The sequence below is a fragment of the Eretmochelys imbricata genome, chromosome 8, assembly GCF_965152235.1.
Source record: "Eretmochelys imbricata isolate rEreImb1 chromosome 8, rEreImb1.hap1, whole genome shotgun sequence".
In the NCBI taxonomy this organism is placed as follows: Eukaryota; Metazoa; Chordata; order Testudines; family Cheloniidae; genus Eretmochelys; species Eretmochelys imbricata.
The window spans coordinates 6,752,180-6,823,748 of NC_135579.1; the positions used below are offsets into that span (position 1 = coordinate 6,752,180).

General features: G+C 51.5%; 1 protein-coding gene across 1 annotated transcript; it reads right to left on the reverse strand.

Moving 5' to 3' along the window:
- Window positions 1–6,256: 6,256 nt before the first annotated feature.
- On the reverse strand, window positions 6,257–34,785 carry SYNPO (synaptopodin; the record flags this gene model as incomplete). Its single annotated transcript, XM_077824671.1, has 2 exons — window positions 34,305–34,785; window positions 6,257–7,998 (listed from the first exon to the last, which is right to left on the reverse strand). Coding segments are annotated over exons 1-2 (2,223 nt in total), but the record flags the coding sequence as incomplete, so codon positions are not given.
- Between the last annotated feature and the right edge of the window lie 36,784 nt (window positions 34,786–71,569).

Here is a 71,569-nt window from a genome sequence, read left to right on the forward strand (position 1 = left end):
CCACGCGCCCCGGCTCGCTCTCAGCCCAGCTCATGCTCATGCCTCCTAATCCCTGTGCCCTTGGCACGGGACGTGCTCCAATTCTGTTCCTAGCCTGCGCGCTGCACACGGGAGGTCCAGCACCCCCAGCACGCCATCTGTAGGCCTGCTGCATCATTACAGCAGAGACTCAGCCCCAGGGCGCTGGGCTCAAACACCTAGGGATGGTTTAATGTTGGCCTGGGCCATGCGGGAACGCTTGGGTCTATCTCACTGCTGGTCCCGCCAACCACCTGAGGCCCTTCCTGCCACCTTCTGCTGCTACCACTTGTTCCTGAGCCTTGGCAACACGTAACCTCGGCTGTGCCAAGGATACGCAGCCTCCAGCCCAAGCTCTGCCTCCGACCCTGAAACGGCTCCGGGTTGGACACTCCTGCGGAGAGTGGTTCAATTCCCTTTAAAGGCAATACTCCAGCTTTCTGGAGGTCCTGTCTCCCAGCCCAGGAGCTGCAGAGGGCACCAGGGCATGGGGCTGAAATGCCTACCAGGCCCGATGGGACCCAGCTCAGCCACAACCCAGACAGCATTTGTCAGCTGCTTTCTGACTAGACTCTCCAGCTATCTAGCAGGGAGAAGCAGCTCATGGCACATGGGTACCCCCTGCAGGTGCAGCCGGGGCTGCCACGCTGGGCTGGCGTGAAAGAGAACGAGGACAGACTGAAAAGTTTCATCGAGACACACAATAAAAATCCTCCCTCCTCCAAAACCCAATTCCCCCGCCCTGGTCTGGCCTTGCCAGCCAAGGGGAACTCCAGAGGAGCATGCTGGGGCGTGCCCTGCCTCTGCAGGGGCATCCAGGCCTGGATTTGCAGTGGGCACGTTCAGTTGAGACTTGGAATTGTGGTGAGCAATCTCCCCTGCAGCTGACGGTGGGCAGTGTCCTTGGGCCACTCCAAGGGGCAAGTCTAGCCCTACCAGTGACTAATGTGGATATAGTCGTGGGCGTGGATGTGTATGCCCCTGTGTGTGCACACATGGGCCTGTCTGTGTGTGGGCACAAGGAGGTGAGAGTTCAGCAAATGTAGACAGACCCAAGTCAGCTTTCGTCAAGCTCGCTTGCTAAAATAGCCGGGAAGATGCATTACCATGGATCAGCATGGGCTGGCCACCCGAGTACATACTCAGGATCCCAGGTCGGATGGCACTCAGGCAGCTAGCCCATGCTGCTGCAGCTTCACAGCTATTGTGAGCAAGCTAGCTCACTCCAAGCTAGCTCACGCATGCCTACAGAATTGCGGCAGGAACTGGCGACTTTTAGGTAGCGTTCCAGCCAGAAGCAGGGTGGCACAGAGTCACCTTGGGTCCTCTCACTCCTCCCTGACTTCGCTTTCCTCTTCAGGAGCACTCAAATAGTCAGGAAGATCAAATTTCAAACTAAGTCAGGGAAACATCACAACAGCAAATCAACCAAGTACCAGAGTGGTGTATAGCGTAGGAGTGCTGGGGTGGCTTTTCGGAGACAGAGACCCTGCCCTGTGCCACCCCACTGACTTCACATCCTAACCTGCGTTTACACAGCACTTCTGATTCCAAAGGCGCTCCCAATGTTTTACACCCAACGGGACAACTCTGCGGCTGGAGTAAATTGACACAACTCGGTTGACTTCGGGGAGCTTTGCTGATTGACACCAGCGGAGGATCTGGCTCTATGTGTACAGAGCGAAACGGCACGGGGAAGCCGAATGTACTTAGTCACTAGGCATGCGGTTGGGCGAGGGCATCACCAGGCCAACTTTTGCCCAAAATGCATGACGGGATGGTTGATTGCCTGTCACATCTCTCTGGGCCCATGACAACAGGGTTGCCCTAAATTACTCCCTTAAATGACCTAATGTGCTTCTCCATACATAGAGTACCACCAAAGCCAATACCCAAGGATGGCAGAGCACAAGAGGCCCCTCCCCACCACACCTGCTGCCTCCAGGGGGGTGGTGATGGAGGAGGAGGGCGTTGGAACAGAGAAGCTCCTTGGGGCAGGGACAATCTTTTGACTCATTATCTGTACAGCACCAGGCACAATAGGGTCCTGGCTCAGGGCTGGAGTTTCTAGACACTCCCACCAAACAAATCATAAATAATAACCCTGAAGCTACAAGACAGGCCTGTTAGTTTTGCTACTCAGTGTGTTGAGATCCAAGAGGAAAGAGCAGAAACAGACGAGAGGTCTGTGTATGTAGTCAGAGCCAGTAAAGAAAATGGACGCAGAGGAATTAGAAGCACAGTCGAAAGTAACCCTTGTTAACATGGAAAAAGTGGAGAGACCAAGTGAGCTACAAAATCTTTACTAGCATCCTGCCCTGGGTTAATTCAGCAGCTGGGATCGCAGGCTAAGTTTCCAAAACACATGCTCAAAAGTGCAGGGAAGGCACCGAACTGGTGACAGCTTCCTCTCTGCCCAGTTCCTTTCTCTGGCACGCTCCTTCAGCTGCATTTGTTCCAGGATGTGCTGTGAGTCACTGGCCCATCCCTTCCCCGGGAAGAGCCCACCAATCTGACACTGCCCAAACCCATGATCTAACGAGGAAATGAGGTTTGTCCAGGTGCTGCAGCAGCTAAAGGCCTCGTCTAGCTGGCAAGCGTGTCTGGGCTTCCTTGGATCACGGTTCTGGCTAGTGAGCCTGGAAATCAGCCTGGGAGCAACCTCTCCAACTGCTGGCTCAGAGCAGCTCCAGTGATGACAGTGGAGGTTACCCACATCCTGTGGCCCCCTGTGCCTCCCCCAGCTTGTGTCTCCCTGGAACAATCTAGCCAGGGAGCTGCCATGCACTGTACCGTAGCTATCCTGTCACTGCACGGCAGTAAACCCCTCCCTAAAGGATGGGCCAAGGGCCCAGGCCCTGCAGCCATCGCTCAGACCTAGAGTGGGGAGAAGAGTGAATAACATTCTCCACCCCACAGTCAAAGATTTCATGAAACTCATTGACTACATTATTTGACGAGTATCGTTTGACCATCTCTACCTGGATCAAACGCCCTGTGCAGCCAATGGGGGTTTGACCTGAGTAAAGACTGCAGGATGAGCCTCTTCCCCTGGAAAAACCCAGCTCTTCCACAACAGCCCGTAAACACCCGGCTAGCCCATGAGATTAACCCTGTCATTGTCCCGCTCTTCCACAACACCTGGTAAATACCCAGCTATTGGACCCTGTAAATGCCCTCCTGCCATATGGTAACCATCCTATTGTTCCATCCCGTAAGTACCTGACCTGCCAACACCCTGCTACTCCATGGGCACTTGCCTTATATGTAAATCTGTTTCTATTGTCTAGCCTTGTCGCTTCTGGCCTTTGCCTCTACATGGCCCTCACCAGTGAAATGGCAGGTAGCAGGTACAGTAAGCGGTACTGGCAATTCCCAAGGACTGTAAATAACACATCATCATTTTGCCCTGTATGGTAACGTTTCATTACCCTGTCTGCTCCTGATGTTGATTCCCTGTCAGGAATTGGTTCACCAGCGTCCCTGCTTGGGAATGCTGACTCGAGCTTTTCACTCTTTCCACCCTGGCCTGGCAAAACAAGGTGTCAGCCAGGCTAGTGGGATCACAGAGAGACAAGGCAGGTTAGATTGTAGCATAAATAGTGTCCCAGCTGTGGGAATTTTGCATGTTTATTTTACTAGCAAATCACCTAACGGAACCTGGCTGTAAATTACGGTGCATGCCCAGAGACACACTATAAAGTGCTAAAGCTGTCGGTTTAACTGGAGACCTTTCCTCCAACTGCTTTTTAACAGAACAATTCTTGCCACCGTTCTACATAGCTGTCAGTTTTCTTATCCCTGACGGTTATTTTGCAGGTTGCCTGCTTTCCCCTGTAGCAGCCTCTCCTGTGTGTGTGAATAAACCCCTTGCACGACTAGGTGTCCGTGAAAGGGCTTTTTCTCTTGCATTCTAGTATATGAAGCAATATCCTGCAAACTGCAGAGCATTACATTCCAATGTGAATGGAGAGTGCTTCGGACATTTGCAAACCTGAATCCCTACATTAAACCTGATATTTAGTCAACTAAATATAAGGAATAAAAGAGACCTGATTTGCAGAGCTAGGGCTGGTCAAAAATTAGCTGGTCAAACTGGTTTTCAGTGGAAAACTGGGGTTTTGACTCAGTGAAATTCTTCCCCATCAGTGTTTTCTTTCCATGGAAAATGTAGAGGAAAACTTTTTTCCAGCTTTCCCTGAAAATTTACCCAAATCCCCCTTCCATTTTCTGACCACTTCTACTCAGCCCTTACATCTCCCATTGACTGTAGTGGGGCCTGTGAGGGCTAAGCACCTCTGCAAATCAGATTTAGATTTAGATGCCTTGATTTAGATGCCTCAATATGGATTTAGGTGCCCACCTCTAGGCACCTAAATCCACCTTTGGTTGGAACATTTTGGCTTAAACAAATACATTGCTATGTCAGGTTTCGAGCCCTAGTTAATCATGCTCTTGGCCAGCTGAGGAAACCCAGTGACACCCATTTGAACCTTGTTCCTGGAATCTCGTTAAGCTGCACTGATGCCTGGGAGACCCGCTGTGGATGAATACGAGACTTGGTGTGTGAACGCACAACGTATTCCGGAACAGAAGAATAACACAGCCCCAAATGCACTTGGTTTGTTGATTTGAGGAGTGTGATAATACTTGCTAGTGCACAAGTGTGGGTCCTGCAGCGGCTAGGTTCTGCTCCCAGTACATCCAGAGGAACTCCGCTGACTTCCCCTGACACCCGAGATGACCATCTGGCCTAAACCTTTAATAGCACGGAAAAACCCATCCTGTGGCCCTAAGCTGTCCCTGTGGCGGGCCTCTCACAGCTGCTGTGCCATCTTTAACAAGAAAGCACTGTGCCCTCCCCTACGCACCCCAGCGGGCTAGTGCAGAGTGGCTCCAGGACCAATGCCCCCCCCTTCCTCTGCCCCTGTTGCAGAGGCTAATACCATTGACCCTACAGAGTCCCAAGGGAGTACGAAGTGCCCCCTTTCTCGTACACCGAATAGATCTGATGCTAATTCTTTGCTGGGAAGGGGACTAAAGGACAGGCGGAGACTAGCAAGGTTCTCCTGTCATCTCAGTGCTGCAGTGGTGCTCCCTGTGCTCTGGGGGGGACCTCGAGTGATGCTGTTAAACTAAGGCAAAGAACAGAAGAAAACAGGAGAAACATCAGGAGCAGGAGAAGAAAGGAGACAGAAATGGAAATGCCACTGCCCCCCTCTGGGAAGCCCTTTGGTAAGGTGCACATGACAGAGTCAGTGGAGAGGAGAGGCTGCAGCTGAATGGCCTGCGAAGTTGCAGAGAGGACACGCAGAAGGCTTTGCAAAGCGGAGGTGGAAATTCAGAAGGCGAGAAGAAGGCTGAGCCAGAGGGTTGATGCTCCATAACGTTGCCAGACAAGGGAAAAGAAAAGGCACCAGAGTTCCTGCTGTTTCAGTGAAGCTTCTAGTAATGATCTTCTAGGGTCTGCACACTGGGGGTCTTATTAAACTCAGAGGATGCATCTGCTGCTTCTCTCTCCCTCCAGAATCCAGTCTGCAAAACTGTCCAGCTCTCATTACATGGACTGGGCTGGGCTGACTCAACAAGCATCTAGCTCTCTCTGTAGGCTTTAGGCTACACGGCACTCCTCCTCCCCTGGCCTGGCCCTGCATCAGATACAGCCCAGACTCTGCTCCTCTTGCTCAGTTCAACATCCTCAGGACCATAATGAGCCAACAGCTGGCAGAGGAGGGCTGGCTACAGAAGGGCACGTTCTTTGCATTCAAAACCTCCAAGCTATTGGTTGGTTAGTTTGGGTTTGTTTGGTTTTCTGCACATCAATCACCAGTTAGACATGATTGTGGCCAGTTGAGGAACCCCAAAAACACGCATTCTAACCCCATTACTTGAAGTAAAAAGAAGGTTTCCACACCTGGGGTTCAATCCCTGCATTCCTGGTGGAATAAGAAGGTCTCGGAGCTTGGAAGACTCCTTTGGCTCTTGGTGACAAAACTCTGGAAGGGGATGCAAAGGGAGCTTCTGGTGGGGCACTTGTTCTGATGTCTTGGGCAATAAGCACAGTCCCAGAGGCTGGACAAAGAGGACCATATGTTGGCCTGCTTGAACTTGACAGAGCAGGAGAATGAAAAACAGGGGAAGGTGTCAAGGGAGACGTTGGGCACGAGGTATGTCTCGTGTAAGAATTAGAGTTGGGAAACACGGCTTGTGGCGGTGGTGCCCCTCTTGGCAAAGACCTCACCGGTTCTTTAGCTGGGGATAGGATGAACAAAGATGATTGGAGCTGGTATGGCTGCTGCTTTGAGATTTCCAGCTCCTGTTGGGAAATCTCACTCTCCGCGACGTTGCTGTTGTACAAAGATGCTGGGGGAGTTTTTGATGACCTGGCTGGACTCTTGGGTGGGTGTTTGAAGACCATGGGTGTTACATGAATATTGGAAGCATACTTCCAGGATGGAGGCAGAGACATGGTGGGCGAAGGTGACCTGGCCAAGCCAGGGTGTGCTGGGGACTCAATGACATACTTCTCCATCCTTGACTGCCTTCTGGCAAACAGTTCAGCTCCTTTTCCTTTCGCTTCGGTTAGGTTTTGATTGGGTTTCATTTGAGGCTTAGGCTGTATGCTTGGGGACTTCAGGCATGAAGACCACTCTGGGGCATTGTCTGAAGAATCCCGGTGAAGCCCACCTTTCAGTGCATTCTGATGCAGAAAGTTGGAAGCTTCTGCCCCAAGAGCAAATGGTTCTTCCTCTGGGACTGGTTCTCCTTGCTCCTTCTGCTTCTTCCTTACATCTGCATTCTGCACTAAGTTCAAAAGATCTGGGTTAGGAGCCACCTTTGGCTTTTCAACAAAGGTGAACATGGATTTTTTAGTTGTTCTCCGGGTTACGGACTCCTCTAATATTCCTGTTTTATGCAAGGGTGTAGATCTGCTTTCTCCATGGTGAGGCCCTTGCAGAATGAGAGGCTTCTGTTCTGCACTAGGATACAAGGCTGAATACGCAGGAGGTGACCTAACCCTAGTTACTGGAGGTGGACTGAACAAGGTCTCTGCATAGGTGGGGGGCGGAGGAAGTTCTACCCCAGGGCTTTTCTCCGTTGGTTGGCTTGTTGTAGCTGATGATTGAGTCCCAAACGGTCTTGCTGTTCTGTTCTTCACTGGCATTGGTTTAGCCAAAGTGAGGTGAACTTCATAATATTGTTTATTGGGCCCCCCATTCCACTCTTTGCCAGTAACCGGAACAGCCGTCTCTTTGCTGGCAAGCGGAACAGCCGTCTCTTTGCTGGTAACTGGAACAGCCGTCTCTTTCTCAGTCATGGGCACATTCTGCTCTTTGTTGATAACTTCTCCATTCTGCTCCTTGTCGATAACTGGGGCCGTCTGCTCCTGGATGAGAACTGGTGCGTTGTTCTCGCTGTCATGTTCATGCTCATTGGCGCTAGGTTCTTGCACTCCATTGGTTGATGCCACCTTTATGTTCTCCTTTAAGTAGATAGTTAGAGGGACCTGCTGTATGTCTCCACTAGGAGACTCCTTGAGGGACGGCACTGGGATTGTTTGGGGAAGGATCTCCTCACTTTTGACTTCATTCTTTGGCGGGGACTGTGTTTTCTCTAGGCAGGTGTTTTCCTCATATTCTTCCATGTTGCCTTTAAGGATCTGCAGTCCAGGGGCTTCCGCGCAGAGTAATTCTTTCAGTTCTTTGCTGCTTTCTAAAGTCTGTCTCAAATGCAGCAATTTCCCCTGGTTTGGGAGGCTGCACTGAAGAGCTCTTGGGCTGCCTTTTGTGGCTGCTTCCTCCCCACTTTTTCTGGTGCTTGCCAAAGTGAACGCATTCACTCTCTGCTTGCGCCTGTTGAAGAGCAGCACACCTTTGGAGTTTGAGCTGGGTGGGTTCGTTAGTTGGGCTGCGATTTTCTGGCTCCTGGCTTTAGCCTCTTTCAGCTCCTTCTCTGAGAGACTGGCACTCCTGGAGAGATCTGGAAGGAGAAAACAAAGAGAGGATAGTATGAACAAGGAGGGACCAAGGAGCCTGAAGAATGTAAAACTCCATTTATCTCTGCTTATTTACTTATACACACACACCTCCTCTCTGCTCATGTTGGACAGGACGAATCTTGCATTTGAATCGCTTTCCTTACTGCTGTGAGTCTCTAAAACTGAGTGAGCTAAAGCCCAGTACAGAAGCCAACAAAACACTAAAGCCGGCAAGAACTCAACACACATCAAAGCAAGATGCTTTGAGCAAATCAGTGACAAAATCCCCCCTGCCTTGTAGTTTAGGAACAAGAGGGCGGCAGGGGGATGTTGACCAAACATGCTCCCCTGTAGGTACGTGTGGTGTATAATGGGGATTGCACTGCAGGGACAATAAACAAAGGGCTGTGGTGCAGATCCTGGAAGATGATAGAATTTAGGAGAATTAGTCTTCAAAAAAAGGGAGATCTAGGTGGCCCCTCGGGTGACTGACAGCTGCAGACTGCATCCTTGGATAGCCGTGAGGACTGAATGGGGGGTGTTGCAAGACTTTCCATTATAGCACGGAAAATTAAATCCCTCGCACTGCAACTCAAGAAGTATCTCTTGTGTGTGGTGGGGGAAGGGGATATTGAGCCTCTATTGTGGAGCGTCAGAGATCCTCCTTCTCTCCCCATCTCCCTAGCCCTATGTTGCAATGACGGTATTTCCAGCTGGGGAGCATGGGATAGGGCTCCATCTAGATCCTGTCCATGATGCTCCTACATTTGCTAGCACGGTAGCTGCAGAACAGGGGGTGCACCCCAGTGGGGTGAGGTGCATCCAGCCCCTGCCAGCCTGTGAGCCGCTGAGTATAATGGAACCTACTGGCGTGATGCCTCCCGTTCCATCCCCTGCCCTGCAACCCCCTCAAAGACAAGGTTTCAGAACACTGGTGAGAAACGGGATTTTGAACAGAATGCAGGTTGGAGCCACCGTTGCAAGGCAAGGCTGTGCTGTGCAATTATGCTGATTTGCAGTAACGTTCAGGGATACAGATGAATACCAATAGCCAACAGCCCAGTGCAGCAGGCTCAGAGGGGAGACAGAACGTGGGGACGGGGCCTGTACAGTTTGTCTTCTCCACCGCATGGGAAGTGGCAGGGACAGGAGATTTCCCAATGGCAGCCCCCACATCACCACTGGTCTGGGCTACGCAGCATCTTCCAGGATCTGAACCAAGAGGCAGGTGGCTGCTCCAGCATCAGGAGGGTCTATAGGGCTGTTCCTTTCACACAGAGGGATACACTCAGAGAAAGGAACAAGCCCTGGAATGTCTTAAGAACACAGGTAGCTCCTGGGTCATCAAATCCAGTCTACTGCTACAACTCAGTCATAGACCTCCATTCGCTGGGGTGCAGGTTCTAGCACCCTGCAAGGTGGGAGGGTCCCAGAGCTCGGGCTGCAGCCTAACCCTCTACACCACAATTAAGCAGCTCCTTAGCCCGAGCCCCGCAAGCCCGAGTCAGCTGGCACAGGCCAGCCGCGGGGGTCTATTGCAGTGTAGACACACCCTAGGGGCCTTGTCTGGCAAGGAGAAGAGCAACAGCCGGAGGTGCTGAGCACCCTCAACTCCCACTGAGTGGAGAGATTCCCAAGATGGCACCCTGCTGTCTGCAGCCCTGAGAGGTTCACCCGGCAACAGCCATACTTCATCGCTGTGCAGCCCTTTCAAACCGGGAGTCGTTTCTTGCTCTGCGTGAGCGTGTTCCCCAGCATCACAGCCTCCGCTCGCTTAAACTAGGCCTTTGCCTCAACACTGCAACTGGAGGCAGCCTGTACCTGGTGGTTGGCACTACCCATACACTAGAGATGAGAAATCAACGCAAGCCTCCATCCCCAGAGATTAACATGCAGGAGAAGCTCCAGAGGTTTGGTCCAGGGCAGCACAAAAAGCCTGGATGCTTCTCGGCACCCTATTGGCTTAGAGACGGGACTGGCAGTTTAACCCGGGCAGTATTTCTTGGATGCTTTCCAGCACTCCCTGGCTCCACGGGATCCTGCAAGAATTGTCTTGTGTTGTTACAACAATTCCACTTCTGGCCCCAGCTAAAAGCAGGAAGCGCCTGAGTTGGGTGGGGAATCAGTTTATAAAAGATTCTCCGAAGTTCTGCCAACCCTGGGAAACTTCAGTTCAGGCACAGGGCACCGTTTCACCCATCCCTGCTCTTGACCCCGGGCAATGCATCGCTGGGGGCTAGCATCCGAGTGATAGGGGGCAGTGGGGGGTAACTGCATTGGTTATACATTGCCGTGGAGCGGGCAGTCAGGGAACTAGATCTATACCAGACGTCCATAGTGGGTGGCTTTAATGTAATCAAAACAAGCAGACAGGAATTGGAACAGAAGCCTTCTGATCGCGTTATGGGAAGTCTACCCCTGGCTGCAGCAGTCTGGCAGCTTCCATCACTTTCCACGCCTGTCTGCAGAAAGAAGTGATCTGTTGTTCATGTGAACCTGCTTGGGAGAGCACCTCGCTGCCTTCTACACCTCGCTGCCTTCTAAGACCATGCATTGCTTTTGGGAAGACAGAAAAGCCCCTGATTCCTTCACTCCTTGCAACATAACAGTGACTTTGAAAAACAAACAACAAAGACAACCACTGGGTGATTGCGTCCCTGTCTTCTTTCTAGTGTGTGTGTCGAGCTTTGCTTTATGGTTGCAGTGACTGTATTGGAAAGGAATTTATTGAAAGACTTCAAAAGGTTTCAGGTTGCAGTTCATTTGGTTTCAACCACCCTGCACAAACATGCTCAGAGCAGGAACTTGGCTGGCTCTGAACTATCTCACAGACTCCCCTCGCTCTTTAGACTGTCCAAGCGTTGGCTGACCACAATGCACGCAGCCAACATCAAGTTAGGAAAATAAACCCTGCTTTAGCTGGAAATGTCACAGCAGCACCCGTGGGTAACCCCTTGGGTGGCTGATGAGCTCTGTCACTGCAATGTTTTGTTGGGTTTTGAAGCAACACAAGAGGGCAGCGTCTGCCGGGAAAGCTGTATATGTTTTGGCCTGTCAGATGCAGCCTGAAGCAGTGGCTCAATCTAATTAAGCCACAGGCTTCCTAGAATAGCACCCACTTAGCTCCATGGAAGTCCTGAAAACATGCCAATCGCGTGACTCTTAACCCACCGAAAATCCATTCATGGGCCTCTGGGCTCTTCAACTGTTGGACAAAAGGCTGGATATGGGTCAGAACAAAAGCTGTTAGCCAAGTCCAAAAGGATGTGGAATGACATGGAATGCATTTTCTCTGGGTGAGCAATTTCCTAGGAAGCAGTGTTCTGAATCTCCCATGATTTAACCCAGCTGATTAGAGGAAATATCAGAAACAAAGTGCAGTCATAAAAAGTTTACAGCCAAATGGACGACATTCCTAATCTGGATAGCAGGGTCGATGCTGCAGAGCCTCTGTCTGGGCAAAGACTATTCCCAACTCAGAGTCCCCATCCCACGCGGGGATCAAAATCATGCTAGCCGCAATTAGGGCTATACCCAGCTATTGCTAGCAAAGTCCCAGCACAGTTCCCATGGAGAGGGAATTTCTTCAGACAAAATATGCTACCGACTACCATCCTTGTGAGGGAAACCGTGCTAGAAGCCGCTGCAACTGTCCACAATCACACGACCATGGCGGCAACTTGTACTGTTCCCATCCCAGCATGGATCCCTGAGCCTCAGAAAAGAAGCTGAGTCAACCTTTGTGTAGCATAGTCACTGGCTCCTCTCATTTCAGGCTGCTTTCGGAGCTCCCACCTCTTCCCTTCCTTACATGGGGGGAATCCGAGGTGACGGGGCAGCAGCGGGATCCCAGAGTGGGCCGGAGGATGGCAAGAGGAGACACAGCGGAATGTAAACAGAGGGAGAATGAAAGAGGGAGGAAAAAAGAGACTGATGGAGGGAAGGTGGGGTGGAAGGAGGAATAGGGAGGAGGGCCAGGAAGGGATGTGGCTGCTTCCAAAGGCATCTACCACCACCCTGGTGTTTGAAAAAGACAGATGGGCCCATGAAGTTCAGAGCAAGAGCTGCCCTTCTCCGAAGCTTGAGGGCGTTTGATCTTGGGGCTGGTTTGGGTCCATCTCAGTCATGTGAGGGAACGGTGCCTGCCCCAATGTGACCATCGCTTACACGCATGTGGGCACAAGTTCCTGTCTTGCTAGGGCATGCCATGGCACCCTGTTACCCTGTGTGGGCCTGGCCTGGTGAACCTTGAATCTCCTATCTCCCTGAAGGAGGCATCTCCCAGGCAGCAGCAGGAGGAGGAGGAGCTGAGAACCCATCTCTGATATCAGCTTGCCTGATAACCACCCCCTGCCTGGAAACCAGGGTCAGTGGGAGTCTGAGAGGCAGTGTCTGTCTAGATGAAACATGTAGCTAATGCCGGCTGACAGCTGGGCTCCACTCCCCTGTGCTGGTTCTGCTCCCGCTCTCTCTCCCCATCAGACAGGGTAGCCAGCTGAAGGGGCACCAGCAGCCACAAACTCCAATCCAGATGACTAAGGGATGGGCCATCCCAACTGCTGGGGTTGGGTTTTTTTGCTTGGTATCCGAGGCTTCCAGCACAGGGAACGGTCACAGGTTCCACCCTGCCTCCCTACCCACATCAATCTGAGAAATTCAGCAGCAGGGGGGTGCTGGTCCCAGAAAAGACACCACTCCCTCTTTGCCCAGCAAGGGATGCTGAAGGAGAAGTGGCAGGAATGGGTCTATTTGGGTGGGGCAGGCTGAAGCAGAGGAGACTCGATCAGACTGCACACCAGGGTGAGCAGGGCAAGCACGTCTCCTGTTTCCGTGGGTAAGAAGCCGATTGCCTGCAGGGTGCAGGAATCTTCCCGACCCTAACAATTGCCTTCCTCCCATCACCGCCCACTGCTGGAGGTCGTCACACCGCGGGTCTGGCCATTCCTGTATTCTCTGGAAATTACAGATCATTGCTGTAACACCCCAGAGGGAGGGAAGTCCTGCAGACTGAGGCTTGGTCCCTGCCAATTGTCACCCTTTTATTAGCTCCCTTGCAACCATGGGGTGGCCACCAAGCTCCAGCTGAGGGGACGGGAAGGGAATTCCCGACAGGCTCTGGGACCTGGCATGGGGCAACACTACTGAGAACACAAGGAGACTCTCTTTCTCTCTCCCTTGACTTCATGGATCTCCTGGACGCACCCAGGGAGCAAATGGTGGAGCTGGGGACCCAGCCCAGGGCAGCACAAGGACAAGAGCGGCTGGAGTGACGTTGCACGTTCAATGGCTGTTGGCTTTGTCAGTGCCTTTTGCACCTGTTCACCTCTCCTTGGTCGGTCCCTCTGCCAGTGCACCTCAGTCCTGACCACCTGCCTCTCCTGCTAGCCCTGAGCCCATCCCACCCCAGCTCTGCCAACACATGGCAGTCCTACCAACAGTACCACACTACCTGCTATTCCAGTCCTGGGCCACCATGCCGAATGGGCGGCAAGCTCTTCGGGGCTAAGGCCATCCTCTCCTATATGTTTGTACAGCACCTGGCACAGTGGGGTCTCGAGCTACCGCAATACAAACGTTAAACAATATAATAGCAGGGCTGGATTGGGATTCTTTGCTGTGCCTGTAGGGCAGTGAATGAGGGGCTAGCCAATTCTGATTTGTGGCCTAGCTCAAGATTGCAGCTGAGATCTCCAAAGGTGAAAGGCAGGTGTATCCCCACCCACCGGCTCCCAAGTCTCCAATCTCTGTAGATGTTATAACAGCAGCCAGCACGCATTCAGCTTTGCAAGATCCCTCTGTGGGGAGGCATCCAACTACCACTCACCAGAAAGCACCGTACCCCCTTGGCTGAGCTCTGCCCATGCCCAGCCCTCAGCGTCTGCCTCCAGCAGGGAAAGGAGCGTTTCCGATCACACCGGAGTGATTTCACGGAGACGCAGGGTGTCCCACGAAGCAGAGGGGTTTGCTGTAAGCGCGTCAGAACAGAGCCACGAGCCAGTCCCTGCTGGGAACCCCATGGGCACCTCTGTTTGATCTGGAGGCAGATGAAGGCCAACAATCACGGCCTTGAACCAAAGCTCCACAACTCCCAAAAGCCACGGAACGTGCTCTGATCTCTCCTCAGAGCTTATTCTGAGGAATCCATGGTAACCGCCCAGCGGTGCTGGCGAAAGGAGGGAATGGGCGCATGCATTGTATGCTGCTACCAACCCAGCGCCCCCAGTTCAGGCAAGCACTTACGCACGTGCTTAAGTCGATGCTACATGTTTAAAGCTCAGGGCACACTTGAGTGCTTCAGGGTCAGAGAGCAGGGCTGGTACTTTGGGGCAGCTCAGACTGCACAGAAATCTCACATGCAAAGGGTTAAAATTCTCCCTCTCTCTCATCCTTTGCAAGAGACCAGCAGCCCCAAGGGACAGGGGTCTGGCCATGCTTTAGGGGTGCACATAACCCATAACGGGCAATTGTCAGTGCCAAAAACCGTGCTCTGCTACTTAAGCCACTCAGCTGGGCTACTCTGGGCATGTGCTTGGTAGCCTATTGCCTGGGCTTGGTTATTGGCCCTAAGCCGCGACCTCAGGCCGCCATAGCCCCCAGGCAGGTGGCAGCATTGCCCCATTATAACTAAAGTGGGGGTGGGGGTTGAAAAAGAGTATAAAAGCCGGTGATTCGGGGTGGGGGGGATGACGGGGCTTTCCATTGGCTCTCCCCTTCCAATCTGTGCCCCCTGGATAAGTGGGAGCCTGTGTCATATGGGGCTAGACTGAGCCTTCCGGCTCAGCCCTGAGGAAGGGGTGGTATTTGGCTGCGCCCCCCAGGAGGGACTCTAGGAAGCAGCTGTTACTTAGAGACACAACCCTCCCGTGTGTTACTTCACCTCTTTCGCCGACACCCTACCCCCGCACTAGGCACCCAGCTAGCTATGGAGACCAGCAAATGAGGGGAAGGGGGGGCAGAGAGTCAAGGCTTCTCCCACCCCCTGCCCTCTCTGCCCACGTGCCCAAATTGGAGAGTATTAGGTGAGCAGCCCTGCTCTCCCCTCTGCAGCCGGAGCCACAAGTGAAGCAGCTGTTCCTTGGGTCAGCAGGGAGTAAGGGGAACCCTTGCTCCCCTTTAATTTACGGCACAGCTGATCAGGGCCTGGGGATAACCTAGCCATAAATCCGCAGCAATTTACTATGATAGCTGAGCAGATATTGACCTATGGAGAGTGTGTGTGAGTGTGAGTGTGAGTGTGCGCAGGTGTCTGCACAAGTGTAAGGGAGTTCCATGTGTGTGCATATAGGAGGAGTGTAAGGGAGGGAAAGACAGAGGGAGAGCATGTGTGTAGGAGTGTAAGGGAATTCCATGCGTGTATGTGTGTGTGCAGCAGGAGTGTAAGCGAAGGAGTGTGTGTGTGTAAGCATGTAAGGGAGTCCCATGTGTGTATCTGTGTGTGCATGCAGTAGGAGGAGTGTAAGGGAGGGAGTGTGTGTGTGTGTGTAAAAGGGAACTCCATGCATGGTGCCGGCAGGGATGCTCTGGGCTGTTGCTGACACTAAGTCCAGCTTCTCTGATCATGTCTGAAGTTAACTCCCGTTCGTTTAATGTGTTTTTCATTTTCTTGCCTTCTGTGCTGGTTGGGACCCTTCCAGGCTATTTTAAGCAGTGGTTCAGACTGTAAGCCTACCAGCGAAGGAAGGGCTGCATTACTAATCCAACCCTTTCAGAGAGCTCAAAGTAAGAAGACAGAGAGCTCCAGCGAGGGAACGCTGGTCTGAGCTGGGAATTTCCTTTTCATCCCACACAAACCTGCCCCTCGACGCAGCGTGAACCGGCTGGTGGAGGCTCCCCTGACTCAGACAGGCCTCGTATCCTAGCAGGAGTTGTTTGACCCCCTGAGGAGTTGAGCAGCTACGGCACAGCGAAGCCGAGCGAGGGGCACCGGAACGGCTGACACCTCCCCGCTGGGAGCTGCACGCGAGAGAGATTGAGCTTATTCCTGTATTATTTCTATACCGTCTCTCTGAAGTCAACAAAGCCTCAAAACTATGGTCGTGCGCTGGGCTCTGCCTCGGTTAACACACACTCAGAGCTCAGCCCTCCTGCCTTGCTCTGTCCTATTTTCTGTTGTAACCCCTGCTGCGTCTCGTCTTAATTTGGGGTTCCATGAGCAGCCCAGGAGATGGAAATCAGTGGGACTCCTCAAGGCGTACGGTACTATTCCATGAGTAAGGAATCAGATATGCCTCCTCTCTGCATGTACTTCACCCAGCGCTGTGGGGCCCTGATCCCGGGGTCTGTTATTGGTTACCAGCCTGCCAATGAGTGCACTTCTAGGCCTTATCACCAACACACAGCGTAAAGCCTGTAGTCATCCATTTTTGGCTTATATCCCATTAAGGCAAATTAGTTCTGCCAACTTGTCCTTGTTCTCCAACACCACATTCAGGACCGGCCAGGGCGCTGTCTGGGGAACTCCCTGCCTCAGGATGTCTGTCTGACTCCCTGCGTGGCTGCGTTCCAAAGCCATTGTAAACCGTTCCTGTGAGGTCAGTGATTCCAGGAACGTAGAATTCTCCCAGGTCTCATCTCACAGTCTGTGCAGCTGGGTGGGGCCGGAGGTGGCAATCCATAGCTGGGACGAGTCGGGGTGAATGAGTGTGCTCTTTGCAAAACGCCATGCGGTCCTCCAAGGTGGTTGCTGGGCATGAGCCCAAGCCTGGGTCTCCCATGCCCAAGCATGCGCAGCCTCTGGCCGCGAGGAAGCATTTAACGCAGGGAGGAGTGAAGCCCCATGGAGGACCTGGGAATTCCCACTCCACAAACCAGCAACAGTGCTGTGAAAGCCAGCCCTGCCCCAGAAGCCTCGAACGGGAGGGGGATGAGCAAACAAACCGGAGCTGGGCAGAGAGCTGGCAGGGAATCCTGCAGAAGGCGAAGGGACACGAGCGGTGCAGGAGCAGTGGCTGCTGCTGCAGGGACACAGTGGGCTGAGAGCTCTGGGCAGGGGAACAGATCCAGGGAGCAGCCGGAGCATGGCCCCAGGGAGCCTGCACCGCACGGTACCTGAGAATCAGTCAGAGCCCAAAGGGAAGGAGACCCCTGATTGGTGACTGAGCGGGTGGTGTGGGGCAGAACCACGGTCCTCTTCATGTCCCGCGTGGGCGGACGGCACGGGGCCGTAGGTTGCTGCGGTTGGCAGGGGGCAGGACTGCCTGAATCGGCAGCTGAGCGGTCGACCCAAGGCCGGACCCAGCGGAGAAGGCCAGACCAGCACAAGGACGATGCTGGCAGAGACCCAGCCTCCGCCCACTCGCGCTGTAGAGAGACCGGGGCTGGGGCAGGCCCATCCACCCTGGCCCGCTCGGCTCCAGTGAGGCTGACAGGTCTCCACCCAGCCATGGGTATCATTGTTGGGAGTTTATTCAGCACCCCCCATGGGGACGCCTCAGGTTTACTCCAGCAGTGGCTTTGGTCCAGCAGTGCTGGGGGCCCTCCACAGATGGGGAGGTGTAATGCAGCAGGGGGAAGGGTGGACTCTCACCCCTCCGCCCCCATAGCCACGCAAACCCAACCAAGGGAAGAGGCGACACCCACCGCGGCTGGAGCGTGTGTCTCTTTGCTCTCGCAGCCTAGGCAGCACGGCACTTCTGCGTGTTCCTCTCCGGCGTCGGCCACACCTTAGCACAACCTGTCTGGCTCTGGCAGAGGGATCGTCCCCAGAGCCCTCGTCACGTCATGGCAGACAGGACACCCCTAGGGGAGGATTCACTGCACGGGCCTCGAGACTTATAGGACCCTCTATAGCTGCCAACGGACAGCATGCGTCTAAAAGCAACCAGGGGTGCACGTGTGTGCACTCTCTCTCTCTCTCACACACATATACACCCACCCACACACACACACACACACACAGAGCGTCTCCTCTCTCTCCCCTACTGTCCCACCGACTTTGCCACAGTCCCTCTGCTATTCCTTCCCGATTATTCTTCATAGCAGGAAGCCATGGCCGGGGGAGCTGGAGCAGGGCCGGGGAAGGCAATGAATGGGACATGTCCTCCCTGCAGTATGCTATCAAGGGGATCCAGCTCCTCAGAGTGGGAGGCAATTCAGGGTGAGGGGCCCCAGCCAATCTTGGCAGCATGGGCCCTCCCTGGTCGCACCTGCAAAGCGGTGCCAGTTGCCCCGGATGCAAACTACGGGGAGCTGGGCAGGGTTTCTGAGTGCGAGGGCCACGTAGTCACGGAGCGGCACAGAGCCAGTACCAAGCGGCCAGCAAGGCTCTCTCCCGGCGGACGGCCTTGCCTCTGGTGGATGCCCTGAGATCTATATGCACGGGGGGATGAAATCCCAGCCTCTTCTCTTTCTCTCAACAGAACAATGACGGGGAAACTCGGGGAGCTGTGTCTGCCCTCTAGGCAGGGCCCAGTGTACACAGCAGAAACCCGTTCAGTCTTTAGCAATGGGAGAGACTGAGGGGAAGTGTCAGAGAAATCCAAAATCTCCCTCTGTCCATCGCACACTCATTGCTGAGTGGCTGCTCTCCTCCGGCCTTGCCTTTGAGTAAACAGAATATGGCCTGGTGTTGGCAGCATGAGCCAGGATTCATTACCTCCGCTGGCTAACACTGCCCCTGGGTGAGTGGCTACTACGACCCCCTCACTTCTTCCACAGAGGTGAGGTCGTCTTCTCCTTAGCCCGGCCACAATGGGCCAACTTCATCCCTGGCGCAATCCCACAGATTCCAGTGGAGTTACACCTGGGATGAACGGGATCCACCCTCAACATGGCCCTAAATGTGCCCAGCACTTCGCAAAGCAAATAAGGAGACCCAGCCTCAATCCACATCTACATACGGTACATGGGGACGTCCCGGGGGCCGGTTTTTGAAGTGGAGGACGTAGGTTCACATCCTGCATGTGGACCTTCAGATCAGCACTTGGGCCCCTGGAATGACACTTGTCTGCCTTTGTGCAAGTACGGCCTCTGAGTGAGGGATACGGAGGTTACAGCATGAGGTCCCTGGCTGAGAACGAGGCGTGGGGCACACCTGTCTGTGCACACCAGAGCCAGCTGAGAAGCAGGAAGAAATTAAGGAACATTTTTGGAAAATTGTGGTTGACGGTAACATTTTGCTTCGGTTGAAATTTTCCAGCTAGCTCCGCTACGAGTGAGAACACACAGCCTCTCTTCCCTTTAGACTCTCCATTGTACAGAGATGACAATCCGCTTCCTGAAGCTAATGGAAACTCAGAAAGAATGCATCCCATGAAGTGAGCTGTAACTTACGAAAGCTTATGCTCAAATAAATTGGTTAGTCTCTAATGTGCCACAAGTCCTCCTTTTCTTTTTTCAGAATAAACACGTGCACACAAATTCACACCTCCTACAGACACCCCTCTCCAACGTGCATCCTCCCCAAGCCACACACGCTCACATCCTGCAAACACCCGCAATGTACATCCTCCTGCACCCCCCCTACACGCCACACAGACCCTATGTCCAAAGCACACAACACATGCATTCTCCCCACACAGCACTCCTTTGCCGTACACATCTTACTATACAGATAGGGGGAGAAATGCACTCCCACTTTCATATCAGGCACCTCTGATTCCCTACACTAATAATCCAGGGGGAATTTCGCTTTTTTACAACACTCCTCTCCATAAAGTGCACAACCAACACTTCCCAGACCTTTAGCAAGGGGTCCTTCTGTGGACTGCATGTACAAGCATTGTACATTGTACATCTCCTAAGGAGGAGACTGTGCATTGTACAAGCACGCAGGCAACATTCCTCATATCCTCTTTATTCTGTATATTTCTTTAAACCCTTGTGTTTTTTTCAGAATCTGCACCGGGCAAAACCCAAAGCAAACTGGCTGTCAGACAACTCACAACCACCCACCTTCTGCTATTACTTAATTAGTGGATGCGTCTGATTCTGTTCCTTCGGAAACGCTCTCCCTGCTAAGGGAAGGGTTGAATCATTTGGCCCCTCTGTGGCAGCTACAAAGGAGGAGGAACGAAAGCCCTCCCCATGTTATTTTAGCACCTGAAAGCACGGCCTCTACGGCCTCTCTCTCTCCCTCTCACAGCGAGAGGCAGATTTATGGGGAGCTGTGAACTCCAAGGGTAGGGAGCTCAGTGGGGCTTTAGCAAAACTTCCATGCTGACAAGCTCCATCATGCACTTTGCAGCTGTGCCACGGCTGCCCCCCACCCATCTCTCCAGTTTAACTACTTCTGTTTGACAGGATGCAAATTCCTTCCCCCAGTCCCACAAAGGATTTAGCCAGCTCTTTTTTGATAGCTCCACTGCCCCAACCCGGCGCTCCCTGTCCATCAGCACTGCGATCAGGGATGCATCCCTGACTCAAATGGACAGCACCAGACTAGGATCAGCCTGTTTGTTCCTACGGGGTTGGCGGGGAGGGGGAGGCTGGGATGGGGTGTAAGTCAGGTGGAATTGATTCAGCCATGGTATCTCCTGCCTGGGGCTGGCTTCTGGCTTCTTAAATGTGCTTCTGTACAGCGGGTTTGGGGAGTGAGAGAAGCTCTCGTGGGATGTCAGAGAGATGGACTGGAGACTGCTGCAAAGAAAGGAAGAAAGAAAGAAAGAAAGAAAGAAAGCATATGGTTCTCTTCTCCTGGAAATGATGAGTCTGTCTAAAGCAGGGACATTAGAGGTCAAAATCTTCTCTCCTTTTTTTTAAATGCAACAAATATTTGCCCTGGCTTTGCTTTGGCAACAGCACAGAGGAGGGAAGCAGCGTTTCCTCAGCCAGCCAGCGTGGCTGACGCTGGCTGGAGAGGGGCCAGGCTCGGTCTGGGCTCCATTTTCAGCGGGGTCGCCCTCTCGGTGTTTATTTCTGAGGGAGAATGGAGGAATATGGCTCTGGAATGCTGGAGCTGCTGAGAAACAAGCCACAGGCTCCAGATGTTTGTGAATTTCATGCTGAACCACTCCAAAGCTGTCCAAGTTACTTTGTGTCCAAGGCTGCCTGAGAAGCAAAGCTCTCAACGGAGCCATTTCGGAGTCTCTCGATCTTGCTACTGCCTTTTAGTAGCAACCTGGGGGGGGCCTTTCAGGCTTGCTCTCTAGCTCTGAGGATGAATTTGCTATTGGGCAGTGAATTCCTGCTCGGACCAGCTGCACTGCGAAGGCCAGTCTCGCTCACAGGCCAACACACACAGCATCCCCAAGATGTGTGGGCACAACAAGTGTACATAAACGCACTCTGGTCAGTGTGACAGAGACAGATGTTTTCTAATGGCCTCAGCACAGGCCTGGGAGCCAGGAACTCCTGAGGTCTAACTCTGAACCTCTAAGCCAACCACACTGATTTACACCGGCTCTGAGGCCTTGGACAAGCCACTTACAGAGGAATTTTGAAAACCAGCCACTGATTCTGGGTGGCTTGAGTTTGGAGCGTCCAACTGTACACCCCCAAGGGCCTGGTTTTCAAAGGTGCAGAGCACCCACATCTCCCATCGACTCCCACTGGAGATAGGAGGGTCCAGCTCTTATGAAAAGCAGGCCCAGGGCATCTCCAAATGGGCATGCCCAGACTCCGCACCCACGCTGGAGAACGTTGACCTATCTCCTCTGTCTCAGTTTCCCTCGCTGTGAAACACAGAGAATAGCCCCAATTCCCCGCCTCCCAGGTGTATGAGGATGAACGGGTTGGTGCACGTCACCTGATCTGAAGAAGAAAAGCCCTGCTTAAGCCGTACATATTATTGCTGATGAAGGCATTGCCTCTGGCTACATCTGAGCGCTTCTCCTGAAGCCCGGGACCAGCGGGCATCCGTGCTCACACAACCTTTATTAGGAAAGGGTTTCACAGGGCATGGGGAGTTTGCAGGTGACCCTGCTTTGTGGAACTCCCCTCCCCACAACCAGCTCAGTCTCACTTTGTCCTTTCCCAACTTTTAAAAGGTACTTTACGTTTTTTCCCTCCGATAGGGGATATTTTCTTCAATGGCCATTCTGGTCCCTATATTTATCACTCCACGTTGCCAGTGATTCCAGCTGTGTTTTCTGTCAGATATTCTAGGTCTTTTTAATCAAAAGTTCATTTCAAATGTTCTTATTCAATTATTATTACTAATAATAATCGGTGTTGTGTGGCTTTTATTGCAGGGCTGACCAGCACCGTGAGCCCTCCGGCAACGCAGGGGAATTATAGCTCATACAATGATTATTAACTGTTATGATTACTCCTCTCACACCACCAGCTCCCACATGCTGCAGCCGCACTTCCCCCTGGCATCGCAAGTGGCACTGCGGGACTTAGCCCTTTGGCATCCACGCCTCCCACGTGCAGTGACATAAACGTAAACTTAGCACTGCCCTGCACACACCCCTCCCTCCACGCCCAAGGCCGCACTCCGGGATGCATTCATTCTGTCACCCACCCCCCGGCATCCTGCCTTCCATCACCAGTCTAGCTGCAACAGGGGCCTTCCGCTTACCTGCCTCCCCTCCCCCTCCATAGCTCTGATTCAGCCGTGGACTGTGGTTATTTAACCTGCGGGACAAAAGGGCCACATCCATTCCTGGCCCAGGAATAGGGTTCCTGGGGATGGGTAGGACGTCTCGTCTCCTCAGAGGTCTGAGCAGCAATCCCCGCCTGCCATCAGAAGTTCTGTCTGGTTGCTTTGTACCTGGCTGCTGGACTGGAAATCACGAGAAAGGGGAGTTTGTGATGGGAATGCTGACAGACCCTGAAATGCAGCAGAGCTGCTGGGGGCTGCTGGGTTATACAGGCACTTGTCACTTAACCAACTCCTTCGGTTTCCAAATGTCACGGGCATGACTTCCAGCAATGCCCCCAAAGCTCAGGGCTTAACAGCTTTTTACTGACCCGTCAGAGTCGACCTTTTTGCAGCAAGGACATGGCCTGTTCCTGCAAGGCTGAGGAAGGGCTTTTTTGGTCACCCTCCCCTTCCCAGCCAAAGAGAAAACAGAATTCCTCCCTGCTCAGCTTACCTAGCAATGGCAGGGTCCGGTTGCAAAGGGCTATTTTGCAGAGGGAACTGGAACTTGCAAACCCCCAGGTGACTGATGACATAAGAACCTAGCCCTTCCTGAGACTTACATGAGATCCAGGCTACCCCTGCATCAAACCCTGACGTAATGCCCGGTGACTCAGATATCGGTGTCAAACAAGGGCGAGACCCTGGCCCCACTGATGTCAATGGGAGTTCGGTGGGTCATTGACGTGGGTGGGCCAGGATTTCACACCAAGCCATTTCTGCTGCTTTGCTGCCTGTTACTGCTACAATTGCAGAGCCAAAGGGAACCTTGGAAATAGCAAGGGAAAGTCTCCAAACCCATTGTGTTTAAAGGTCCCACAACAAACCCAGACACAAAGTATCATATACGGAGTTCAACTGTGCTGGGGACACATGGGAGAGCCCCTAAGCCAGAACGGCAGGGAGCACATTTGGGGAAGAAAGGAAGCGACTTGGCTGGATGAAGGGCACTCTACCTCCACAGCCCGTGCACTGAGATGACCTATACCAATAGTTTAATAGCTGAGGCCAATGGTGTTAATGGGCTGGAAGAGGAAACATCAACTCCCAGACTCAAGATTTGGCAGGTGATTTTCAAAAAGGTTCAATTTCGGTTTTCCACCAATACCCTGCTCCCCGTCGGGTGCCTTTGACATTCCAAAGCTCCATGGTTCTCCTCCAAGAAGGCCCCGTGGTATGCAAGAGAGCTCAGGAAATGACACTGCACTGAACAAACTAACTATCTGATTCCAAACAACCAAGGAGAGAGGGCATGAATCCAACTCCAGAGACAGCACTGGTAATATGGTACAGGAAACACAGATTACTCCGGAGCAGCAGCCAGCCCTGGCCAATGAAGAGCTTTCTTCCACACCCGAGAACCCCATGCCTCACACCGCAGTGTCGCTGGCAATCCAGGCACAAATGCAGGTGCCTCTACCAGCCAGTGGAGTGTGGCGAATACGGAGACAAGTAGGAAGCTCCATCTCTGACCAACACAACAAATCAGGGCAGAGTTCTTCCACGTGACACCAGAAAGAAACAAGATAAATTCAGTCTCTCAGTAATGGCACCAAAAGCAATTTCTGAAACTCGGCTTTATGCCTCCGAGCTGCTTATCGAGACCAGTGTCTGCAGCAGACCAGAGACCCTCCTGACAGAGTCATGAAATGAAATGTAGTCCTGTCCAAACATACCCAGATGCTCACACTCTCAAAGAAGCTTCGTATTCTTCATATGATCCTTGTTTTCCTCCCAGCGGATTATCTTGGACGCTGCAAGGTGGAGAAAGAGCAGGGGCTGGCTGGGTTATTTGCCTGAGGTTCTGACAATGCTTATACCAACCCTGTGGTAAAGGTACTTCCCAGACAATGCCAAGCAAGCGGAGCACCTAGATTCCATTCCGGTAACAACACGACTGTATCAGGTATGAGTTGGCCTTTGTGCAGCCTGGCTTTATTATGCCAGGAATGTTACCTAATGTGGCTGAATGATCTTATGACTCAGCTTGTAACCCGCAGCGGGGAAGACGATCCGGTGGTGGATAGGCTCAGGTCTCCAACAGATTTGTAGGTGGGACCACTTTGCTTCCCCCAAGCCAGCAGGCTGGGAAGTTCAGTGGTGACACAAGTATCAGAGAACTGAGTGAAAAACCTTTCCACCGGGCACCAAACTCAGGGAAAGAAACCGTGTTCATCAACGCCACATCTAAAACCACGGGGGGGGGGGGGGGCGCGCGGGGGAACTTTCGTTTCAATGTTTTGAGCATTTGACGACGAAGAAATGAAGGCATGTTTTCTGGCAGGAAACAACTGACCTTTCACCTTAACTACAGCTATGTGAAACTTTCTGCCCACAAACCAAATCAATATATATATTTTCTGGTTCTGCTTCGGGTATGAAATTTCGGCCTCCTTTCTGGCCTCAAATCCTCTTGCCCCCAGATGTGAAAACTCCATGTGACCTAGGGCACTATAGACCCAAAGGAAATGTCAATCCTAACTTGGTCTGGGGGAGCCTCACCCCACACTTCCCTACTTTGGGTAGGTTCCCAGCTTTCTGGCAGGACATGCCACAGATGTCGCTGATGCTCTGTTTGGAAAGGCAATGGAATACAGTGGTCTAGCAAAATCTCCCCGGGGCCGTCTGCGAACTCAGCTGCAACACTTGGGGGAGCGTCTAGCTTCCTTTTGCACGTGGGCAAGAGGAGATGAGAAGCAGGAGGAAAACCTCACTGCCTTTGCAAAATATGGAGGTGTTGGTGGAAAATAAATAAGTGGGTGAAAGCTGGGGATTGCATCCTGCTGCAGACGTGAGTTAAAACTTCAGATTAACCCAATAAATCAACAGTCCTCACAACATACCCCATAGTAATCCCACAGAACTCCAGTGCCCAACAGTCCCTCCCCCGCAGTTCCTATTGCCTCTGTCCGGACCCACAGGTGTTCCAGGAGGCCTTCCCCAGTGCCAAGGGGGGCGGCACACACTCCGTCTGAACCTGCGCTAAACTGCAACACAGAACGCAACGGCTTTGAAAGCAGCAAACTTTGGGGCTCTGGCAGGTTGGTCAGTGCAGCAGATCGAGCGTCTGTATTGCAACGGGTGCCAGCCGTGCTCCTTCACGTGCAAATCACCAGCATGCCCCTCTCAGCCCTGAGTGCGGCCAGAGAGCAGGCTCTCTCGTCTGTGTAGGTATGTAAACGGGCAACCACATGCAAAGCAGCTGTGCGGTGCCAGGGAGCAGCCCTGGGAGCCCCAGCCAAAGTCCCTGGAAGAGGAGGGAGCCTGATTGGCTCTCGCCTGCTGAGGTCAGATGCCGTACCTTAAAGAAAGGAAAATTAAACTTCCGCCAAGACAAAAGGGGCAAAAAGGCAGCTGTGGCAAAGGTGAAGGGAGAGGAAAAGGTAACAGCTCCACAAGAGCGGATTCTCAGTCGAGTCCAGGACGCAGCAGGGTCTGCATCCGAAAACCAGCACCACGGCCATTCAACAGAGAAGCCAGCGCTGAACAAGGCAGGGAGACCCAGCTGTCACCTCCCGAGAGGAGGCCTTCCGAAGTGAGGGTGAGGCACACTGCAGGGCCATCCCATCGCCCCTGCCTGTGAGGCAGTTGCTCCGCGTAATAACAGAGGGCATCTGGCTCTGGGCCAGTACATCCAGCACCTAATTCACTTCCAGAACTACATCTTAGAAAAGCAAACAACAGGAAGTTTGAATAAAACAAACTGCCCCCGGGGCACAGATGCTGGAACTAGGGGTGCTGGGGTGGGGGCTGCCACAGTGCCTGGCTTGAAGTGGTTTCCATCAGATGCAGGGTTGACAGTTTGGTTCAATGGGTCTCAGCACCCCCCACTGTACAACTTGTTCCAATGCCACAGCCTGGGGGCTCGTGCCTCAATATCAGAAGGGCCTGGACTCAGATTTCTGTGTAACGCATCAGGCAATGGAGCAAAATCTGAACAATGGGCAGACCTGGAGGATGATCCCAAATGACCAGCAACAGGTACAGCTGGCATCCAGTAAGACCAACAGGTGTCTCAAGGAGAACTTCTCCCCTCGATCCAACCTGCCAGTGCCTCCATCCCTGCACTGGGGTGCAGACATATCCCCGGGGGAAATCTGGGTTGGCTGAGTATTGCCAGGATCTAGCGCCGCCGCAATGCTCAGACTGAGGCTCAACAGCTGCAAGTGGCTCTTTTATGGGTCTCCTGCAGCTCTAGTTTGCAACACTTGTGATATTCAAACACCCTGTGATTTAATTATTAACCAGTCTAAGTTATTAGCCAGTCAGGGTGCTCTTACTGTATTATTACCCAACTGTACTTGATAAAAGAATCATACGTGGTCAGAATAACCAAGACAATATATATATGCACACCCGACCCTGGCACTTTTGGGTAATGCTGATCGCTAATTTGGCTCCTGAACCACTGAGGTCTGAGTAGCCCTGCTCTAGGGCAGCAAAGCCAGTGGAGCCACCTCTGACTAGTCCTTCCTTTGCAGGAACCAGGGACCTGCTGGAGAGATCTCCTTGTTCAGATTGAGGTGGAATCAGGCACTCAAGGGGGACTGTAGGTGGGTATTTTGTAACACCCTTCGGACAACACATAAGCAATCTCCTTGGCCGCAGACAGGGTGCAAACAGGTAGGCCTCCTGTCTCCAACACAAGGGGGTGTGGTTGCGGCAGGAATCCCCCATGTGCAGCCCCCTGCCAGAGGAAGAAGGGAGGGCAGATGAAGTCTCCGGGGCTAGGAAGGAGGGGGTGGGATGGCAGTAAGGGAGGGTGCCCTGTGAAGCTGGGGATGCAAAACCCCATCCAATCAACCCGGTCCATTCACACATCCTGCCACTTGGCTTTAACACAGGACAAGGTCTATGCCTCCAGATCCACTCCTACGTACTGCACCCCTTGGCAGCTCCGGCGTGGACGCTCTACGATACCCAACTCTGCGCACATCAATGTCCAGGTCCGGAAAAAAGCAGCCCAAGTAGGTTTGCAGCAGAGAGCTGGAGCAGGCAGGGGGGCCCGGCGAGCAACCGACCCTCCCCTCCCTGCACTTCTCCCAGCGCGAAGCGCTGCAGGTGAATGCCGGGAGACAGAGGGGGTCCAGATCTCTGCTCCTGCACCTGGCTGAGATTATAGGACCCGGCTTCCCAAGTCTGCGCTTGGGGCAAGCAGCCGTTTTGCATTACCCATTAATATCCAGGCTGCCCATCGTGTCTCTCTCTCTCTCTCTCACACACACACGAACACGGGTGTCAATTTACGGCGACAGAAAACAACCCCCAGGGCTTGTTTACGGCGCAGCCAGAGGCGAAGCCGAGTTGGTCCCCAGCAGCGAGGAACCCCCGGAAAGTTTCCCCCCGCAGACCCCGCTGGAGCAGGCGGGCGAGAAACCTGCCCTTTGCATGGCGCGGCTGGGGGGGGGGGGGGGAAGTTGGGAAACCCCCCCCCCAGCGCTAGCCGCAGCCCATCCAAAAGGCATCAGCAGCCAGAGAAGTTACATCAGCGCGGAGCTGCCCGGCGCGCCTGGAGCGCAGCGAGCGAGAGAGACCCGGGCGCTCCTGGCAGAGGCTGCAGGTCCCCTCGCCTCCGGCTGCTCCCAGCGGTCGCTGGCCTTAGGGTGCTGCTGGCCTGCGAGGTGCAGGATGATCTGGGGGGGGCGCTGGCTGCCCCCCGAAACAGGACTTCCCACCCCCCCCCTCCGCCCAGCTGCAGCCCCGCCAGCCGCCCCTGCCCCGGGGCAACTTTGCCCCCCGTTACCTTGGGTTCTGGGCGGGTTCCCCGCAGGGCGCGCCTTGCTCTGAGCCGCTGCCCCCCCAGCCGCTGCGCTTTAAGCAGCCGGGCTGCTCCGCGCTCCCTGGCCCGCTGGATCGGGTGTCAGCAACTGGCCGCGTCTGTCAAAGCGGCTCCTCTCTCCCCGCCCGCCCCGGCGAGCAGGAGCCGGGGACTTTGCCTCACGCCCGCTCTCCCTGGCTCTGCCGGGCTGGGAGCCGCTCCGCGAGCAAAGCCCATTGTGCAGAGCCAGCCTGGCTGCCGCCAGGTCCTAGCGCGGCCCTCCCCGCCCAGGGAGCCTGGTGTCTTTCACTTTCTCCCTGGCCTTGGGCGGCTCATCACTGGCTCAGGCCCCGAGAGCCAAGTCGCCCTGGGTGACCAGAGGTCCCGATATTTGGGGCTTTGTCTTATATAGTGCCTGTGCTGTGTCCCGATTTTTCACACTTGCTGTCTGGTCACCCTCCAGGGCTTTAGCCCGGCACTCTCCTTTGGCTGGCAATGCGCTGTTGGCAAGCTCCCCAAAGGGGAACTCCCCCACTAGAGAGGGGGCTGAATCCTGTCCCCCGGCCGTCCCCCTGGAGCTCCCACTGGGTGAGGGGGGTGAACGGGCCAGGCTGCCACTCCTGCACGCTGCAGCTGCTGGCTGCTGTCCCTCTAGGGGGAGATGGGGCAGATGTGGGGGGGAGGACGACAGCCATCCACTTGCCTGAAGCCTGCCTCAGCTGTTCTTGGTAATCCCTGGCCTGAGCAGAATCTGTACCGCAAGCTGTGTGGGTCTCCCACCCCCTGTCTCCATGCTGGGGACTGATTACATGCCCCTCTAGCCCCCCAGAAGGATCCTCCCTGCAAGGCCAGGCTTGCTGGGGTGGGGGGAGAGCAGCCTCTGTTCCTCCCCGCCTAGCCCAGCTTCTTCTTCAGCAAGATCCTGCTGTGACATCATAATCCTGTCCCCATGACATCACAGGCTGTTGCCATGGAAATGATAGTGATGTCACAAATTCAGCATTATGATGTCCACTGGCTGGGATGGGAAGAAGCAACCCCTGCTTCAAACGCAGATACAAGTAAACAGGTCTATGTATTTTCCCAGGTGCCTAAGGGAGTTAGGCACTTTGCATTTCACCAGGATTGGCACACCCATTTCCTTTAGGCTCCCTGGAAAAGCCCAGCCCTAGTCTGACCCACTGGAAAGTCTGGGAACCTATTGGAAAGAGCAGCAAAATCCCCCTTTAAGGATCCAATCCTGCTCCCAATGACATCAGTGCCAGAATTCAGCCGTTCAGGCTCAGGCCCTAACTAAGGAGAAGGGAGAAGGAGTGAGTCTCATCATGTCTCCTCAGCTAGGAGGACGGGGCCAGGACTGGGGGCCTTGAGAATGGGAATGTGGTGTGGGGGCTAGTGAGACGCTCTTGGAAATTCACCCAGGAATGGGGCGGTGGGAAATGATATCTCAGAACTGACCACAGGGGACGACAGTGTGCAGCACTGCACTTCTCCACCACGATCCAGGGGGTGGGGGGGCTCACTGGGCCCTTCCTTATACTGTCAGCTATACTTTCGTTTTCCAATGCAGCATGGGGGGCGGGAGGAGTATCTCACAAATTCCCTGTCCTGTAGTAAAAGGCACAAGGGGCTCCCATTCTTGGCCCACCGCTAAGGGAGGCCAGATGGTCTATTGAGCTCAGTTTTGCATAAGGCCCCTGTTACCAGAGTATCACAATCCTTAACGTATTTAGCCTCGCAGCATGGCTGGGAGGCAGGGCAGTGCTACCTTCCTTTCACAGATGAGGAACTGAGGCACAGAGAGACTAGATGACTTACCCAAGGTCACCCATGGAGGAGCAGAAATTTGAACCCAGGCCTCCCACGCCCTAGGCTAGTACTGCTCTAACCATTGGAACATCCTTCCTCACCACTGGTGAGGGTGCTGGAGACCTGGATTCAATACACTGCTCTGCCAGCCACTTAGGCCCGGATCCTCATAAGGATTTAGGTGCCTAAAGTCAGCCTTTGCCTTTCTGTGCCTCAGTTCCCCGACTATATAATGGGGATAATTGCACTGCCCTGCCTCCCAGGGAAGTGGTGGGGATAAATAGATTACAGATTGTGAGGGGCTTCAATCTGATGGTGATGGGAGGTCAGCTATGTAAGATAGATAGCAAAGAGGATGTTCCCGTTGAGGATGCTGTGACTGGACAGGTTAAGGACTACAGTATGGACACTGTCTCAACCAACCTGGCCCTGATTCCATTGCCATTTCTACCAGGTGCATAGCCACCCCTTCCCCTGCCACTTACACTGAGCACAGGGGAATGGCAGGCCACAGCATCACAGGAAAGTCAGCCCCCTGGCTAAATAGCATCTCGCCTCTTTCATCTGTTTTTTTTAAAAGCATTCTTTAAATATATATCCAAGGCTGAGGGCTAGAATCACCATGCCGGCATTCCTGCCTGTTTCCGTCTGAGCTGGGGGATGGGAGGGGATGACTTCTCCACTTTATTCCATTTGTAGTTTTCTGTTCTCAGTAACTAAGGGTTTGGTTTTGTGTATTTCCATTTTTAAAGGGAAGCTGGGGCTGCTGGAAAGTGCCAATGCCACACTCCCGGTGAGTGAAATCCACCCAACGGGCTCAGCAGGCGGCAGGAGAGGTACAATCCTTTCAGCCCCACGCTGCTCCAGCCAGATCCAATAGGAAGGGCAGGTTCATCGTCACTGGCTCAGACTATGCTCAAGTGGTCGCACTGGTCCTGACACTGCCACCAGAGGGCAGCACCAGTCATGAACGTCTCTCTGCTGGGGATTGCACTCACACCAGTATCGGCATCTCACAAAGGCCTCCTAAGAGCCAACACATGGCAGCCGAGCTGTTCCAGCGTCCGATGCAGCTCTGTCTGTTGAGCGCTGTGATTGGGTTTTGATTCCACTGACATTACTGGGAGCCCTTTTTTTCTGCAGTGACATGGACCAGGAAGAGGAAAAATGCCCGCTGGGAAACCTTGAAAGCTACCCTTGTGTTGAGACAGTTGTGCTGACATCCTCTATATTTTCTCTCTCTTTTTACCAACTTTTTTTTTCATTGCTGGGGGGATCTGGCTCAAACCAGGCCTTTGCTTTACAAGGCTTCAGTTTCTCCAGGCATTTATTCCCCACCTGAAGCAAAAGGGCCTGATCCTGCAGCCAAACATGGATACAAGACCTGACCTCCCAGTGAGTTGCTGTAGCAATTCTGATGGCTCACAGGCAGTGGCTTACCATGACCTCGCTTGGAGAAAGAGCCGGGATGGACAAAGTGGTTCCAAAAAAACCCCTGTTGAGTTGCTTTAAAATTCCAGCCGTGCTTTTGGAATTGGGGCATTTGTTGTGAAAGCGTCGAGGTTGGATACAATGAACGCTGACCTTTCTCAAAGGAGAGCCACCATCCTGAATGTGTCCGATGAAGTGAGCTGTAGCTCACAAAAGCTTTACTCAAATAAATTGGTTAATCTCTAAGGTGCCACAAGTCCTCCTTTTCTTTTTGCAAATACAGACTAACACGGCTGCTACTCTGAAACCTGTCATCCTGAATGGAGAACAACGGCAGCCCGGGAGATGATTTGGATCTGGTTGGTCTGGCTCGCAGTGTCCTGCACTTCACTTGCCGCTGCCAAAAGAGTAGCTAATGATGCACGCTTACAAATAGTATGGCCAAGGTTTTCAGAAGCAGCTAGTGATTTGAGATGCCTCCATTTTTGAGGCTGCTCATCCTGAAGTCCCTCAAAGGAGCTTGATTTGAAGAAGGCAGGTGCTCGGCACTTTCTGAAGATCAGGCATCTCAAGTGAGGCACTCAAACCCAGAGCTCCCCCTAATCACGAGTCTCTTGAAAATCTTAGCCTATATGGATAGATAAAATAAGCTGGGAGGAGGGGTACTTGCAAATCAGGGTGCAATCGCTCTGCTTTTTCAATATTTGGCAATTGAGATAATAACTGATCAGGAACAAAACATCAAGAATGGTGGCAAATGAGTTAAAATAATGGTTCCTGGGTCTGTAATCCCATCAGGGTGGTTCTAATAGTGTAAAAGGGGTTACCATAGGCTTCTGACTGAGGTTACAGCTAGAATACAAGGGTGGGGGCGTTACTGACAGATGGGTGGCTTTGCAAGAGGCTGTGTTTTGAAAGGTTGGTTCAAAGGGTAGTTAGAGCCAGAAAAGAGAGACAGTTACAGCCGCGCAAAGGTGGTCCTAACTGAACGGGTGTAGATGGAAGTGAAGTGTGGGAATCGAGGAGATTAAAATAAAGCACCTAATTTTTAAATAGAGCTTGAAATAGCAGTAAATAGGCCCAGTGGCCTGTGATGGGATGTTAGATGGGGTAGGATCTGAGTTACTACAGAGAATCCTTTCCTGGGTGTCTGGCTGGTGAATCTTGCCCACATGCTCAGGGTTTAGCTGCTCGCCATATTTGGGGTCGGGAAGGAATTTTCCTCCAGGGCAGATTGGCAGAGGGCCTGGGGGTTTTTCGCCTTCCCCTGCAGAGTGGGGCACGGGTCACTTGCCAGAGGATTCTCTGCACCTTGAAGTCTTTAAACCATGATTTGAGGACTTCAATAGCTCAGACATAGGTTAGGGGTTTGTTACAGGAGTGGGTGGGTGAGATTCTGTGGCCTGCGTTGTGCAGGAGGTCAGACTAGACGATCATAATGGTCCCTTCTGACCTTAAAGTCTATGACTCTATGACTCTAAATATACAGGAGTGGCTAGCCAAAGAGCAAGTAATGGGGGACCGAGCCATTTGCTTTTAGGTCACCAGTTCTAACAGAGCCCAGGTCGGGTAGTGACCACAAGTTATCCTCTGATGGCTGATCAGGAGCTGAGATTAAATGAATTGGATGTACCATTCCCACTTCAAGCAGACAGGTGTTCCACATCACAGAAAAAGCCACCAGAATTGGCCAGAGCCAGCATCCTTCCTGGCAGCCTCAGCGAAGGACCCACAGACTCACTAGGCCATGGAGAATGAGTCAGCCTTCCTCCCACAAAGGGCTGCGGGGGGGGCGGGGGTCATGTCTCTTCTGTGCTAAGGGGAGGGTTGCAGTGTCCAGCAAGGGTAACCTAGCACCTATCACTGAATTCACACACATTTGGACAGAAAAGGAACCGAGAAGCTCCGGCAGCTCTATCAATCAAGCAGGTCTTTCATCAGGGAACACGAGATGGCTGCTTCCTGTAAATCACATCCCTCCCCCACCCCCCGCCCACTGCACTTGGAAAGATTTGGGATTTCCATCTGTTCAAACTGTGTGATGATGACCAAGCTCCAGGCATCCACACCCCTTGGGATGTCACTGGACTTTCCCCTGGGGAGACAATTAGGGAGGTTGGGGGTTTTCCTGTGTCTGACTGGGCAGGCTGGCCAGGGGATTGTCCTAGGAAGAGCTGTGGAAATCACTCTACTTGGCTAAGGGGAGATATGATTGAGGTCTATAAAATCATGACTGGTGTAGAGAAAGTAGACAAGGAAGTATTGTTTACTACTTCTCATAACACAAGAACTAGGGGTCACCAAATGAAATTAATAGGCAGCAGGTTTAAAACAAATAAAAGGAAGTATTTCTTCACACAACACACAGTCAACCTGTGGAACTCCTGACCAGAGGATGTTGTGAAGGCCGAGTCCATAACAGGATTAAAAAAAAACTAGATAAGTTCATGGAGGATAGGTCCATCAATGGCTATTAGCCAGGATGGGCAGGGAAGGTGTCCCTAGCCTCTGCCAGAAGCTGGGAATGGGCGACAGGGGATGGTGATCACTTGATGATTCCCTGTTCTGTTCATTCCCTCTGGGGCACCTGGCACTGGCCACTGTCGGAAGACAGGCTACTGGGCTAGATGGACCTTTGGTCTGACCCAGTAGGGCCGTTTTTATGTACTTATGGTGGGTAACATGTTAGGCCCCCAATTATTACACATAACCTGAGTGACACATAGCCTTGCAGAGAGGGTGTGACAGAGCCGTGTGGGGAAGGGGCAAGAAGGCGCTTTACTTACTTGCTTTCCGCGGCTGGCCAGCAGGGTAAATGAGAACTCGTTTCACCTTCACCACTTTCCATTCTTCGCTGGGGTCATCTCTGGTGCTAACCACAGAATGAATCAGCTCTGGGGCAGACCGTGGCAAGTCTTTTGTAGCTGGGTACCCACCAGCGGATGCCAAGCCATAGCTGTTGAATTTGGGCCCCAGCATGTCTCCACTGGTATTCCTGCTCTCCCGCTGGAGATGGTCTCTCAATTTTCCTCCTGACAATTCATTCTTTTCCTCCAGCTCCTCTGGGTTAAAAGGGCAAATGGCTCCAGTTGGCTGGCACCTTTGGTTGTCTTCCTTCTCTTTCTCCTTCTGCAGAACCAAACCATAGCCCACTTCTGGGTCCACCTTTAGAGTCTCAAAGCCATAAGAATGCTGGCTTCTTTCACTGGACCCAGCACAGCGGGGCTGAGGTTGGAGACAAGGCTGCAGTAACGTTGCCTTAAGCATTGTACTCTCTTTCTGCAGTCTCTTTGGGCAGGGTTCAATGCTTTATGGACTTTCAAGAGTGTTAAGGCTCAGTCTATTGTTCATACTCTGGGGACTCTCTCCTGTATGGGATAATCCCACAGAATAATCCACTGTTGCAGGGGAGAGCGTCCGGGTTACCTGTGGGAGCTGAGCTGTTCTTCACCCTGACCTGAGAACTTTCACGTACATTGGGACATGGGTGTTACTGAGAGCAGGTGTGGTTTCTCCTTTCAAAGAGGAACCACACATTTTTAGCTGTGAAGTCAGAGTCCCCAAAGACCATTTGAATCTTCTTTGTCTTTCGCTGCAGTCCCCAGATCTCCTAGCGGGGGAGAGTGGAAGACTGGGCTGAGGAAACATCAGGGAGGAGCCTTTTCGGGGGATTTTCCTTTTCCAAAGGTGCATCAGGCAGATGAGGCAGCTTCAAAGACAAGGAACCTGAGCGAACAAAATGGAAAGCGTGACAGATGTGAGCATATCGGCAAATATGGGCCTGCTCTGGTCTGAACCAGTGCGGCGATTCCTGTGCTCCTAACTTCCTGTGCTCCTAACTTCATCTAGGGAGAACTGTGTAGAAAAGAAAATAATAATGATCCAGATGATCCCCTCCCATTAAAATGACATAAGTGGGGGGCCTGGGAGAGGCAGTCTCTGCCAGGATCCCCTCGTGGAATCCCCCCACATCCCCCTCCCAGCTCCCAGGCAGCAACGGCCACATGGCCCATCAGGAAACCTCCATGATCAGATCTTTGAGGAGTGACATGGGCCGTGTGATGTGAGAAAAGGAGAAGGGCTGTGGTGATGTGCTGGGACTCTAGGTGCCCTGGGGGAACAAGGAGACAGGAAAGTTGCATTCTGTAGGGGAGAGAAGAGAAAGACCTGATTAATGAATTGGTCCTTAACTGCAGGATTGCTGGGTGCCTGGATTCCCCACTGCCATGCATGGAAAGGGTTAATTCCACTCCTCTGCCAGGGCCTGTACTAGTTCTCTTATTCATCACATTCATCCCTTGTGGGTTTTTTGAGGATGAGATGACAAAGCCCTGAATGGGGCTCTATTGATGACTCAAGACCAGTGATAAATTCCACACAAATTTCACATAAATTCCATTCCATTACTGCAAGCTCCCTCTACTCCCTGTCCAGTTACATCCCTGGGCTAATTGCCTCAAGGGGAATAGAACAGAAAGGAATTCACCGGGCAAAGAGGGAAGGCTGACCTGGGGCTCTGCATTGGGCCTGGCTGGAAGCCAGGGGAAGAACCTCTGTTCCTGCCTGTACCATATGGGGGCCACCCAGCGTGGGACAGAGGAGAGGACATTTCTGTCTGTACCACATAAAATCCCTCCAGTGAGGGCCCCAGCTAGGATGTGTTAATATTTCAAACTGGTCTAGGCCTCTGGCCATGTTACTGAATTCATAATAGCAAGAGTTGTGGGAGTTCTTTCTAACCCAGTGTTAACCCGGGATCCCTGGCTAGAGCAGAGACAGATGAGCCATGTTATCTGTCTAAGGAGTTTTTCCTGCCACCTTTCAGCATCGTGTCTGGGCGCCCATAGCAATAGCAAAGACCCTAGTGGGCTTCCTAGAGTCTGTGGCATTGCTCCTTTTCCAGGGTTCCCCTCTGTCTGGGTTACAGTTTGGTCTGATTGTTTGTTTCAGGTGGAGGTTTGGTGTGGAAGGGGGTGTCCATGATGTGAGGGTCAGTCTCGCTGTGGTGAGAAGTCTCCTTTGAAGCTACCCTTCAGGCTGTTTGCATGGTTTGGTGAAATAGCGTCTAACTTGGCTGATGTCTGGTCACGCCAGACAAGGAACAGCAGCGGTGCACTCGATCCTACTCCGACTAGCTAATGACAAAACTCCCATTGACTCCCTTGGGTAGCACCCGACTAAGCCAGGCCGTGTTGAAATATGGATTGACTAACATGGTTTCAGGGCAAGCATGGACAGGGTCATAACTGTTTCCCTCTCCTTGTACTGAGCAATAGCATGAGTGGAGAATACGTGTGAACAATTGCACGGTGTGTCAGTTAAAGGAGAAGGGTAACAGAATGTGTGGGGAAGCTGTTGTGTGCGTAACAGCAGAGACCAAACTGGGGGAAATGCCCCTGGAGGGAGTCTCTTTTGATCTGTTTAATAACGTAAAATCCGAAAGCCCTGTGCTTATATCACAGCCCCATGGTACTTAAATTCCTTAGTGCACTGCCATTCAGAGACCTCTGCCTAATTGGGATTACAGTAGGTCCGCAGACCCCCTACTGTACACACACAGAACCAAAAGATGGCCCCTGCCCCAAAGACCTTACAATTTATCTATGCCTATGTCCATTATATGCTGGAGGTTATTTGTATCTTAACTGGGACATGCTGCAAGCCACCTGATGTCTCTTGAGCCAGCTGGACCTGCCTCTTGTCATCTGAAGAAGGCTCTATGCCTCTGGTTTATCTGAAATGTGTGCAAAGAGAAAGTTGCCTAAAACTAACCAAACCATCCTCGGCTCATCTGCTCAGTTGGCTGTATGACAACTATCCACAGAGGGTTCTCTTTCAGAATCTCTTTCCTCCCCCCTCCCTCCCTCCCATCACTAGGTTTCATTAATGGACTAGTCATGGTGCCAATATGTCAGCATGAAACACATGAATAATCTGTGCCCTCTCACTCAATCCTTTCTTCCCCCATGAGCTTCCATGAGAACCCATATCAGTCTGAAAACCTTCATTCAAAGGTGTGTCCTGTTTTTGAGCAGAGACTTCAGGATTCTTCATGCCTTCAAATTTCCAATTTCCCTTTGGGCTGAGCCAAATTTGCAAACAGAAATGTAAAGTTCCACAACATTTCAAAACAAAACTGCTTGTTTCATAAGAGGGGTTTCACAAGGAACAAAAACTCTGGTGTGTGCAAAATGGCCTGAAATGAAACTGAGAAGATTTTTCACATGCAAACATTCACAACAAAATTGTGCCCACTTATGCACGTTCCCCAGCAAATACTCTTCATGTAGGGGCAGGTTCTGGTGTCATTACTGATGATGAGTAGTACCTTACAGTGAGTTGCTCTGCTGATTTCAGCAGGGCTACTGATGCAGCCAGGAACCTCTCAACATGGGTAATGCCAGCAGAATCTAGCCTGAACTAGTAACCTGCATAGGAAAAGAATATTTAACTTGACTTGTCCATGGACCACTCGTATCTCCCAGGTCTGGCTGGCCAACAAGAAAAATAGTTGCCCTGATTTTATCTGTAGCCACTATAAATGAATTATTTTCGTTGTTGAACGTAGGCACCCATCTACCACGGAGCTTGTTAAGAACTCTGAAGTAGGGAGATAAGTTGTAGTTGTTTGTACTCTACCTAATGACAGGTTTCAGAGTAGCAGCCGTGTTAGTCTGTATTGGCAAAAAGAAAAGGAGGACTTGTGGCACCTTAGAGACTAACCAATTTATTTGAGCATAAGCTTTCGTGAGCTACAGCTCACTTCATTGGATGCATTCAGTCATTAATCCTGAATACATCCGATGAAGTGAGCTGTAGCTCACGAAAGCTTATGCTCAAATAAATTGGTTAGTCTCTAAGGTGCCACAAGTACTCCTTTTCTAAGTGCAGGTCAGTGACTTATCCAAGGAATGCAACTAATTAAACTTTAAAGGTCCAGATACAATTTGGGGCTGGGCTGAACTGCCAGAGAATAGGGTTTTTCGTACCTGGATTGTAACTATAGGTTTACATAGCAAATTTCCCTTAGCTACAGCTGGGAATTCCATCTACATCATAAGATAAGAACAGCCAGACTGGGTCAGACCAAAGGTCCATCTTGTCCAGTATCCTGTCTTCCGACAGTGGCCAACGCCAGGTGCCCCAGAGGGAATGAACAGAACAGGTAATCATCAAGTGATCCGTCCCCTGTCACCCATTCCCAGCTTCTGGCAAACAGAGGCTAGGGACACCATCCCTGCCTATCCTGGGTAATAACCATTGATAGACCTATCCTCCATGAACTTATCTAATTCTTTTTTGAACCTTGTTATAGTCTTGGCCTTCACAACATCCTCTGGCAAGGAGTTCCACAGGCTGACTGTGTGTTGTGTGAAGAAATACTTCCTTTTGTTTGTTTTAAACCTGCTGCCTATTAATTTCATTTGGTGACCCCTAGTTCTTGTGTTATGAGAAGGAGTAAATAACACTTCCTTATCTACTTTTTCCATACCAGTCATGATTTTATAGACCTCTATCATATCCCCCCTTAGTTGTCTCTTTTCCAAGCTGAAAAGTCCTAGTCTTATTAATCTCTCTTCATAGGGCAGCTGTTCCATACCCCTAATCATTTTTGTTGCCCTTCTCTGAACCTTTTCCAATTTCAATATATCTTTTTTGAGATGGGGCGACCACACCTGCACGCAGTATTCAAGATATGGGCGTACCATGGATTTATGTAGAGGCAACATGAGATTTTCTGTTTTATTATCGATCCCTTTCCTAATGACTCCCAACATTCTGTTTGTGTTTTGGACTGTCATTGCACATTGAGTGGATGTCTTCAGAGAGCTCTCCACAAGGACTCCAAGATCTCTCTCTTGAGCGGTAACAGCTAATTTAGACCCCATCATTTTATATGTATAGATGGGATTATATTTTCCAACATGCATTACTTTGCGTTTATCAACATTGAATTTCATCTGTCATTTTGTTGCCCAGCCACCCAGTTCTGAGAGAACTGTCCCCTTGAGAATCCCCTTTTGCTGGTCCTCCTCCGTCTAATTAGTGCCTGATCCTACAAGCCCGTATGGACTGTTTCAGGTTTGTACAGGCTGCATGGGTGAGCGAGGCACGCACGACTGGGCCTCTAGGTCACAGACTTCTTAAGGGAGGGACTTCTCTTTCCAAATCGGCCAGGTCCCCACACTCACCCCAAGGCTCCCAGTGCCACCTTAGGAGCTCCTAGCCCGGCCATCCTCTACACCCCAGGGGCTCCACCCACAGGGGCCTCTAAGCCAGGCCCCCTGTCCAATCCCCATGGACACTGATCAGGACCTTTGTCCCACAAGGGGTATGACTTGTGCCAATTAAGGGGCTTCTGGCTAGGCCACATCTCCACTCCCATGCTCACCTATGGCCAGGGGTGAAAGTAACTTAAAGGACTTACCGGTACACTGGAGTCCTGTACAGGGGGGCAGGGCCTCAACCGGAAGGGGTAGGACCTGAACCAGAAGAGGCAGGGCCGTTAAATCCCTGGGCCCTTTAAATCGAGATTTAAAGGGCCCAGGGCTCTGGCTGCAGTAGAGGCAGCTGGGTGCCCCGGGCCCTTTAAATCACCAGCCTGGGGAAGCCGGTAGGGTGGCGACGTACCAGCTCTTGCCAGTATGCTGTACCGGACAGGACAGACTTACTTTCACCTCTGCCTATGGCATTACAGAAACAATCACATAACCAGCAATAATAAGACTCCCTGTATGGGCAGGGTAATTAATGAGTGACCTTGTGACTTGCCAACTTCAGAGGCTAATATTTACTGGCTGAGGTTACATCTACACAGCTGATGCAACTCCCAGCTTGGGTAGACGTGCCCACCCTGCCAGCTCTGCCTGAGCTAGTGACTAAAGCAGCTGCCATGGCAGCATGGGCGACTGCTGCCCGCATTCATACCGAGGGTCTCGGATGGAGGGGCACTCGAGAGGCTAGCACGAGCTGCCACCCTGTTATTTGTGGCGGGCTTGCTCAAGCAGGTCTAGTGTGTGTACCTCTCCCCGAGCAGGGACTTACACCGATCAGCTGCAGGGCAGGCAGAGACTATCAGCCCCACCACTCCCTGGCAATCCTCATTGCAGATGCCCTGTCAGCAGCCATCGGAGCTAAGGGTTAAAGAGGCACAAAGTACTCGTATGATCTGTCCATAGTACTGTGGCTGCCAGAATAAGATTATGGTCCCACAACGTTCCCGTTGCCTGCAGGAACAGGCCAGGAACAAGACTGGTTTTTCGTTAAGATGTTGGATTGGGAATCAGGCTGTCGGGGCCAAAGTTTTCAAAGCTGGGTGGCAAAAGTTAGGTCCCTCACACTATCCTTAGCCATCTAAACAAATGGCCTGACTTTCCAAGGTCATGGACAGGATCCCTCTCTGGGGTTCATTTCTTCCGCCTTTGTGTTCTCACCCTTCTGGATCAGGGACGAAGAGGCGCTGAGTGCCCTCCACTTCTAGTCAGCACTTGGCCGGAGCGGGGCCCTAGGAGAACAGGCTTTGACTTCGGTAAGAAAAGTTCAAGTTTTAAACTTGTGCCGGGGTGGGGGGGAGTGGGGCAGGGAGCTATTTACTGATAAAAACTGATGGGGAAACAATCTTCCTCTCCATGGTCTATTTCCCTTCCGACTCCACTGCATCTGATCCCGAGCAAACTCCGCCCCCCCCCCCACCTCCTCCGGCCACCCCCGCAAAAGGGAAAACTCAAGTGAACGTTCCTCCTCCTACACAAACATTTTTGGCAGGCGCTGGTGGCGTTCGTGCTGCCAATCCCAGTGAGAGGGGCCTGACGAGAGCCTCCTGTATGACAGCCCCATCTGTTGGGGGAAAGCACGCGGCTTGCCAGCACAGCTCGACGTGCCCAAGCCACCCCCAGCCTCACTGGGCCCTCCAACCTTCCAGGAGGGAGGCTGGCGTGGGCCGTGTTCATGACTCAGGATGTTTTGAGGGAGGCTGGAGTGGCCGGCTGGTGATGGACAAGGCTTCGAGGCGTCCATACGTTGCTCCTAAAAGTGGCCATGATGTGCCCAGGAGCGAAGGGGCACATCTGCAAAGCGCTCAGCGAGTGTCATCAGGCTCACCCTTGTGACACCCCAGGGACGGCCAGTAGGTGACAGGAATGGCATGAAGTGTTCAGGGCTGGACAGCCCCCCCCCAGCGTGGCTCCCTCCTGCAGAGGGCACAGGAATTGGCAGGTGTAAGTTGGCACTGCCAAAATTGCCTACCCCTTGCTCCGTCAAGAGCGGCTGAGTTTGGCTGCGAGCTTGTAGGGCTGGCGGGGGCTGGCAGATCCCCCAAGAGCCCTCAGATCTCAGGGCACCCACCTCTGCATTAACTCTGTGCCTCCATAATCTCTCCTGTGTCCCTCCTCCCTCTCCTGGCAGCAAAGGCCCAATGGAGCCATGCTGCCTTGACTTCCTTCGCCACTCAGCTCCAGGTAGCCCAGCACAGAGAGCAGGGCTTCAGGAAGATTATCCCCAAGTTTCAAACACCAGCTGCGCCAGGGGCCAGAAGAGGTTGATTTTGGGGAGACAGAATGGTTGGCTGGTGAAGAACAAGGCCTTGAGGGGTCTGGCTCTCAGACTAGGGGTGAGATTATCCGGGTCAAGACAGGGTCCAGGGCCTATACTGCCCCTAAAAGAGCCCGCCGTTGTGTCCAGCAGCTAAGAGGCGCATCTTCCCCCCTTATGGCCCTCCGCAGGCTGGGTCCCATAAACCAGCTACAGGAATGCACTGTCCATCTGCTGGCACCTCTTGGATTTAGCACCTTTCATCCAAGGATCTCCAACCTCTTTACAAACAAGAAGCATTACTAGGTCGCAGGGAGGATGGGACTAATGTCCTTTGTATTGCAAATGTGTCAGATGAAGTGCAGAGAGAGAACAGAAGAGTGTCCTCTTTAGTGGTTAAGGCATAGACCCGGGGCCAGGAGACTGGCATCTGGGTCCCCGCTCTGCCTTCCTATTAAGTCACTTCTCTGTGACTTCTTCTCTGAATCTGTAAAACAAAGAGAATGGTACTGCCCTGTCATCCTCAGAAGGGTCTTGTGCAACCTAATTCAGTCCCGCTGGGATACCATGCTGAGATCCTCACAGGGAAGGTGCTATACAAGAACAAAGCGGTATCAAGTTACTCGCCCAAGGTCACGCTGCACGCCAGTGGAAGGGACCCAGTCCCCAGCTCGAATCACAAGGTCAGACCATCCCTTTCTAAAATAGCCCAGCAGCTATCAATCTGGGAATCCTCACCCTTCCGTCTGCGCCGGCAGCCGCACGCCCGGCGCTGTGGTACTCGAATAGTCCGGTCGGAGCACCTCTCTTGCTCAGAAATCCCAAGCTGTGGGAATCTCGGAGGCCAGCCCAGGCTGGAGTTCAGGGTGAGGGAATTGCTCCCTCCCACACCCCACTTGCATTGGGGTGAAGATCGGCCACTCCAAAATGGAACCGACATGCCAAGCGGGAGCCATCCTCCAAAGAGATGGCTCAAGAGCACAATGAGAGGGGGGCAACCCGCTAGGACTCCAGGTGCAAGGGCTGCGGGGCCTGTTTGATGCAAACCGGAGACTTTGTTACTGGGTTCCGCAACAGGCTGTCAGCAAAATGAGAGAAGGGCAAAGTGGCCAGGTTGCTTCCTCTCCTCCCCCCACCTTCCTGGGGCAAGTCCCAGGTCTGATACACCAACGAACCATGGGGGAGGCAATGGCTCAAACAAAAGACCCCGGCAACCAGAGGGTCTTGGAGTCTAATTCCAGCTGGGTCACTGGCGTGTTCTGTGCCTTTGGCTAAGTCGTTGATTTCCTCTGGCCACGGTCCTCACAGGCCAGCTAGCAAATGAACCAGAACCCCCTGGGAAAGCAAAGGCAGCCCCTGAGCTGAACAGCTGGCCAGCCAAAGGAAAGTGCATTACCTCACTAGAAGCTAGAAGGGGGCAATGCTGGCCCAGAAATGGGGACAGCGTTCCTTTAAGTGGACCAGCTGATCTCCCCAGATGCCATTCCAGGTATAGCTGTAACTGAGTGCAGTTTGGGGCAGAGCCAGCGCTGATGGTGCAGCCCTGTGCCCAGACGCCTTCCATCTGTTGCGACCTCATATCAGATGCCCACCTCTCCCTGTGTTCCCGGGGGCCCGGCCAAGACGGGCTGAAATGCTGCCTGCCGCGGAGGGGCATTGCAAAGACTGCGTGCTGGACGGCTGGCCAAACCTTCCTTCTCGGGATAAACCTGCCCGGCTCTTGGCCTTCTCCTTGTTCCGCTAAAGCCTCCGAGCCCACAATGAGAATGGGCCGGCTGCGCTCCACTGAGAGCGTGGGGCCGAGACACTGGGGGCAGAGGGGGCTAGCCAAACGCCCTCAGCAGGGGAGACAAGACCTTCCCAGCGCAGGGAATACTGAGACAGCTCCCTCCCTAGTGGGAGACCGGCCAGTTCCCTCCCTGTAGGACGTTGTCTCTGGGATAGCCCTCTCCCAGCAGGGGACAGGGGTGTCTCTAGGAAAGCCCCTGCCAGCCTGGGACGGGGGATGGTGTCTGGGACAGGCCCAGGGGGCATCTGTAGGAAAGCCCCTGCCCTGCCAGTGTGGGATGGGGTGAGGGTGTCTCTAGGATACCCCATTCCAGCGTGGGTCAGGGAGATCCTTACCTGCCCTCAGGCAGAGACTGTGGGACCTGCCTGGCCTGTGGCGATTGTATTTTTTCTCCCGGGCTTGCTGTAGCCCCCGTGAAGGGGCAGGGCCAACCTGGCCCCGACAGCCTGCCCGAGACCCTGATGTCAGCGCTCTGCCCTCTGCCGTGTTTGATGCAATGTGAAAAACAACAAGCGTCTCCCGTGGCTGATTTACTACCTTGGAGGAAACCAAGATGGAAAAAACAACATTCCAGAGCTCCTGTCCTCAGCACGCTCCTCGCAGCCGGGGACACCGCAACCTCTCGCTGCCTGAGGGTGGGGGGCACCAGTGCTGCGCTGGGCAAACCACCAACGCCTAGGAAGACCCCCGCCCCGCCTTGCACCATCTGAAGCATGGTAGGATGGGGTTTGGGGATGGGGGTCAGGAGAACAGCAAGCGGCCGGAGCGGGGCTGTTTGGCAGGTGTCTCGTTAGCACCGTGCTGCATTCTTTTGATTACCTTTGCACCAGAACGGAGCTGAGGAGATGCTGCAAAAATTGGGGTGGATAGTGGGGGGGTGGGAAGATTATCCGTTTAAACGTCATTCCCCTCGTGCCCCCTCCACCCACTGCTTCACTGCAGGAGCTTCCGGCCCTGCGGGCTCCGTCCCAGCCCCACATTGCTGTGATCCCCCCCACCCCCACACACACCTTTGTCCTTCCTCCCCCACCTCAGGACTCCCTGGGATGCCGTTAGTTGAGTGAAAGGAGAAAGAGGATCCTCACCAAAGCGCCAAGGCCTCTTGGAGCCTGCCCGCAGCTACTCCCCACAGCCCAGTGGCAACTGCCTCTGCTGGCCCCTGATGGTTGTGGGGTCATGAGTCTCCTGAGCACTCAGCTAGGGGTACGGACCCAGTGGCTTCCTGGCGCTGGCTGGGCCGGGGTAGCTCCCTCTGCTGACTCGGGCACTTGGCCGGGAGGTGATTAAGAAAGGGCTGATGGCGGGGGGAGGGGTAGGAGTGACACTGGGAGGGTGGGGGGTGCCCCATGCACGGGTTCCCCTCCCGGTGCGAGAGCTGCCCCCGTGTTCTCCCTGGGCACTTTGTGCAGCTCTGCCCTGCAGCGGGAAGAGGGTGGCTAGTTTGTACTTTGCGACAAGAGGCTCCTTCCTCCCACGATCCCTCACATGCATATGGGCCACTCTGACTAAGTAACCCCTCAATAGCATCCCAAACCCACCACCTTCCCCGGCTCCAGCCCAAGCCCCAATGTCTACACACCGACTTTTCAGCCCCAGATCCCCAGTCAGCTGACCCGGCCCAGCCAGGGGGCTTTTATTTTTGTGGAGATGCACCCTGAGTGCCCTCGCTTACCCTCTCAGAGCTAAAGTGGAGTTTAAATGTTGTGTCACCGTGGTGCTAGTCTTCTGCCCAGGACGAAATTTCACTCCTAAACCCAACCCAGATTGTGCTAGGCACTGTACAGACACATAGCGAGAGAGTCCCTGCCCTGGAGAGCTTCCAGACTAAGGAAACAAGACAGACAAAGGGGCAGAGTGGAAACAAAGGCACAAAGAAGCTAAGTGACTTGCCCTGGGTCCCGCAGCAGGTCAGTGGCAGAGCTGGGACTAGAACTCACGTCCTACTGTTATGAACACAATAATAGGTACATTTTGTGTGTTTATGACTGTGATGGGCTCAAATCAGGGCACCGGTTTGCTCCTGACTCCCAAACGCTGGGGAAGTTCAGCTCTGGAGCCAAATCCTGTGACTGAAGCCAAACTCTATTTTGAGCCAAAGCAGAATGCCAGATCTGGGCACCAACGAAATATGCGGAAGTTTGGACTCTCTTCAGGATCTGAACTTTGTGACTCAACATATATCTGATACAGAGGGAGAAATGGGAGTTTTGCAACATACAGCCTTGCAAAATTTATCACCCCAAGCACCTGCCCTTAGCTGGATGATTTATGAGAAAGAAAACCTCATATTTTACTCACCTGTCCAAAAACAATGACTCAGCCGGAGCAAGGAGGATTTTGCAAGGCTGTGTATGTACAGACATTTGCAAATGCCATATACAGCCAATCCTCCTCCCTCACTTTGCTCACCCACACATTCAACTTTCTCGGCAAAGATTTAGCAGCTGCTGTATCTCGGTTGGACATTACTAGGACTTCAGGATATTTGTAAAACACACTTCTGAACGTGTGCTAGCATCTGATGAAGAATCATAAATAATGAAAGCCAAACCACGTGTCAAATAAAGGAGCAAAGTACGTTTTGTGAGGCGGTATCCCACTTTGTTTTTAACGTATGTTCCCAATAAAACTGGCAATATTCAGCAATTTGCAGTGGGGTTCCCAATCAGCAGTGCGAATTGGCAAGGTTCTGCTCTGTCATTAAAATCCTCACTGCAGCTGGAAATCAGTCCCTCTTTTGGCCATATTATAACCACTGTGTCCGATTTCACAGCTGCAACATGGTAGATATGAAATATGACCTGTAAACGATGCAAAACACCCAGATAACTTGAAACACCGACTTAAACACGACTGCCGTATGCAAAGTAAGTGCATTCAGCAAAGTGATGATTGGCAACAGAGCTGAGCAAAATTTTTCACCGGAAACATTTTTTGGCACAAAATGCAGACACTGAAATGTCACATGAATTCATATTGATTCTGTCAATTTGTTCATTTGGGGGAAAAAAACTTCTGGAAAAAAATTCAGAATGTTTTGCTAATATTTTGGAAATGAAACATTTTGATTTTTTTGGTTCAAAAGAACTTTTCATGTTGAAATTTCCATTAATTTTATTTTACTATTCGAAACCATTAAAAAAATTGCCAAAAGGAAACAGTGCTTTTCTAATTCAACAAAACATTTGGTTTGACCAGAAACAGATTTTTTTCTGACTTTTCAATTTGCCAAATATTTGCACTTTCGATCCCTCCTTCCCCCGTGAACTTTTTGAAATGGCCAACTACCGAAAAATCCATTGTTCGACCAGCTCTAATTGACAGTTCCTTGTGAGGTCACAATCCCACCACCCAATCGGTGTTGAAAACTATCTATCTCAATATTACCTCCCCCACCTTGTCTCCCTTAAAATCAAATGGTAAACTTCAAAACCTTCTAGCATTTTTTCTCTTTTATCAGTATTATTTGCATTATAGCGACTCCAAGTGACCTCAGCTGAGATCAGAGCCCCATCATGCTAGGCACATGGTAAGGGACAGTCCCTTCCCAGAAAACCTGACAATCTAAATAGGCAAGGAGGGAGAAAGGATTCCTATCCCCATTTAACAGCAGAGACAGGAGTTGAATGGAGATCCCTGGAGGCCCAATGCCTCTGTTTAGCCTATTGCCCGAGAATCTTACCAAGAAAAAATTTCATGAGGGCAACATTATGCCTCACCTTAAATGTGTGACTAGAACCTGGCCTTCCAATGGAAGCTGCTACCGGTTGCTGTCTTTGTTAGGGACCTCCTGGCCTTCCCTTCCCTTCCTACCCTGAGCCTCCCTAGAGAGCAGCCTGTATCACACTGGCTCCTTACCGCCTTGCTGCGGCATCACTTTGCCCTCTCCCCATCCTGGACCTCTATCCTGTGACAAGATTGGGGCCCAATAAAGCTCTAGCAAGACAACTGGTTTTTCTCATCCATGCCAGGTATTTTGATTCCACATGGCTGTATGGAAACACTCAGGGCCGTGTTCCAAGGGAAGTCGAAACAACAGTGCCTGCCCATGCTCGCAGATCAGTTGCACTCCCGGGGGAGCAGATAAGCAGATGTTAGCTCCCTGAGAGCACATCCACCTCCAGAGCCTGCCACGAGAGCCAGTTGTTTCCATGGCACCTTGAGTGATGCTTCATGGGTATCTTGGTCCTTGAGGCCAGCACTCCCTTTCCTGAACAAGCAAGGGGTCACCCTCAACCAGGGCCTGCTGCTGCTGCTGCAAGATTCTGAGTCCTCAGGGGAGGTGCTGTGTCCCTTCATCTCCCATTACTCAGTCCTTACTCAAGCAAACTTCCTTTGAAGTCAATGACCCAAACCCAGAGGGGCAGGAGCAGAGCTCCGGCAGCCCCTCTTGAAATTGCTGGGAAACAATGTGTGAGTAAAAACCTCAGCCTTTGGGCCATTGACTTCTCTGGGAGCTAAGGGATACTACAGAGGTGAGATTAGATAGATACATAGACTGGCTTGGTTCCTCAGTGAGAAGACAGGGAGTTACTCTGAATTTGCAGCGAGTGTCCCTCAGCTCCAATTCTGGCCCACAGTGAGGTTGCTCTGTGAACCCTCTGATTATACTACAGAATAGTCCCACCATATCTCGAGAAATGGAAATTACGTTTCTTCCAGCACGGGAAATCAGTCAAGCTCCATTTCATCCCAGTTCCATCTCAGGCACTTACTATTCTGGGGGGCTTCATTCCGCTAGCCTTGAAACGGGGAAGCTAGTTTGAACATATCCCATTTTGTGAGCAACACAGGTGCGATGATGCAATCTGGCCTGGTCATTGTAATAAGCGACTCTGGTGGTTTCCCACTGCTCTCCCCAGCACTGTCATATCCTGAGCAGCCGGGAGACGTTTCCACTGCCAGAGGGATGGCATGACAACCCGAGCACACCCACCCTAATAGCAGGACTGTGCGGCTCTAACAGTAGCAAAATCTCCCTGTGAGACAGATCTGCTTTGAGAGCAAGATCTAATCTAACACTTTTGCATTTCAAAGCCAATGAGAGGGATTTCAAATAAATACATTGTGTTCGCTGACAGATGCGGGGGCTGTGGTGGTGATGACTGGTATGAAATATTTTCACCTTCAAAGGGAAGTTTCAGAAACCCCTGGACATGTTTGTAACAGAGGGGAGAACTCTGCGGAAGGCAGTTTTACCATCTGTCCAGTCGGGTCTGGAATCTGAAAGTTCTGTAGCAAGCGGGATGTGTGTGTTTGTGTGTGTGTATGTCAGTCTGGCTCCAGTTCTCGCAAAATGCCTGTGCAATAGAAAGAAACACACTGAGGGCATATTCAAACCAGTCCAAACAGCCCCCTGCCTATCGGTTCACGCCTGAATTTTCTGTTTTCTTTAGCATCCTCCTTTCCTGCTCTCTTTAACCCCTTCCGTGCTGGACACTCTGTAGGCGGACCAGCTCTGCCAATGACACCCCTTATGTACTCCAGCTCCCTCAGGAATCAATAGATGTTCTGTGGTCTCAGGACGGCATTAGCAAGGACAAAGTCTTAAAACTTTCTCTGTGCCTATCTGCCCCTACGGAGGTGCCTTCCTCCCCTGCACCAGCCGCAGTGAGCCTCATCAGACTCTGCATCCCACTTGCCTGCCCCAGTCTAAGTCTTGCTTTCCCTACACACCTATTTCTTTCCCATCTCCCCCCTCCCTGCTCCTGCTTCCTGCCTTGGCTTTTTATATGGGCTTCCAGCACCTCTACCAACTCCTCTTTTGGTCCCCAATACTGCGCCCTCTGCTGGCCGTCTGAGATTTCCCACTCTGCACTGGATGGAAGTAGCAGTATCCTGAGCTGAATGCCAACAGGGGGGCATGTGGGTGACACCTGCAGATGCAATCCCTCACCCGTTCCCTTCCATCGCTTGCATTTGGAAGTGTTTTTGGAGGAGGAGAGGGGAAGCCCTGCCTCTGTATCCTATGCTCCTACAACCCAGAACCAGCAGGGCCAAACCCTAAAGCTCTTACGCAGGCAAATCTCCTGTTGGACCAGATCCTGAAAGTGCGCTGAGCACGTGCCAATCCCACTGATGCCAAGGGGTGCTGTGTCTGCGGAAGCAGCTCAGGATTTGGGGAAGGAAGAAAGGAGGATTTCTACTCCCCGGGAAGCGATGGGAGCCCCACAGCTTCAGCCGTTTAAACCAAGACTGGACCAAGCACTGGCGAACGCTGTGCAGGGAAGAGCCCTGCACTAGCAAGGGGCTGGACTGGGTAGCCCAATGGTCTTTGCCACCTCTCCTGTGGCATCAGCAAGGAATGGAGACATCTTCCCTTTGAAGGCAGCCTGTGATGGTCTGGTGATGTGACAGGAGGACAGGACTCTCCCGTCGTGTTGCAGTAGCAATTCTACAGCATGGTATTTCTCATTCTCTTGTTTTATCTCATTCCCTTTCCTCCTTCCCTAGCTTCTGCCTTTGTCCCCCCAGCCTCCTGGCAGCCTGGATGCACACAAGGAGAGGTTACATATTCTGCTGGATTCTGAAGTGGGAGGAAGAGGCCTTTCGCAGTTGGGATAGATATTGACACCTTCACACATCCAAGATCTGGCAGGGGGGGTGGGGGGGAAAGAGGCGCCACAGAGAATCCATCGGCTGCATTTACTTCACCCTCCTTGGGTGTCCATACCTGGAGAGACTGGCAGCATTTTTTACAGTGACAAAGACTGATCAGTGGGCCCCACAGGACAGCTGGGCCTCTCTACCTGCCCCCCTTCTGCCTAGTCACAGAAATGACCATGTTTCCCCCAGGAAAAAGAAAGGGGAGCTGGTGGGGAGAAGGGGATCAGCTCACCCTCTCCAGCCTGCCCACAGGGTCAGTTTTATTTCTCCGGTGGCCTCAGACAGCAGAACTCAGAGTCCTTCTGCCCAGGGCTACACTGATTGGCTCCTCCTGGACCATCTGATATCGCTCTACCTTATTGCCCAGCCCCTGGGTAATGAAAGGGATATTGTTCAGGGCAGGAGGGGGCTCACGCATCCTTCCCTGCAGTAGGTAGGAGGTAACTCCTTGCAGTTGCACATCCTCAGAGCTAAGCCCTTGAGCGCATGCATGGATACCAAAAGCTGGACCTGGCCAGCATCCCTCAGCCCAGCTAAGACAGTCCAGCTCCACGGACAGTGTTTACAACTCACAGCCAGCTGCTGTGCCAGGGACGAACGGGCAGTTGCATTTAGCGGGGCAGGAGGGAATGCCCTGCCTCAGCCTGCAACCTGAACTCCAGGGAGTAGCACCAGCTGGGCACTATTCTATAGATGGAAGAAGTTTCCGCAGTATCATTATTACTCTGATATCACACTGTGCTTTCTCTTTCCCTTTCCCTTCTTTCTTCCGCTCCTTCCCCCTTTCCTACTTTCCTTCTTCAGCAGGAAAATACCAAACATCTGATTGCCATGTGGTTTCCTCACCCTCTGTCTGCTCATCCAGAGCCAACCCCCAACCTCCTGCCTCATGTATTCGCCATCTCCCGACCCCTACCCTACCCACTTACCTGCTTCTGGAGAGCAAGGGCCCCAAGGCAGGGTGGGCACTGCCAGGCTTAGAATCTTCCTTCCCTGGCCACTTCAGCCTGCATCTCACAGAGCAACTGGGTCTCCTCTGTCTCCCTCCGTAGCCTGAGCAGGAACGGAGGAGGGCAGGGTGAAAAGCGGGGAGAGGGGAGGAGGAGAGGGAGGAAGGGAGGGGGGAGAGGAAACTTTAATAGCACAGAGCCCCTTTTGTTTCCAGCATATGGTATATTTCGGACATACTGAAGGCATTAGACACCTATATGAAAGTGCTTACACTGGAATATAAATGCAGCCCGTATCCAGCTCTCCGGGAAAGCATTCCATCACGGATCTGGAGCCTGGCAAAATCCAAACAGAAAAGGAAAAATGGGCAGCTTCCAAAGACCTCAAGGTTTCTCTTTCACCTGGACAGTCCTTCCAAGCTCTCTGGGGATGTTCCCCGCTGATCCAAATGACTGATTACTTTTAGCAGAGACGTCGCTCCCAAAGAGTAAAAGATGTGGAGAATTCTAAAGCAAAAGGGCCCCTGTCACAGACAGTGACCACTGAATTACAGGGAGAGGTTGGAGTTTGGTTGTCTCACAGGGGCACTTGCAGAGTGAGCCAAACCCAAAGAGTGCAGGCAAAGCGCGACAGGTGGTGGCAGTGGGGCTGTGGGGGCACCAGGGGGACTATGCAGTGTTGGTGCCAAAGGAAAGGAAGTTTCCCTGTTACATCCATTGTGTCTCAAAAGCCCTGGTGGACTCTCCAGAGGCTGTGTCAAAAGACTTGCAGATCTCAACAGCTCTAGTCACTCAGCTGGTCCCGTAGGGAGGGGAGGAGGCAGAAGGGTGGATGACAAATCTGCCGCTGGCCTAAAACAATTTATATACATGTCTGGAGTCACGGACCAAGTGGCAAAACTTTCCGTGCTGCCCTCTCTTGCCCAGCAGGCTGCAGGGGAGAGCTGGGCATACCCAGACCTGGCAACCCCTCCTTACAGCCTGCTGGAGACTAGCATCCAAATGAGCACATCTGACTCTGATGAGATTCCTTGACCTGCTCGGAGCCACTTGGCATCTCATGGGAAAGGCCAAAAAACCATTCGGGAGTAGACGTTTATTCTGTTCACACGTTGCCTTCGCCCCCTTTCCCCCTTCTCTTGATCTTTCTAACTCGCCTGGAGACTATGGGGTGGTGGAGGGAGGGTCTGGATTCTGCAGCTGCAACTCCTGTGGCGCTCAGCTGGGCTGTTCATGCCCATGTGAGTGAAGCTCAGGATCTTTGTGGCTTAGGAATTTGCCTGCACCTGCCTCTTCTTCACTAGGGCTGTCCTCTATGAGCTCAACATAGAGAAGGATGGTTTCGTGGCTGAGACAGGGGGCTGGGACTCAGGAGACCCAGCTTCAAGTCCCTGCTCTGCCACAGACTTCAAGGGTGACCTTGGGCAAGTCACTTCATCTCTTCGTGCCTCAGTCCCCATTGGTACAATGGGATAATACTTTCTTTCCCCCATGTCTGTGATCAGTTGCAGCTGTGAGCTCTTTGGGGCAGGGAACATCTCTTGCTTTGTATTCATACAATGGCCTTATTTGGAGCCTCTAGGTGCTACCATGATACAACCAATAATAAATAATAATAATCTATTTCTACAGTAACCACTGGAGATGTTAAAGGGGGCTGGGAGGAGTTCATTCATTCTGCAGTGCCACGGTATGTCTACACGGCACCCTAAACCCAGGCTCTGACTCAGGTTTGAGCCCTGGCCCCTCTTCCATCCACACACAAATCAGGATGGCTTAAGTCAGCAAGCACTCAGGATGTGGGACCTAGGGCCCTGGTAGAGGGTGGATCAGATCCCAAGTCCCACTGAGACTTGGGTCCAAGCCCTGACATTTTGCAGCGTGGCTGCAGGTCAAGCCGCAGACCTGAGTCAGAAGTCTCTGTAGTGTATCATGGATGTGTTGGCACGGCTGTAAGACCCGGGTCCGGCCATTGGGAGCCCAGGTTTAGAATACAGTGTGGACACTCAAGCGTGGGCTTGGGAACACACGCTCGGGTCCCCCAGACTTGGGCTTAGCATGCAGTGTAGACAGGCCCTCCGAAGCCAGAGTTCCCAGTGTCAAAGTGCTTCTCTGGTGCTGAATCATTTCGGCCTAGTCACTGGGCGGGGGGAAGAGTGAGCAGTTCGGAGGAGCTGGCTAACTGAATAGGCTGTTTACACACCAATAGCTTGCTAATCGGCAATCAGCAGGCAAGGAGCTGAGAGATAGCACAGCCCAGGGCAATGGGAAAACACACACTACCTGATTCGGTTGTTTGACTCTGTGTGGTGCACTAACACAGTGGGGCTGATGTGCAAGTTAGGTTTCAAACGTGACCCACAGAATCATGCAAGGCAATGCCCAGGAACCTTCACCTTCAGCACAGAGGAGTGCCCAGCGCAGAGGCCAGAGGTTCCAATAGGAAACGCCCCAGCTCACGCCAAGCAGCAGGTGTGGGCAGTGCAGACTGGTGGTGCCGGAACGCCGTGCTCCGGGAACCAGTGCATGCTGGGATCTGGCAGGAAGACGCGGATGGCTGCAATCTGCCCCAGTTCATATGAACGAGGCACACGCCCTGGGCTCCTGGCAAATGGCCAGCATGGCCCTTATATGGACAAACCTGGATATGACCATGCTAGTGTCAGCTCAAGGCTTCCACCCCGTCCCCCTGGCTGCCAAACCAACACCTAGCCAAAGGGGCACGAAACTGATCCAGTTGCCACCCACAGCACAGCAGGGCTCCCCTCTGCACCAGTGACTGCTCCAGAGTCCGAAACCGGGTGTCTCTCCCCCAGCAGTCGTACCTGTGGCCAGGGCCGGGGTGAAGGCACTGAAATGAGACCGTCCTGATGAGCTCTGCGCCTGGACTCAGGTGAAAGAGCATGTCGTCCCCTCTCCAGAACCGCAGCAAACTTCCGAACCCCAATACCTCAGCAAGACAAGCGACGGCCACAAGCCGCGCACACTGGGCAGGCTGCGTGGTTAATTGGCACTTTGTCCAGCGGTGAGCCCGTCACACTCCAATTTGAAGTAAAAAAAAGCAGCCAGTAAAAAGCCTTTATAGCTCTTCAGAGCTCATAAACCTGCAGGGCTCTAGCAAGGGGCCACTTGATTGGGGGCAGCCAGGAAAATCGATTGCAGATTTTGGTAAGTTAAACATTACAGCATTGCAAGCCCCGAAGCCTGGTTTGCTGAGCGGACCCCCAGTGGCAGAAATTAAACAAGGGAAGCTTTATGGGTGTGAGGGCGCGAAGGGACACTCTTGTTTTCCCTCCTCCCATGCTCCATTCTCATTTTCTCCCTTGGCTAAGGTACAGCAGACTTGTGAGGGGGTTTTAGAGAATATATGCAGTGTGCAGAACACATCTCGGGCAAAGCAGATCCTATAGGAGGACAATCACTCTGTTTGCCATCTAACCCTAATATAACTCCTCAGGTGTTGTGCCCTGAAGGGACACTCCCCCACACAACAGGAGATACGCAAAATCACCCGTGCAGATCATGTTTTCAGAAGCTGCCCGCATCGCCTTTGTCTTCTGTGATTTCCTCTAACTTTTCCCATTGGGTTGCATCCCTTAAAGAGACTGGATGCTCTGGTTTAATTGGGACCATCCTGATGTTTCCATCTGATAGCTTGGTGGCCTAAGGACCATTTCATCTCATCAGTCAAAGCACTTGGGTGTTTGCTACAGAATGTTTGTTCCAGCCACCCTGATGTGCAATGGGTACACAAAGCGCTTCCCAAGCATGTGTCACACCACCCATCGTTCAAGGCCAAAGTTTGGCCGGGCAACAACATTGCAATGTGAGCTCGAGGGGGCAGTGACCCAGCCCCCTCAGTGTAAAACCCCTGCAGGGGTCAAGAATCAAGGCTGAAGGGGGAGGGCACCTGGCTGCTACCAGAGCCATACAGAGGAGGGAATTGAGGACACTGGAGTGCAGGGGGAAGGGTCTGAGCTCAGACACCACTTTGCTGTTCCAAGTGGCACTTTCCTGACCCAGGTAGGGCAGCCAGAATACAGAGCACTCCGATATTCGGTGACCCTAAGAAACATTGCCACAAAAATGCTCTGGTTTTGGATTATGAAACTAGGGTCACCTGAGCACCCCAGAGCTTCTTGCTCATCCAGCTGGTCCTCCGGAATCTCCTCCCATAACCCCCAATCCCAGTTTTTCTCAAAACGTGGTCCACAGAGCGATTCCAAGTGGAGCTGCTTGTGTTCACCACAATGGGGAGACATCTATCAGTCTTCAAGCAGCTTCCTGCCAGTGGTATCCTAGCCCTGAAATCTTAGGCTTCCCACAACACAGTTGAACTAATGCCCCAGCCCACTCCCTGCACCCTATGTGGCTACTTCATGCCTTTCTTTGGCAAGCGTTTCTTTGCTGTGAAATTAGCCAATGCATAGGCCTGGTCACAAATTTTCCATCTAAACTTATTTTTTTTAAATGGAAAATTGGGTTTTTGTCAAAACAAATATTGCCATAGGAAGTGTCTGCTTTCCTTGAAAATGTTTGATTTTCCGTCAGAAAACCATAAACCTAAAAACCGAACGTTTGGGCAGTATTTAGAAAAACTTTTTCCAGCTTTTAGGCAATTTTTTTTTTTTTTTTTTTTTGGTTTTCAGCAGTTCTCAGGTGAAAATTTTCTGGGCTTTGGCAGTTTTCAGGCAAAAACTTTTGGGTTTGGAGTGCTTGGTTTTTTTGAGAAAAAGGCAGAATTTTCAGTTTCCACGGTATGCATCTGATGAAGTGAGCTGTAGCACCATTAAGTTTCTGCTCTTGTTCTCTGCTGAATGTATAGATCTCGGTCTCTTTGTTTGGCCTGTTCCGGGTCGCTCTTTGGATGCATTTATTGATGGCATGACAGCATCACCAGCTATAGAATTAATCTCTCCCTCTTGTGTTCCTCTTCCTCACCCCCTCCCTCTGAGCCCCCTGCCAAGCTGTCTCTTTCCCCTCTCCCCACTGTAACAGCATTCTAGCTGCTGGACAAAGGACATTTAATTATTCCCAACTGGAGGTGTGTCAGAAACATACGTTGCTCAAGTTCTAGGGCACTGAGCAGTATTTCTGCTTTAGAGACTGGGGCTCAAACTCAAGGATGGCTCACAAGTGAAAAGGCATTGGGTGGTCTCTCGCCCGACTCTCCATTCATGTGTACTGCAGAACTACCCCATCATTGGGTTTGATTGGCAGTCTCTGATTAAGAGGGAGAGGTCCAGGATTTAAACAGGATGGGTGGCTGCGGGTCAGGATTAAGGTGCATTGGCAGAGCTGGAGGGTGGGGTCCCAGGATTGGAGCAGCAGGGGGGTACTGCAAGCTAGGAGGGAGGAGCATTGACAGAATTGTGCACCAGAGCAATTGTATAACCATGGCGCACCGAGATGTCATTTTTACAGCTGACTTCCCCTTTAAGGGCTTGATCCTGCTGTTGTTGAAATTGATTGGCTTATTACCATTCAATGAGTGCAGGGCACTATACTTTTTGGAACACAGAAAAGGGAAAATAACACAGAAAGGCCGCAATGGCCAGGCCTGAGCAGGAACATGAGAGAAGAGCATCGCCGCAGAGTACTAGCCAGAACCGGGAGCGTGTAGACAGCTATATCAAATGTGCAGCTTTGTTTATCGCACTGGGAGCTGTTGGGGACGATTATGTAAATATATATTTTACAGATGTTCTAACCACATAGTATTTATCCAGTCGAGAGTAACAGCACTTCCCGCTGCCATAGATACAGCTTGTCATGTCAACAGGGTCCAACCATCTGCTTGGGGAGTCTGTGGACGTTCAAGGGCTTTACGGCTCATCAAAGCAGCAGCCCAGTAAGCACGCCTTTTGGAACAAACCCCGTGAGAAGACAGCAGGGGTCCCTGAAGACAGCGGTTGGATGAAACTTTTGTATGAAGCCAAGAGGAGCACCATGGAGGGCCGCCAGGGCTCAGATCGAGTTCCGAGGCTGCTTTGCACCGTTCACATGTCAGATGCATGTAAGCATGTAGTGTGGCGTTAGCTCTTTACACAACAAACGTAATATGAAGAAATCTCATGGCCAAATGGGGCCCAAATAACCATGTTTACTAACTCTATGCAAGGCCTAGCTACATATATAAATATTCAGTTTTTTTTCCAGAGGCAAATTAGGCTTTAGACAAAACAGAAAATTTGTACAGAAAGTGTCTGTTTTCCTTGAACATCCTGAAAAATTTCAGTCTTTGGTTTTTTTTTTTAATAAAAAGTTGAAAATTTTCAATGGAAGCTCCCCCTGCCGCCACCACCACCATCTCTGTTATTTTAAATCACACACAGCTTCTTTAATAACATCAATTCTGAGGCCCGAGAGGGAGGAAGACCTTCTCAAAAACGTCTAAATCCATCTCACCTCCAGGCTCTGGATACTCTTACAATCCAGAACTGTCACATTGTCCAGTTTGCTGGACTTCATCAGCATATACTGTACAGCCCCATCACACTGGTAAGTAATGGTGGGATGCTGTCACTTTCCTTCAAATCTGTTGCACACAGATTTATGAATCTTAATAACACCATGCGTGGACTTTGACTCTCAGCTGCTACAGAATTCCAGGGCCCAGTTGCTGTAAGAAGGGTATCTGCGTGTGTGTCTTAGCTGGTGAACTTTCTTAACCTTCCCTCTACCACACCTCACAGATCCATTGGCGACTTTACTGGAAGTCTTGATTCGTGGCAGGAAGAGTCTGGACGGCCAAGTTTGTTGTGGGAATCATGAGAATTTGGAGAGAATGAAAGGAAATGGGTGGGGTGGGGGGAAGTTTGATGAGGGAGGGGGTGCAGAGGGGAAGGAATTTTTCCTTCCCAGTGTTTTGGCTGCTTCGGTGTGAACTTGTATAAATTTACTCCTTATCTCTCAGACCATTTGATGTTTCCATGAAAAGAAAACAGTCTGCAGAAAAAAAGGAATCTTGATATAATATCCCTTTGGCATTGTAAAGAATGTTAAACGGCTCTAATCGGCTGGGACTCTTCAGCACACTGGGGCTCGCATAGTTCTGGGGGGAGCCACTTCTGGCGGACAAAGAAATGTAAAAGAGCAGCTTCTTATGCTGGGAGTGTGCCGCCCAGACAGGTCTGGCTTGAAGATGGAGGGCGGCCTCTCTCCTTCCTCCCTCTCCTCCCAGGGGGAGGAATTAATGACTTCAGAGTATATTTACCCAGGCCCTGGCAATCTTCAAGTCAGTGGTTCCTAGTCTGCAAAAAAAACCAACACAACTGCAGGCTTATGAACCAAGATGTCTTGAACCAAGATCATCAGATCCAAACTCGGAGCCGAACTCGGAGGCTCGGGTCTGCCTCCCTTTCTGTCTTTCAGTAGTCAAGCCCCATGGCCCTCAGCCTTTTCCATACCACAACCTCATCTTACAACATCAACAAAGTTTCAGGAACACCCCCCCTCTTCCATCTAGCCACAAAGAAAGGGAGAGTGGGCAGGACCCCCAGGCCAAGAACCCACGTTCTAGACTGGCCTAAGGTTGATACAACCACCCCTTCCTTCCAGTCTACTGGAGTTCAAAGACAATGAACAGAACTAGCGCTTTGAGCCTCACACGCAGTGGGCCAAAATGCGTGAGCTGGAGGAAAAGGCACCTGCTGACAGGAGAAGAATGACACGGGCTACGTAAGACCCACAGGTCTTAGGAAATCCGAGCAAATGTAAAAGGCTCTGTTCTGCCTTCAGTCAGAGCCTTACCCAGCAATTTACTTCAATGAGGTTGAGCTGCAAAGGTAAAACAGAGAGCAGAAACAGGACCCAAGTGTCTAAACTTAATGCCATGCAGTTGGAATAACCTGATTCACCCATATCAGTGCTTAAGATGCCTTTAGGGGGTCCAGGTGCATAGGAAAACCATAGCAAGATATATAAGCAAGATGACATGGGGTGCATTAGCCTATGTTTCATAGAGTTTAAGGCCAGAAGTGACCACTAGATCATCCATTCTGACCTCCTGTATAGCACAAGCCATTAAATTTCCCCAGATTTCAGAGTAACAGCCGTGTTAGTCTGTATTCGCAAAAAGAAATGGAGTACTTGTGGCACCTTAGAGACTAACCAATTTATTTGAGCATGAGCTTTCGTGAGCTACAGCTCACTTCATCAGATGCATACTGTGGAAACTGCAGCAGACTTTATATATACACAGAGAATATGTATATATAAAGTCTGCTGCAGTTTCCACAGTATGCATCTGATGAAGTGAGCTGTAGCTCACGAAAGCTCATGCTCAAATAAATTGGTTAGTCTCTAAGGTGCCACAAGTACTAAATTTCCCCAGTAACTCCTATACTGAACCAATAACTTGGGTTAGACCAAAGCAGTGGTTCTCAAAGGTATTTGATCGCGCCCCCCTGCATTGTATTGGCAGTAGTTCACGTCCCACCCACCCCCAGCCACACAAGTGCATATACCGATTTTTTAAAAATCCAACATACGTCACTAAATATTAAAACCAGCAGGGCATTGATTCAAGCAGAGCCACCGAACCATTGTGATCGGAACAAAAGCAAAACCCTCAGACTGTGTTCGATGCTTACAGTGAAACGTGCAAACCGCAGCATAGCAACTGGATTAACGTACGGAGGGCAACGACTTTGTAAAATGCTATGCCAGAAAATCCGTCAAATGCACAGTGCCTTCTAGAGTGAAACACACAGCACCGTCTGAGGTCCTGATATGCCTGGAGGAATCCGCTTGGCTAGTTATTCATTGCTGTGGGTAAAATGTGTGCAGTACATTGTTTTTCTTAAAGCTTCTCATGCTCCGCCCCCCCCCCCAATACATTTCACACATCCTTCCCCCGGGGGGGCATATCCCAGTTTGAAAATCTCTGGACTAAAGCATTTAAGTTCTCAGAAAACTAAATTGTTGTGTGTATCAGAGTGCATAGGGATATAGACACTAACCTAGGGTGACCAGACAGCAAATGTGAAAAATTGGGACGAAGGTGGAGGGTAATAGGTGCCAATATACGAAAAAGACCCAAAACTTAGGACTGTCCCTATAAAATCAGGACATCTGGTCACCCTACACTAACCCCTTTTTTGGATCTTGCCAAGAAACAACTGGAAGGCTCAGACAGACAGGTAAGACACAAACCATTTAAGATCCCAGCAAGTGGCTCAAAGCATCAAAGACACAGGAATCATCTACTGCTTCTACACTGGGAAAGAGGTCACCTCACAAACAGCCTTGCAGACAAGAGTCTTATTAAGCACAACACGGGCTCTGAAATATTATTATTCCCTTGGAGAACTGGTCCCTCTTGCAAGTACTGTAGTTCTTCTGATTTACAGCTGCAACAGCAAAATCTGCATGATCTTCCCATGGCATAATAATAACATTCTATCCGATCTGGGAATTATGGAGCAAACCCCCAGATAAACCATCACAGCCTCACAACACTAAATGTGTTGAGGTACGCGCATGTCCTTAAGAGGGGCAATGTGGTGCAAATTCAAATGGTGTGTGAAAAAAATCTACAATACACTGTATAATTATAGATACTGCTGTGATCTTATGGAATATACTTGAAGGCAAACGAGCTGGAAGCATTATTTTAAAAGACCCAACCGTATGGGGTTTCTCCTACACAGGCCGGTGACTTGCTCGTAGGGATCGTGCATGCAGTTATCTTCCGCAGTTCTGAAGACCCATGTCAGCAAACGTATGACTAAGAGCTCTGATGCTGTGCAAGGAAGTTGCTACTGGGTCTACCGGAAACTAGGATCTAAATTGCTGGGCATGATGAGCGTCAAGGGAGGAGGCAGGGCATTGGCAAGGCTGAATTTGTTCCCTTCAACATTCTAAATTGGTACAAGCTACTCAGCTGGGCCACTTGCACCCACATATACCTGGTTTTTGACCAACTCACCCCCAACGTGGTCCTTACAAGAGCATTTACATCACTGCTGGATTTGGCCCTAGCTGTACAGGAAATGACTAGCACACAGGCACACAGATCATTACATTGTCGTCATACAGTGAAGGCCAGTTACATCCTTTGATGGTACGGTACTATTTTGTCATGCAGAGATAACAGTTGGGCAAAACAACCGGCCCACCATCCCGCCCCTCCACACACACACACACACACTATCTGCACTTAGGTGACAAAGTTGCAAAGCCATAAATATACATTCACCCCACAAAACAGAGCGAGAATGGCACTGCATATTGCACTGAAATTTCTCCGACCGCGCAGGCCCATGCCAATGAATAGGTGCCCCACCTACGTGGAAACACATATGCTCCATATCTGTAATGTGGCCAAATGATGTACAGATCAATGCCGAAACATGCACTTTCATGCATACACCAATGCCAAATAGGTCCATTCATGTTTACACAGGCTGACGAGATTTGCTGGGCTGTGTAATTCATTGATGTCAGGAAAGCTTTGCTTAGATCTAGCACAGGGTTTTACGCGGCCTCCAATCACCACAGTATCTGAGCCCCTTCCATGGAAAAAGAAATATCAATAATGCAGTCCTTAGTCTTGGCGTCTCTGACACTTCTCCCTTTGCAGGGGGAAAAAACCCTCTGCTTGTGGCACTTTTCGTTTGGCTGGTTGCTTTGGTGGCTGTTACAGGGGTTTATTTTGGGGTGGGCGTGGGGTATTACGTTAGCTGGGCGTGTCAGCATTGGTTGTGCCATTCTGGCTATGGTGCAGAGGCTCGTGGAGGAGGAAGGTTTTGCAGAATGTCCTAATGAAGCTCAGATGCCACATCCGATTCCCAGTGAGATTTTTTTCTGCCTTTATAACCAGTACACAGCACACCCCTGCAAATTGGCATGATGCCCACAAACACACCCTTCCCTTCACCCTGCACTACGGAGTCCACTAACCCCCACAGCAGGGAAAGCCAGGGCCATTGGAAGAGCCATTCCGAGCATGTGCAAACTCTGCTGTGGTCCTGGCCATGAGCTCACTGAAGCAACTGTGGGAACGTGGAGGTTTCAGCCACAAGGGCAAACTGAATGATACGCGATGTCCAAACCACCAGCTGGGCTTCCTAGCTGTCCTGTAAAAGGCCGGGAGATTTTTACAGCAGGGTCTGTTACCCAGCTTTATAGCGTAACTGCCCTTTCAACCTAACCAGAGATAAAGCAAGTTCTGTGGGAGGTTCCCGTTGGGCCGCAGAGTCTTGAGTTTCCTTGCGCTTCAGAAAAATTCCTCTTGCAGTCGTCTCTGACACAGACGGCTTTCTTTTCTCCTTTGAGAAACCAGACAAGTTCTCCTTGGGTACTAACGGCAAGAAAGCCCCTTTGTTCAACTCTGCAAACAGGGCCATGCCACGGCCTACCCCCGTTTCCTAATTACCGCCTCCCGCGCAAGGCGCTCAATCCCCAGTGTCTAGCCAACTGCCCCAGCATTAACCTCGTGTTTGTCTAAGTGATCTGCCTCCTCCGTCCAACAATATAGCACTGTCTATCCTGCAGCCCACACCATTTCAGGGGGCATGCAAGGCAGAGCACCGGGGGGAGCGCGCGTGTGTGAGAAAGAACATGGGAGTGCCCATGTGTGTGTTGGCGTGAGAGTCAGCCTGCCTGCCTCATCAGTTGGGAACGGCTGAGGTGGGGATGCAGACATTGGAACAACGCTGAAGAGACCTTCACCTTACGGCTGGTTGGGAGCAGCCAAACATTTTGATCGAAGAAAGAAGGCAGAAGAAAGAGCCTGGGCGGGAGACGGAGGGGGGGAACTCGGCCCTCCATGAAGGAGCAGCCATTAATGAGAACCAGCTGAGGATATTCTGCCCCCTGCGTTCCTTCCCTCCCCCTCACCCCGCCCACACCTCCTCTTGGCTCACCCTTGGGGTCAGTTTGTATTTTCATAAGTCTTGATTGCCGAGAAATTGGAGGCTTGTGTGCCAGTGAGGGTCTGATTTGTTAATGGCAGGCCCGAGGCAGAGAGCACTGAAACATGAGGAACTGAATTAAAAACTCCAGCCAAATGACTCCTAACAGGGCGGGTTAACCCCCCCCTCCACCTCTCTCTGTAGAATGGCTGAACATCTGTGCAGCAAAACCTCAGGGACTCCCCATCTTTCCCTTACTAATCAAACACATGTAGATTCGGGGCATGTGTTTTCCTTGTGGATCCTGCCTATCACGCATTCATTTTATGTGGCTCAGGTGAATTATTTGGCTCCCATGTATTTCATATGGGGCTTTCTTCTTATGAACAAAAAAACGCCATATGAACAATGGAAATCACATGGAAGTTACACTGGAGGACATGGCTCCCCCCCACGCATGTGAATGATGGGGTATGGGAACATGCCTCCCATTATCTATGTAGCAGAGGACCTGACCTAGTCAGTAAAGTGAACTGAGCCAGCAGGCTTGATCCAACAGGTTTGTGTGTAGTGATTTCCCTTCTTCTCCTTTTCTCTGGGCTGTTTCGTGTGGCAGTAGTGGTTGATGCAACATTCTTATTTATATTGCCTGGACCAGGCCCCATTGTGCCAGGCGCTGTACAAACACAGAACAAAGACTACTGGTCACCTTCTGGTCACATTTTCTACACGGACCCTCGTTACCAGCTTCGAAAGCAGAAGCAGCTGGGGCACCAACAAAAGAGTGATGAAATCACTGATAACGATTAATAAGTAATAATACATAGGGCTTATTTAGAGCTTTTCATCAGTAGATCTCAAAGCATATTAGAAAGGCTCCCCTCTGCTTCTTCGTATGGCATGTATTTGCATGTGCGTGACAAATAATAGAGGTATAAAGCTGATGCGTCATTCGAGGGAACTGTGGGAGAGAGTCATCGACAAGAGACTAAGCAGCAACATAGATATTAGTGCAAATCAATATGGCTTTGGGCCAGGAAGATAGACCGGAGATGCTGGTTTTGCATGGAGGCAGCCAGTGGAAAAATTGAGAGAGAAAAGGAAAAAAGTGTTCACATGGTATTCACTGATCTGGGAAAGGCCTTTGACTCAGTTCCAAGAAATGTCATCTGGTGGGGTGTGAGGGAGAAAATGGTACCAGAACTTTATATGCGGCTTGTTTAAGCCATGCAGCCAGGATGGGCAGGGATGGTGCCCCTAGCCTCTGTTTGCCAGAATGAGCAACAGGGAAACGGTGTGCTGTCATCGAGGAAGACATGTCAGCATGTGCCATGGTAGAGGACATGGCACTGAACAGAGCACTTTAGAGGGAGAGAACTCGTAGAGCGGACCCCATTTGATGGGATTAACACAAGGAAGAAGAAATACGTGTGTGCGTGATTTGCTCTCAAGTGCAACTCATATTATGTTTGCAACATCAAGGTCAAACAAACACACACAGCCTCTTTCACAATAGCACCACTTTCCCTAGGCCACTTCTGTAGCAAATAGCAACCAGCTCACAGAACCCCAGCCTGCCTCCAGAGCCATAACACCCCCCAACCCAATCCCCTCTTGCTCTTCTGGGTTGGTTCCTCCGTATCTCCCGGGGGGCTTTCTATGCCAAGAGCCACTCAGCACAGAATAGCTAGTAGCTAGAAGCCTGGTAAGGGAATCACTTGATGATTACCTGTTCTGTTCATTCCCTCTGGGGCACCTGGCATTGGCCACTGTCGGAAGACAGGATACTGTGCTAGATGGACTTTGGTATGGCCATTCTTATGTATGTAGATGCAACAATCATAGAATTATAGAATATCAGGGTTGGAAGGGACCTCAGGAGGTCATCTAGTCCAACCCCCTGCTCAAAGCAGGACCAATCCCCAACTAAATCATCCCAGCCAGGGCTTTGTCAAGCCTGACCTTAAAAACCTCTAAGGAAGGAGATTCCACCACCTCCCTAGGTAACGCATTCCAGTAACGCATTCACCCTCCTAGTGAAAAAGTTTTTCCTAATATCCAACCTAAACCTCCCCCACAGCAACTTGAGACCATTACTCCTCTTTCTGTCATCTGCTACCACTGAGAACAGTTGAGATCCATCCTCTTTGGAATCCCCTTTCAGGTAGTTGAAAGCAGCTATCAAATCTTCCCTCATTCTTCTCCTCTGCAGACTAAACAATCCCAGTTCCCTCAGCCTCTCCTCATAAGTCATGTGTTCCAGTCCCCTAATCATTTTTGTTGCCCTCCGCTGGATGCTTTCCAATTTTTCCACATCCTTTTTGTAGTGTGGGGCCCAAAACTGGACACAGTACTCCAGATGAGGCCTCACCAATGTCGAATAGAGTGGAACGATCATGTCCCTCAATCTGCTGGCAATGCCCCTACTTATACAGCCCAAAATGCCATTGGCCTTCTTGGTAACAAGGGCACACTGTTGACTCATATCCAGCTTCTCGTCCACTGTCACCCCTAGGTCCTTTTCTGCCGAACTGCTGCCTAACCATTCGGACCCTAGTCTGTAGTGGAGCATGGGATTCTTCCGTCCTAAGTGCAGGATTCTGCACTTGTCCTTGTTGAAACTCATCAGATTTCTTTTGGCCCAATCTTCTTTTTTGTCTAGGTCCCTCTGTATCCTATCCCTACCCTCCAGCGTATCTACCTCTCCTCCCAGTTTAGTGTCATCTGCAAACTTGCTGAGGGTGCAATCCACGCCATCCTCCAGATCATTAATGAAGATATTGAACAAGACCAACCCTCGGGGCACTCCACTTGATACCAGCTGCCAACTGGACATGGAGCCATTGATCACTACCTGTTGAGCCCAACAATCTAGCCAGCTTTCTATCCACCTTATAGTCCATTCATCCAGCTCATACTTCTTTAACTTGCTGGCAAGAATACTGTGGGAGACCGTGTCAAAAGCTTTGCTGAAATCAAGGAATAAAACGTCCACTGCTTTCCCCTCATCCACAAAGCCAGTTATCTCGTCATAGAAGGCAATTAGATTATTCAGGCATGACTTTCCCTTGGTGAATGCATGCTGATTGTTCCTGATCACTTTCCTCTCCTCTAAGTGCTTCAGAATTGATTCCTTGAGGACCTGCTCCATGGTTTTTCCAGGGATTGAGGTGAGGCTGACTGGCCTGTAGTTCCCCAGATCCTCCTTCTTCCCTTTTTTAAAGATGGGCATGACGTTAGCCTTTTTCCAGTCGTCCAGAAAAGGTGGTGTCGGAGAGAAGGCTTTGGATTCTTTGACCCTGGGATAGTGTTCCAAGAAGGAGGAGTGCTAGGCAGAGACGGGCTCCACCAAACGAAGAGAGGGAAGAGCATCTTCGCAAGCAGGCTGCCTAACCTAGTGAAGAGGGCTTTAAACTAGGTTCACCAGGGGAAGGAGCTCAAAGCCCTGAGGTAAGTGGGGACATGGGATACCGGGAGGAAGCTACGAGCAGGAAAGCGCAAGATGAGAGGGCTCCTGCCTCATACTGAGGAAGAGGGACGATCAACAAGTTATCTCAAGTGCCTATAGGCAAATGCAAGAAGCCTGGGAAACAAGCAGAGAGAACTGGAAGTCCTGGCACAGTCAAGGAATTATTATGTGATTGGAATAACAGAGGCTTGGTGGGATAACTCACATGACTGGAGTACTGTCATGGATGGATATAAACTGTTCAGGAAGGACAGGCGGGGCAGAAAAGGTGGGGGAGTTGCATTGTATGTGTAAGGGGACTGTTGCCCCCTTACTAACATTCAGTGGGGGTATTTTAGTTGCTAGCTCCCATTACTAAAAAGGGGGAAGGGTCGATGGGGAATCAGGACCCTGAGACTGCCAGTCCCTAGGAACAATGGGGAGAGGCCAATGCTCCAGGTCAGCCTGAATGACAGGGCAGGCAGGCTAATCAAGGAGTCAGGAGGCCAGGGAGGTCCCCTCCATCCTCCGTGTAAACTGGATTTGCCTGGGTCAGACAGACAGAGTGGGGCCGAGCTAAGGAGAAAGTAGGGGCCCGAGCTGAGCTGGGGAGCAGAGCTGGGCCAGATCCAGAGGGACCAGAAAAGCAGCCCAGAGAGAGCAGACCCTGTCCTGGGAGCAGAGCTGCAGCCCCAAAGCCAGAGGCACAGCCCAGAGAGAGCAGACCTGTCCTGGGAGCAGAGCTGCAGCAACCAGAACCAGAGGGGCCAGAAAAGCAGCCCAGGAAGCAGGTCAGTGCTGGAAGCAGAGTCACAGAAGCAGCCTGCAGAGCAGACCTGTCCTGGGAGCAGAGCTGCAGCAACCAGAGCCAGAGGGGCCAAAGAAGCAGCCCAGGGAGCTGGAGGCAGAGCAGCAGCAGCAGCAGCCGTGCTGAGACCGAGTGGTGGAGCTGGGGCTGGAGCAGTCCGGAGCTGGGTGCGGAGAGCAGCTGTGGGGAGCGAGGGGGACCCTGGGCAGTGGGCCCAGCACAGGGAGACGCCTCAGCCAAGAGGCTCTGCAGACCAGGCTTGGATCGTAACCCCGACAGGGCAGGGGCGACACTGGGAGGAAGGGTCCTACCACTTAGAGCCTGAGAGCGTGTGGCCACCACCAGAGCGAGTGTCCAACCCACACCTTCCCTGCAGCACAGCCAGAGCCTGAGAAGAAGGCCTGGGACTTACAAGGAGCAGACTGTGAACTGCCCTGACATTCCAGAGACATTGTTTGTGATGTTCCCTGCCACAGAGCGGGTTGATGTGTTTCCTTTAACCTTTCCCATTTTCCCTTATTCTTTTTAAAATTAATTGTTGATTAAATAACTTGCATTTGCTTTAACTTGTATGTAATGGTCAGTGGATGAGAGAAGTGCCCAGTGCAGAGAGAGTACCCCGGAGTGGGGACACCCTAGCCCCTGTCCTAGGTGACCACAGCAGGGTTGGGGGTTGAGCCCCCCAGGAATCCTGGGCCCAGCCTTGTTGGGGTTACAAGGACTCTGCCAGACAGGAGAGTGGAAGGGGAGTCCTCAAGGGCAGGGAGGCCACTGGGTAAAGGGAGTGGGAGTGAGGACTCAGATCCTTTCGCTAGCCCACTTCACCAGGGTAGTGCAGAAGCCAGGAAAGTTCCCCACAATAGTGGGACTATTCCCCCGCTTACATATGTAAGAGAGCAGTATGACTGCTCAGAGCTCCAGTATGAAACTGCAGAAAAACCTGAGAGTCTCTGGATTAAGTTTAGAAGTGTGAGCAACAAGGGTGATGTCATGGTGTAGACCACCAGACCAGGGGGATGAGGTGGACAAGGCTTTCTTCTGGCAACTAACAGAAGTTACTAGATCGCAGGCCCTGGTTGTCATGGGAGACTTCAATCACCCTGATATCTTCTGGGAGAGCAATATAGCGGTGCACAGACAATCCAGGAAGTTTTTGGAAAGTGCAGGGGACAATTTCGTGGTGCAAGTGCTGGAGGAACCAACTGGGGCAGAGCTCTTCTTGACCTGCTGCTCACAAAGTGGGAAGAATTAGTAGGGGAAGCAAAGGCGGGTGGGAATCTGGGAGGCAGTGACCATGAGATGGTCAAGTTCAGGATCCTGACACAGGGAAGAAAGGAGAGCAGCAGAATATGGACCCAGGACTTCAGAAAAGCAGACTTTGACTCCCTCAGGGAACTGATGGGCAGGACACCCTGGGAGAATAACATGAGGGGGAAGGAGTCCAGGAGAGCTGGCTGTATTTTAAAGAATCCTTATTGAAGTTACAGGGACAAACCATTCCGATGTGTAGAAAGAATAGTAAATATGGCAGGCAACCAGCTTGGCTTAACAGTGAAATCCTTGCTGATCTTAAACACAAAAAAGAAGCTTACAAGAAGTGGAAGATTGGACAAATGACCAGGGAGGAGTATAAAAATATTGCTCAGGCATGCAGGAGTGAAATCAGGAAGGCCAAATCACACCTGGAGTTGCAGCTAGCAAGAGATGTTAAGAGTAACAAGAAGGGTTTCTTCAGGTATGTTAGCAACAAGAAGAAAGTCAAGGAAAGTGTGGGCCCCTTCCTGAATGAGGGAGGCAACCTAGTGACAGAGGATGTGGAAAAAGCTAATGTACTCAATGCTTTTTTGCCTCTGTCTTCACGAACAAGGCCAGCTCCCAGACTACTGCACTGGGCAGCACAGCATGGGGAGGAGGTGACCAGCCCTCTGTGGAGAAAGAAGTGGTTTGGGACTATTTAGAAAAGCTGGACGAGCACAAGTCCATAGGGCCGGATGCACTGCATCCGAGAGTGCTAAAGGAGTTGGTGGATGTGAACAATCAACAGTCAGAACTTCTAGTAGTGAAACAGATGAGCTATTGGTAAAGGAGGGAGTGGATCAGGGATCAGCACCAAACCCTTTCTTGTTTATCCTCGTCCAGGATACCATCACAAGGGACATACAAAAGTCGGCATCTTGGTACATGCTGTTTGCAGATTATATCATTCTATGCAGTGAGAAAGATTGTCTAGAAGAGGATCTTGATAACTGGAAGGATGTATTGGAGAGACATGGGCTTAAAAATAAGGAGAGGGAAAACAGTATATGGTATGTAATTTCAATAATGTGAACACCAAAGAATTATTCTTGAAACTAGAGGGGAAGACAATACCGAACACGCAAAGTTTCAAGAATCTGGGTTGTAGAATCTGGGGAAATGGAGGAGGAAATTCGAGCTAAGAATCATAAATGCTGGGCTCAGATGGAGAGAGAGGAGTGGTGTAGTATGTGTCTGGAAGATACCAGGAAGATTAAAAGGGAAAGTCTATAATCAGTGGCTAGTTCAGTTTTAACATATGGCATTGAATGTTGGGCAACGGAGAAGAACCATGAGCAAGTGATCTGATCTACAGATATGCAAATGGTGAGCTGGATGAGTGGTGTAAGCAAGAAAGACCACATGACATGTTCAGAGACACGCTCAAAGTAACACCTAGAAATGAAGAAATGAGGGAGTGCAGGCTCAGATGGTTTGGTCATGTAAAGTGCAGTCATGACAACTGTATCTGTAAGAGAGTCTGACAGATCAAGACTGAAGGAAAAAGACAGAGCAGCTGACCCAAGAGGAAACGGTGGGCTGTCATAAAGGAAGACATGTCAGCATGTGCCATGGTAGAGAATATGGCATTGAACAGTGCACTTTAGAGGGAGAGAATTCATAGAGCAGATCCCATTTGATGGGATAAGTGCAAGGAAAAAGAAATACGTGTGTGTGTGATTTGCTCTCAAGTGCAACATCTTTATGTTTGCAACATCAAGGTCAAACAAACACACACAGCCTCTTTCACAATAGCACCACTTTCCCTAGGCCACTTCTGCAGCAAATAGCAACCAGCTCACAGAACCCCAGCCTGCCTGCAGAGCCATAACAACCCAATCCCCTCTTGCTCTTCTGGGTTGGTTCCTCCATATCTCCCGTGGGGCTTTGTATGCCAAGAGCCACTCAGCACAGAATAGCTAGTAGCTAGAAGCCTGGTAAGGGGATATCAGGGCTGCTACTCACAAAAGCTAATGGTAGAGGGGCTGCTTTCGGATGCAAAACCCCTCAGTTCAAGTCCTAGCTGGGGCAGGTTCCCTGCAAGAGGCGACCTCTCCACAGGAAATGTTCAAATGACTATTTGTGTCTGAAATCTGAGGGGAAAGAAGGAGGGAGCAGTGAACTAAATCCTCCATCTCACTTCTCCTGTTTAGCCATTAAAATTCCTCTGCCTCCTCAGGACAGAGTTCCAGAGCTGTTTCTCAGGGCGGCACTTGGAAACCATCTCTTGACGCCTTCTCCTTTGACAATATGTTTCTGAGCGAAAGCCCGAAGGCTAACAAGCTGTCCGAGCACAGCATCCCAGCGGATCTCCCCACAAGGATGGCTCCTTATCTGATTGGAAGAGCTGGGACATGGTTAACTTGAACTGATGAGACATTTCCCCCCCCCCCTTATAAAGTGTCTGTGATCAAGGAGGTATCTTTGGCATCATGAATTTTTCTCTTGGGTTTAAAGTCTAGTCAGTCTTGGCAAAAAACTCTTCCCCCTTCTATCCCCCAAGTTCCTCTCTGTTCAGCCTGATTCCCCTCACTTTCATCTGTGCCTCTAGTCGGCTGCCGCCTGTTACCTTTCCTCCTTGACTAAGAGAGGACGAAGTTAAAGTGTCAGCTCCAATTTCCTCAACCTGTTTACCCTGCAGTTACAGGATGGTTTTGACCAACAGGAACTAGGATCCAGGTTTTGTTTCAAGCCCATCTCTAACACTAAGTTCTGAAGAGGATCCAGATTCAAACTTTGCTCAGACTTCTATATCAGGACCAGCCA